We start from the raw sequence: 72,089 nt of genomic DNA, 5'->3' as shown, positions 1-72,089 counted from the left end.
TGTAATGAAATGTTTATCGTAGTTGATATAACACTTTGATGATAACAAACTAGCAGATTCTGATTAGCTTAAAAGCTAGTATTAGTAACATAATATTGGCTTGGAACTGTTCCAAAAAGAAAATTTTGTCATGTAAAGAAGAGCTGAGTATTAAACAACAAAGGAGCAAAATGAAAGCAAATTTGTCGATATAATACGTCTTTAATTTCTTAAAGAAAGGAGTATCTTTGGGGATGATTGCATAGTTGATTTACTGATTGATTTAGATAATATATCACGCATACTGTAAAATATCTGCCGTGGTCTTAATTTCGCTTTCCTGGCGATCTAAATTCTACCGCCAAAAAAGCTCAAACTATCAAGAAAATTATATTTTTTAAAAATCAGTCAAGCAGCAATAAATAGAAACAAACTATTAAAGTAGAATTTTGTTGTAGTAAAATAGAATAATAATAATAATCATAAAACAAATCCAGAAAAAGGATAGGTATACGGTATCTGGAAGATGTTGAATTACGACATTGCATAGATATTGCTTAAAACACATTTTCTTGAAGATGAGGCACTATACCACCTAAAACATGCAACCCATTCAAGTCAACCATTTATGACAATAGCAATATACTTACTTGTTTTTAAGGATCTCAGTCGCCAAACAAAAATAAAGGATGAATCTGGGAAGGAGATGTCAGCAATGAAGGTGATAAGTCTTGTTATTCGATACCTGGAAGACGATCTCCAAAAGGAACTTGCATCCATAATTAGAGGTCAACTTTCATATGAAGAAGACATGTTATGGGTCGTAACAGTGCCCGCTATATGGGAACGACAAGGCTAGACGCTTTATGCGTGATGCGGCCATAGAGGTGAAAGCCTAATTATCTTATGTATGTATGTATGTATGTATGTATGTATGTATGTATGTATTCATCAATGGGGATATTTGTATGATCATATCTAGCGTACACAATGATTTCTTGAATTACAATGTCACGCAGACATGCTGAGTACTGAATGCTCTGAAAGCATTTAGATATATTAGTTTCTAAATGAGTTATTACAATGAATGTCAAATACACCATAATTTGGAAATGAGTTATTACGATGAATGTGAAACAGGCCATAACTTGGAAATGAGTTATTATGATGAATGTAAAACAGACAACAGCTTGGAAATGAGTTATTACAATGGACGTGAAACAGACCATAATTTGGAAATGAGTTATTACAATATTGCAATGAATGTGACACAGGTCATAACTTGGAAATGAGTTATTACGATGAATGTGAAACAGGTCATAACTTGGAAATGAGTGATTACAATTAACGTGAAACAGACCATAGCTTGGAAATGGGTTGTTACAATGAATGTGAAAAATACTTTAGTTGAACTCTGTGTACACCATGTTGAGTATATTCTGCTTGACCAAATTACATTTCGAAGACGACATCAAGTCACAACACCTAACCTAAAAATGAAATTTGTACTTGTAAATGTGCTAAAATGTGCATAGGTAAAAAGAAAAAGAGAAAAGAACGAACAATTAGTATCGTTTGATAAACTTTATGTTTTAAGAGTAAACGTATTTAGTTTTGCCTCGCATATATACTTTACCGTTAGCTGTACGATCAAGGGCACATTCAGCTCTTGCTCATGTCTAGTTGTCCTGTGAAGACGTACGTACTGCGTTGAATACAAACATCTACTACTACTACTACTAATAATAATAAATAATAATAATAATAATAATAATAACAATAATAATATTAATAATAAATAATACATGACAAACATGCTAATAATCAACAAGTATTAAATTCACCGGGTGGATTAAAGAATTTAACTAAAGTTATATTGCTTGTTTACTATAGGCTGGAATCAGCAACGATCAGCTTACTCATTGCCTTGGAGCCAGAAGCGGCATCTGTATACTGCTGACACGTTCCTCTCGAGACAAAGTCATCAGATGGTGAAACAGCGATCGTGCCTTTGTCTCCCGGAACTCGTTACATCGTCATTGATGCAGGAGGCAATTACACACACACACACACACACACACACACACACACACACACTGTTTCACTTTTTAGCATTTGTTTTCTTTATTTTTATATGTTAGAGTTTAATTAATAACTTATCTTACAAAGATGGTTAAAGCTTTTACTCAAAGACATTTAGAGTTACAACGAGCTTAACATCAACTGTACAACCAAATTTGATAAATCCTTAACCAACACACAGAGAACTGCCAAAGACTTGATTGTGTCAGTTCAAAATCCATGGTACAATCAGTTTTATACATCCATAACCAACAAACACAGAAATGTATTAGATTGTCCTGTCAATTTAAAAGTGTGATACAACCAATCGTGATATAACACACAGAGCACTGTCAAGAAATTTAAATGTCAGAGAAATTACATTATCCATATTTATAAACGCAATTGACATCATGATTTCAAAACTGATTTGTTTGGTACAGTCTAGTCAGTTCCCCATCCCTTATTCCACGTTTAAAACATATCCACGCCGTTCTAAGTCAATTGCAATATTATTTGTAATGTTATTACAAAAAAATGTATGTCTCATTTAGTTTGAAAAGCATAATAATTCAAAGTTTTAAACAGGAATATCATAAAAATAGCTTGAAAGTTGATTATACTGAAATATGTTTCGGTCCTTTCTCATCTCATGTCCTTAGTAACAGTTCGAAGATGGATCTACATCAAAGTGAAATTAGCTGCCTTGACATTACATCTAAATAATTGACATTTATATTCATTTTTAAAGTTAATTTTAATTTTTTAAAAGTAAATTCTGATAAAATCGGACTGCAAGTAAAACGAAAATATTATAAACATTGTTTTCTAATGAAATGTTCTGAATTGGGTGTTAGGAACTGAATTCCAGTTAATGAATGACAGTACTATATTGTACTTTAGAAATACTTTTGGATGAAGTAATAATCAAATGAACTACTGAACACAAACATAATAAAACGGATTCTGCCTCAGGATCTATTAGCACGAATTAATAATTTTCCCAGTAACAAGATTATATTTTCTTCTGCCTGACGTCAGGTTACAATTAACATTTTCTATAAAAAAAATATATTGCATAATGGAAAATAACCTTATCCAAATTTCAAAATATTCAGAAAAATGTTGCTATAATTAGGTATCTTAATAAAATTATAATATAGAACCCTGAACATGTCAGGTACGCCAGGTATATTTGTAGGGAAACCCTAATTACATAGACTCAAATAAACAGGCTAGATTCTATTATTAATAATCCTAATATTAAACCCATAAACACAGTATCGGTATATTCATATTAAAGTAATTGATAGCAAAGTACATTCATCTATTTTAAAAAAATCATATTGTGTTTTTAAAATGTATCCCCATCTGAGTCATTATATTGATAAACGTATTTTTACAGTGTTGCCAGAAAGTCATAAATGGTATGCATCTAGTATTCAGCTTGGTTTTGGTATTATCAGATAGTCCAAGATATATATATATATATATATATATATATATATATATATATATATATATATATATATATATATATATATATATACACATACATATATTACTGTTTTGCTGCTTACCTCAATTCGATTTCTCATCGATCACTAATGTTATTAGTTTTTGAATCTTTAGCCATTCTAGGTACCGTTGATATAACGATCTATGAAGTAATGGAGGACGGAAACTTAAAAGAAATTCATAGAGCGACAGGCGGCGCATGGGGAGGACAGGAAGTAGATGAAGCATTCAAACAATTTCTGATCAAGCTATTCGGAAATCCTGTTCTTCAGAAATTGAAGACCATAAAGGACTCCTGCGTGATTTTGAAGTGAAGAAGAGGAAGGTATCTCCGGATGGGACCGAACAGCTCACCTTCACCATGCCATTAGCAGAAACATTTCAGAGTGAAACCGAAGAAACCCTAACCTACGCGATCAATCGTAACTCCGTTCGCAGACAATATTCATGTACTTAAAGGGAACAAATTGAGACTAGATAGTTCCCTATTGAGAAGATTGTTTTGACACTTCTGTGAGAAGCATATTAGAACACCTGCAAATGTTTTACAATGACGAGGAGTATGGAATATCGGTGGCCGTTTTAGTTGGAGGTTTTTCTGAATTTCTGATGCTATGCCGTGCTATTCAAGATACATTTTCTTCGTTGAAAGTCTTGGTTACTCACGATGCAGGTCTCGTGGTGCTGAAGGGAGCCTTGCTTTATGGCCATGATCAATCAACTATCGTTTATAGAGTGGCTAGATACACATATGGGTTTGGTGGTAACAAGAAGTTTATTGACGGGGAGCATCCCGTTGAAAAACTGAAAGTGTATGAAGATGGGAGACGACGGTGGTGTAAAGATTTTTTTCAGAATATTTTTAGAGGAGGGTTCTTTAATAAAACATGGTCAAATTATATTTGAAGATACAGGATTTCATCCAACGAGGTCTGAACATGATTACGCGACTTTTCCTATGTACGCGAGTACCAAGAAGGATGCACAGTTTACATCAGATGAACCCTGCTTCTTCCTGGGACAACTAAAAGTTATTGGTCTCGACATGACTTAACCTCGTGAAAAACGCACCGTATATTTAACAATTACTCACGAAAGCACGGATTTGCATATACATGTTATTGATAAAAGATCTGGCAGAAACCTTGAATCTTCAATTGATCTTTTAAATTGAATTACACAATGGAAAACATGGCGAATCCTTGTTCTTTAATAATTAAACCTGGTGGAGGGTAAGTGACAGATAATTGATATATAATACTGGCATCATGTAATTTCAAGGTAATTACATATCTTTTTTCCTAACATCGAATTTTGGGTTCATATGTTTAGCACAAGTTTAACTAACAAGAAGTCATCATACCATTCCGATTTAGAACATAACATGTTAAAGGCAAAACCTCACATGGTTTGTCGTATAAAAGACGGATAAAGCCGGTGTCCCTCTATTAATACTCATGGCAGAGGTAGGCTGCATGAACGCTCGTTAATACCCATTGACATATAAGATGGCACCTCGCTGGAGTCAGCTGTATTTGTTGTATTGAATGAGTGAGTACAAATTGTCGACATTCCAATTAATACAATATTCAACGCCCCAGTTCAAATTCAAACTCCTTGTCAAGTCCTGAACGTGCTATTTTAAGTAATCAAATTTAGGGGTATTTTCAAAGAGACGCGAAACCCACAGCGTATATATATATATATATATATATATATATATATATATATATATATATATATATATATATATATATATATATGTGTGTGTGTGTGTGTGTGTGTGTGTGTGTGTTTGTGTGTGTGTGTGTGTGTGTCCCGACTGGAGTAGGTATTTTGCCATTGTCCAATGACAGTGGTGCAGATTCCCGCTGAGTGTGTCGGCTTCCACCCTGTGAGACAGAAATATTTTCACGTGAACTGCTTGAAGAAACTGTATGAGGACTTATCACCCGGGAAAATCTTGAACCTCGTAAGGCAATGTGATTTATGCAACACATTGCAATTATGTTTTAAGGATTTTACATGTGTTACATTTATTTGTTATTTTATATACATTTTTGCAAATTTCGATATCTTTTATATTTTATCTTGTTTTGTTTAATTTTATTTTTTCTTCATTAGTTTTACAATCTTTGAATGTAACATCGTGTTGTCACCACATAGCCACATTTTCACGCAAATTGTGTGCAAGATAACAGGGTAGTAACTAGTGCTTAGAGAGGATGTCTGGATAGTGAAAATTTCAAATCTTACATGTGGCCAAAATGTTATTGAAGCCAGGATTGAAGGCTATTGATATAAAAATTGGAAATGTTGTGTGCTGGCATCCAGAAGTTGTGTTGAAAAGGCGATATATCATTTTTAAGTTATAAACGCAACACGCGCGACAGAAGGATTAATGTGTAAAGGAGGACACTTTAGGTGCCATTCCCAAAATGAACCTTCGATTTTCCTCCATCAGCCCATACGTTCGGTAAGATATAGAAAGGATGTAGATTGTTATGTATATCTATAGTGTGTGTTTAATTTATCTCCATGTGTATAGATTGTCCATGATCATTTGCAGACAAGATATTATATAGCTAATATTTGTCCATGACTGTAGATTATATGTAAAAATAATGATCATTTCTAAGCAACATGTTTACTTAGGTTAGAGTTGAGGACATTTTCTCCTTGGAAAAGAAAACATTGTCTACCTGATATTTGTCAGGCTATTTGTTAAAATTTAAGTAGAGGGACAAGACCGTGCTTATGAATTTGATGGACAATTCCATTGAAAATGACCTAGGTCCAGGACATTTTGGCTGTGTCATAACTCACGTGACAGTCTGTATTTAACGAGGTAAAGTAAAAAAGTATTAATTACCATCATAACTGCAGTCCATGTGAATCAATTTTAGTTGTATTCAGTTATAGTTTGAGTTGTTTTCATTTAAATTATTGATTGGAATTACTATGTGCTTATTGGCTTGTGGACTAAAACACTATTTCTGGATTATTGTCCATTCATTAAAAGACATTCTGGATTATATCATTATGAAAACGCAAGGCTATTGGTAAGTCGGTAAATTCAGACAACTGGTACATCAACACTGGGATACTCTATATTTTTGAACTTGTGATAGAACGTTTAGGATTATTTGCTCTCTGATTCATGATAACTCAATTCTTCTTAAGTGTTCATGTTAGAATTGAGAATTACATTATATGTTGAATTCTACAAAATATTTTGGCTTTACGTTTTCTGTTACTTAGTTCAAGACCATAGAGTGGTGATAAGATAATAACGGGGGTGCTTGATTTGTTTCTACATTCGAGTTTTATAATCATTATTTTGCATCAGAAAATTCATCTTCCTAACAATGATGGCTCCAAAACAAGATACCTTTGATATAATTATCTAATGTTAATTTCGTCTTAAAAGTTTGTTTAATGTTTAATTCGCTAAGATTCATTAATTTCCATTTCATTTCATTCTTACTTTTCTCTTCAGCATTTATTGAAAATAGTCCTTACAAGCATAGCATTGCAAAACATTATCTAATTTAAATGAAATAAAATACGCACAAATTAACTAATAAAAAATGCAGCATAAATTTGAAACAAGTATGATATTCTTTGGCAAATGCTTTAGGAAAGAGTCAGATGTACATAATATACACATACATATGTTGTGTTGGTGAGAGCGTGACACGATTGTAGGATGTGTGCTTCATACACTTGGGGCACTTGTGAGTCGAACGCCTGGTTGAGAATTGTTACATTTTTAGGGCTCACATAAACATACAGTTGTCCACCCTATGACACAGGTAGTTCAGTCGACTCAAACTTAGCATGCTGCTCCAGGTTCTATAATTATTACCATGTCAACATATTATACTAGTCTGCTAATATAAACATCTTTCTCCATCAGTAGCGTGATCATATACTTGCACATTTGTGGACAGAAAGTCTGTGCTTGTTATCAAATTTCAAGTATTCAAGAAAGGTAGAGAGAGAGAGAGAATATTTATAGCTTAACTTTGATGTATTATGTGTGCATGATAAATGTGCAATCCACATGTCGTAATAATCATCCATTCAGGGGGAGTAGTAACAACACGATGTTTAAGACAGTCGTCATGGCAGCCATATAGCATATACGACATAATCCATTTTCATTAAGGACTTGGTGAAAATCCCATGTCATAAATCCACGTAAATGTCTTGTGTTGAGTTTGTGTTGGAGATAAGTGGTGATTGTAGTACATGTGCATCAGACAACTGGGATACTTGTGCATCGTACGCTTGGTTTAGAATTGCTGCCTTTCATGAGTCATATAGACATATATACTTCTCCATTACTATGACAAAGGTTGTTAAGTCGACTCAAGCTGAGCACCTTGCTTTACGGTCTGTAATTATTACCATGTCAAATGATTAAACAGTTCATCTGATTTAAATATGTTTCTACACCGATATTGTGATAAAATACCTCAGCATCTGAGGATTGAAAGTCTGTGATTTTGAATAATTTCAGGTTTTCAAATAATGAGAGAGAGAGAGAGAGAGAGAACATGTATACAGTTTACACTAGTAAATTAAAGTTGATATATTATGACTGTACGATACATTTTTAGTAGGACTACTGTGATTAAAAATTTAAAGAACATATACCTATATTGTGTCCCACTCTTTTAAAGAGATGTGCTTTTGGTCTCTGGGTTTCTTGTAAAGCATAAAAGTCGGAAATTTAGAAAGAAAGAGAGAATGAAATTAAATAATATGTAGAGAATGTGAAAGGTAACGACTGAGAGAATTAAGGCGAAAGAAAAGTTAGAAGGCAGAATAAAAGAAAAGGAAAAGAAAGAAAGCGAAATATTGGACAATTTAACTAAGCCAGAGGCATACACATTTTCTTTTACATTAGGAATGCTAATGCGTGCTTGCATAATGAAGATTCATTGATAAATACTCAATATATTTAAGAACGTTTTTTAGGTTTATGGCGTGGCTGGTATCACGTACACGTTTTCACAGAAATCTGTCCCCCCACCAACACCCCCCCCCCAATAGCACAAGATTATCTTGTCAGATATACAAAAAACACTGTAAAGTGGAAAATAGGAGCGCCTATCATTATTATAAAGAATGCATGGTTGTGCTCCTTTTCAGCACTGAAATACATCTGTGTGTCTCATTCTCTTTCATTCTCTCTCTCTCTATCTATGGTAGATGATTGACGACATATAAATTAACACAATCATGAAGCTTGTCCCCTTGATCCCTTCCCCTTCCCGAAACAAAAAGTTTGTGCAGTCAACAAACTATTCGCCAGTAACTGCTGTATCACATTCATCTTTTACTGAAGAAATGTATAATACAACCTGGACTTGACAGAACTATGTTCTATTGACTGGTTAGATATTTTGTGTCCCAATACAGCGGTTCTATTACTAATCAAATAACTTTATACCGGATTATCAAAACAAATACAAGGGAAATATAATTTCGAAATGTAATGATTGCTTACATATAGGGAAACGGTCTTGGATTGGGTCGCCTAGACAAAAAGGACTGTGAAAACGTTGTGTGCAAACATGCGTTGTCATGAATTTCATTTCTTCTTTAGTTTCAGTTATTGCGAAGAAGAATGAAAGCATCTCAGACTCGAACACTTCTAAATCACTTATTTGCTGAATTACGAGAATAATTGTTTTGGTTTTTTATTTTAAAAAACTTTTTCAAATGAATGATATAACTTTATACACAAATTCAGTAATTTACATTATTTTTTATTCATGTGTATGGTTTTAGTTCCGTTTTCAGCTCGAGAACGTTATCACAACAAACTCAACATAAACTGTGATGTCACATGACTTTTCATATCTAAAGTATATTTTGCAATTCATCTCCCCCTCAAATATTAAAAGTAGAGAAACTAGGCTTTTATTCCTTTCTTTGGATCAATCGGGAAGTGCTTAGTATGCGCAATTACTCAATGTGGGATTGCTGTAAATATAGTCGAGATGGCAAGAACTATTCCATGCTGGGTATTGTTGGAATGATATTTCCACAAGAGGTGCATATGTATTTTTATTTCATTCGATGTACTCCCGTATATTAAAAACTCATAATTCTTCAAAATGTTGCATACATACTACGTTGTTGATATGGGTATTTTGTATTTTATTTACATATATAAGATTTAGCAGAAAACACAGGTGTGGCTTTTCATCATCAAAGAGGTAGGATAAGTACTTTGGCATGTTGTAAACTTAAATTATATCCCGTTGTTTCTCCGGCATATCTAAAATTTACAGCCTCTCCATACCATGTAAACTTTCTCCGATATTTGTATGCCATCACTTGAAACAAAACCAAGGTAAACATTTTTGCGTACACACAAACTACGCGAAAGGTTATACTAAAATACACATTAAATCTAGTTAAAGGCATACTTTTTATTCAGTAGAAGGTCCAAATTATTTGAACACGATCAAGTTAAATAGCAGTTAATTATAATGTTTCACTCATAAACCTAAATCACACTATACATTTTAAAATTGTTCTTTCAGCGTGACAGCGTCTTCAAATCATTCGACAACTTACGACTGATGTAAAGACTGGTATTTTTCACAACGTTTATGTTACGTACTCGTAATGTTTACCGGTCCTCTAACAGCCCAGTTCAAAGTGGTGTATTGCTGTTTATTAATCTGTTAAACATCCGGAAGAAAATACTTTTACGTTAAGATAAAGGAAAGATAATATTATTGTGTGTAACTGTTGAAAAATGACAAAGATCTACGTTTGTTACTAAAGTGTCAGTCGGATATTTGAATAAATGAAAGAAAAGTTCATTTATTTTTCACAATGGAGCCATTTCGCAATGAATTTTTCTATTGTTTATCTATCGGCCTGCTTGTTACTCCGTCAATTTGACCATATATTTTCTTTCATGTGTATGTATTTTATATTCCATTTGCTTCATGTAATAATTAACATAAGAGTCGCAAAATATCATTGAAGCAAATGCATCACAATTGCTGTAAACCAGGTCACGCATATCACCAGGACAATGGGCAAGATTGCGGTTAGATGCAAGTACAGGACGGTGGTAAGAAGGGAACCGAAACAACACAATGACTACATACAGTCATACAATTACATGATTACATGAGGCATATATATTTTTAAGTTCAAACTATTGTATTCTCTTCCCTAAAATTTAATTTTATCATGTTTAGTTTGTGCCCACAGGTAAGTTTTATTTGCAATTGCACCTGGACGTTTAGGGTAATAATATAGATTGTTTACATACTACTTTTATTGTAAATAGGCATCCCGTTATTTGTTATGAATTATTGAAGAAAATATTTAGGTATCTGCTTATAAATTGTCTCTGTAATCGTCAATCCGCCAACTTTGGTCTGTCAATTCCATAAAACAACAAACGTAAGTATTCGATTACACATGTCCATCGTTAGGGACATCATCTATTTTTCTTTCTTACTTCAAAGTGAATGGAGTGTCGATTCATTCAAATATTATGTTGACTACATTTCCAACTGCGGATCCTTGATGGAAGGTAAGACTAGAATCTCCAGGTTAGTCAAGATTTAACGTCATGTAAATACGAGGACTGATGTATTCAACATAAAGTAGTTTAGCGTGTGATAATGCTGGGTCACTGATTATTAAGTTTGTATATCAGTTAATCTTTACAGTAATAAAAGTTAGTAGTCGCTCTCTCTCTCTCTCTCTCTCTCTCTCTCTCTCTCTCTCTCTATATATATATATATATATATATATATATATATATATATATATATATATATATATATATATAATAATAATAATAAAGAGGAAAGATTTATGGCATATTATGAACCTAAAATACCAATTGGTACAACAGTCAACACATTAAAATCATGAGTTTCGCACAACTACTATGCGTATATGTGTCTGTGTGTTTGTGTGTGTGTGTGAGTTGGATTTTTAACGTAGCATTAACAATTGTGTAGTCATATCGCTACGATAGCTACAGTATGGCAGTTTATAGTGATGTTTAGCATCATGCCGCAGACACGTAGCATCATGTCCCACCCAATCACATTACCCTGACACCAGACCGACCAGTCCTATCACTAACCTCTTAATGCTAACCGCCAAGCGAGGCAGCTGCTAGTACATTTTTTGTAATTCTTTGGTATGACTCGGCCGAGGATTCAAACACGCGACCTCTCTTGTCCGAGGCGGACGCTCTAACCACTTAGGCCACTAGAACTACTCGGTAAAGGTTATTTTGTTATTTCAAAATATAATGGACTTTTTCAAGTAATTTCTTCACTTGAGTAAAATTAAACTTCAAAATTATATTGACTTCTAAATTTTGTAAGAGTCACATTGATCGTCGGTAAAATTATAAACTTGTGAAAACTACAGGACAAAATTAGAACTGTGCAAACTTTCTGGACTTGAAATGTTAGAACGAGCTCGGGCAATTGCGTTTTACAGTTTTTAAAATTACATTAAAAATGTATTTTTTGTTATAATCAGTTTTTTATGCAGCTTTAAAGTAACGCTGTACATTCAACAGGCAATGGATTAAACACTTGTAGATTTGTTTGTCCAAAATTTACCCATTCATTAAAGTAACGCGCCACTCTAAGTAAACTGAATACATTACTTACAGTAAACGCAACGCGTTAGGTTTTTATGTGTAATATATATCCTTTCCAACCCGTGAAAACTGAGATTACTAACCATTCAATCGGAATAATTTTACTTCAATCATATCGAAAAAGAATGTTCATAAATATGTTTTTATACAGCATCCCATGGAGAATGGCTAATATTACTAAACACTTTACATGCACCTTGGCTACTGGGTATCTATATATAAAAAAGAGCATTATAAAGCAGCAAAAATCGTAGCAACCAAAACTCTTAAGTTTTGTCTGAGTGAGATTTTTCGTCTATGCGACGAGGACCACTTTGGAGGGGATCGATAGGTATATGGGTGCGCATGAGGCTGATGTGACCGGTGTTCTTTGTCAGTGTGGACATGTAATAGCTGCAACGCAGATTGTTGGTTATCCGGCTTAGGCTTTCCTGGCCTGCCTCCATTGTCCTGCTGCAGCTGACTTGTTGGCGTATAGTCTACCGAAGGCTGCACTGGCCTTTGCACTACTGGCATTAACTTTGTCGTAGATGACAACGTCCTTGGACAAAGTGCTGTCAAGATAAGGAACTTTCTCACTGCTCTCTGTGGCCGTGGACTGTGATGTTTGGCTCAACATATGGTTTTGATAGGGCTGGTTAATACATTACTTCAGTTTTCTTTGTGCTGATCGCAAGGCCAAACATTGTACAGGCATCTGAGAACTTGTGGACGCTGCTTTGCGTGTCAGCTTCAGAGCTAGTTTTGAAGGCATAGTCCTCAGCAAATTTTAAGTCTCTGACGATCTCTGTCGTGACCTTAGTTTTTGCTTGAAGCCCCTTGAGGCTGAACAGTTGCCGTCAATTCCGTATCTGATACTGATTCCAACGTCACCATCTCTGAAGTCATCAGTGAGTATGGCGGATAACATGCGACTGACAAGTGTTTGCGCCAGTATACACCATAATAAAGCATAAAACATTGTAATAGACCTTGATTGTTAATGATGTTCTGGTAATTTTTAAATTAACGAATGGAAACGCAGCTTTTGAAAATATGAAAGTGAATCAAATCGTTCGACACAATTGATGTTCTTCGGCATACTGCTCAGCCTCCAAAATGCGAGTATATAAGACTTCATCTGAATGTCTGATGGCAGTGATACATAAAGGCGACTGCTTTAGAAGAACTTCAAGCTGTCGCAATTATCTGAACTTAGCAGGTTGATGTACATAGAGAAACTGTGGTTACTCAAGTGCGCGGCCTTAAGAGTTTTAAGGTAAGACATTTCACGACCGACATTATGAAACTTAAGTGGAAGGGTAAACATTCTTGGCAAAAGATGTGCCGATGAAACCCTCTTAGTTTCATATGCTAAACTGACAATGCGTCGGACGGTTCCATATCGCTTTCCATTGGTTTGTCATCGTCGGCACTTTGTATGTGAGGCGATGCGTGAACCGAACTCTGTTATTTTCAAACAGCAACATCGAATGATGCTGTTCTCGGCAATGAAACCCAAATATTTTAGAACCTACAAGTTAGTGACAGTCACGATGATGATGATGATGATGATGATGATGATGACGATGATGATGATAATTTGTAGATGTAGTAGTATTACTTAAAGTAGTAATAAGCTTAACTGAGCCAATATTTAAATTGCATGCAAAATACCAAATCAACATTGTTACAATTTCTCAATGAGAATTCAAACATGGACAGGCATGCTTACAGTTGGACAACAACAATCTTTGATGAAGGTGTTTTCTACTCAAGTCATAATTTAATTGTAATTCAGGCATTCATATTTTGCGATTTAACACAGACGTCTCACATGCAACTAAAATATAAGAAGATTCACAAGCGTAGCTGAATTTCTAGAATTCTTGATCATTGTAATTTTTCTGAAGAATATTTCCATAAATCTTATGAATTTATTTGAAAAAGTGGAGTTGACTATATATGCAAATCCGTATAGTTTTAATTCTGTTTTTCTTAATCAATCTATCTATCTAAAACTGTTCCATTTCCTATGTAAGAACGGAACCCACTATTGAGCCAATGCCATTATACTTTCAGTTTTATCTGAAAAACAAATATTAGTGTTCTAACTAGTGTTTATTATTGTCATTATTAGTAGCATTAATATTATCATTGCCATCATCATCATCATCATCGTCGCCATCATCATCTTTGATTACATTAGAAGAGCAGTGAAGTGATTATCAACAACTGGAAATAGACCTTTGGAAAAGTTAATAAATGCGTTTCTCCATGGGATGGTTATACGATCCGAAACCATACTTAAGAGAGGACAGAAACTCACTCTGCACCGATTATTTGAAAGTTTATGCCTTTCATTTACATACGCCCTTTGACTGGAATGAAGCTTGTTTTTCTTTGCTTCATATTCACTTCCTGATTTATTAATAGCACAAAACACCACAGCATGCACAAAAATGTTCACTTAGGAAAACAAGAGGAATCCCTTTGTTATTCAAGGTGTCAAAATGGTAGGTATAAAGACAGCAATACTTAGGATTATAAGTACTAATTTTTTTTTTGAATTAACGATTTTTCCAGCTTCAGGTTAAAATTGAGATCTTTAAGAGTACACGTTTACATTAAGTTGTCAGGTTGGCATACTTGTGTAACGATATATTTTACCAACAAGATGGTTAATTAGTCATTTATAGTGAAATTTATTTTATATTGGACGTTAGGTTTCCTTTTCTAGATAGTATACGGTCTCTTGCACAGTGACGTTTCTGGGGGGTGGGTGGGTGCGCGGGTGCGGACCGTATCGGGTGACACCATCAGAGGTGGTGACACCAAAATGACTGTCTATAAAATGTTTGAATTTTGTGCAGGAAGGAGGTCCATGGGGTGACATCATGAGTTACCGCACAAGAGTGTCTTTATAAATTTAGAATTTTTGTGCAGGAAGGAGGTCCTTGGGGGTGACATCATGAGTTACCGCACACGAGTATCTTTATAAATTTAGAATTTTTGTGCAGGAAGGAGGTCCTTGGGGGGACACCATAAGTTACCGCACTGGGTGACACCAACCCTAGTGACGCCACTGCTCTTGCACCTTTTGTTTAAAATTCGCCTGGCTTATACATTTGAATGGATCTATATTCTACTTATAAGAGGGAGAGTAGGCGAGTGGCTGACAACAGCAAATTACTAAGCCAATCTTTCAAATAATGCTTTTTGATCACTCTCTCTCGTTTGAAAAATAATTCATTCGCACAAGGCTATGATTGTTGCCTTATCATTCCATAAAACATTCCACTTTCGTTACTTATTTCCAATATATAATTATGCTGGTAAGAGAATATGTACGATCGCAGGCTCTTTTTCAAGATAAGTAGGAGCACAAAACTCTTTTTAATTTCTCCAACGATAATACATTTTATATTGGCTACGATTAAAACGATAATACATTTTATATTGGCTACGATTAAAACGATAATACATTTTATACTGGCTACGGTTAAAACGATAATACATTTTATATTGGCTACGGTTAAAACGATAATACATTTTATATTGGCTACGATCAAAACGACAATACATTTTACATTGGCTACTTTTAAAACGACAATATATTTTATATTGGCTGCTATTAAAACGAAGAATACGAATTTATCAACACCCCACCCCCTCTCTCTCTCTTTCATATATTCTGATAAATTAACGTTGTAACTCTTGAGAGAAAATAAGTTAACTCATATCACCTCAGCCCTTAGAATTTTCTCAGAACGATGGGGTATAGATTGGGTTATCTACTTCGTATAGGATTTGAATTTACAGAAATAGAATTTGCTTGGTTTTCCTCATTAGCTATTCTGGTTATTTAAAAAAGAAATTATATATCTTAAGTATGGCTAAAATAACTTTCAATTGCTTTAGTTTTGGCGTATGATTGATGGGTGTAATTTGTGTTGGAGATTCTGCAAGTTGGCTTTAGTTCAGATGTACATCATTCAAAAAGACTGCTATCGCCACTTGTTTATCATGCTTTCCTTGATTTCAAAGGTAAATCGGAACAAAAACGAACCGATAACTCTGTTTTACTTTATGTATAATTATACATCATTCATTGCAGTTTCAGAAGCCGGTATTATCATACTGTGTAAATGTTATCTTTTTTGATAATTGCTAAAATTAATGTTCTTTAGGCAAGTTCAGACTCATTTTCCGAGCAATTGGGAACAGACATTTTCTCAGCTGTGTCATTTAGACAGAGTAAAATTTTCAGTTTCAGTGTCAATGTTATATGACTTTCAAGCTTCTTTCCCTTTCTAATAGTGACTGCGTCCTTAGATTCCACAAGTTTAATAATGCGCTCTACTACTACTACTACTACTACTACACACACACACACACACACACACACACACACACTTAATCTTACATGCTCAATCTGGCGTTCTGTACACCCGTTTAATCCTTATTGCCGTATCACACACTTAGATTCAAAATATTCTGGTGTCTTCGTTTAACGTCCGCGCGTATATATATTTTTAATATAGTGAATCAAACTTGTATAAATTCCAGTTCTTTTTTAACTGAATTCATATAGTAAAGCTAAACATATTTAGAAAGTATAAAAGAGGTGGTGTGTACTAAATGCAAAACCTAATTAGTGTTTTGTTCTGAGTCACGGGAAAGAACTGTTTGATATGACGGCTTCGACGTATTTCGATGCCATATCAAACTCGTTCTTTCCGCCGACTCAGAACAAAAAACATGTATGCAGATTTTATGGATGCATCCTTAGTTCCGTGACTTACCAATCACATACTCAGAGTTTGTGTGCAAAAAGATAATGAGTACCCTATGACATTTCATATAGGAATTTTGTTATCCAGGATAATTCAAGGGATGTATCACCCCAACATATTAAGATCAAATGTATATACTGCTCTATCAGTGGTCTATATTAATGTTGAATATGTGATGCCATGGTTCTGTGGGGAAATGTTTAGAGTAGTTTAACGGCCATGTTTGTTCATTCTGTTGTATGTAGACTGTGCACATGTTGTCCTTTTGGAAACTTAAAACTTATCTGATTTACTTCCCGATCTATACAATGAAGAAGAAGAAAAAACCCCACAAATAACACTGTACGATTGTATAGGAACAAACTGCCAGAAGGATATCTAATATTTCTAAAATTGCTTATTATACTGGTATGTAATAATTCTTCATATCGGGAAATATATATTCTTATCAATGTAATAACACATTTTATGTCAGTTTCGCAGTCACTTAACGAGACCCTAATTTCACACTTGCATTGTTTTTCATGCATCACATTTCTGTGACCCAACAGTAAGCTTTCCAAGCCGTAGGTTGACACTTCAATCCATGCTTCACAAAATACTACCCAAACACTGAATATAAAGATTTGGTCCTACTTCGAATTACTAAACACCTATACATCAGAATATCGGTAGAATGTATTCTGTTAAAAAATTAGAAAGGATCTTTATTACGAAACTAATGCACGTTACCATAACATCGCGTGAAAACTGCATTATGGCGCCAGTTCTTAGTAAAATACTAGGTTTGAAAAGTATTGTAATAAAATGAGGGTTTGTACTATTTGTATTTACGTATCCGTTTATTCGAAGATGTTAGTGATTATTTCTTAAGTACGGGGAGTCAGTGTTGCGAAGGTATTTCTCAACCTGAGTAATTAGCCAAATTCTATGAGCAGATTTCATAATGTACAACATTCACGACACTTTATGACAGCATAGATTTGTTTTGTAAAATGGACCGTCCTTAATTGTTAACACAGGGAATATACTGGATATTTTAGGTATACATGTTTAGCAGTATGCGACAATTATCATTCTTCATATTGGTTGTTTGAGTCGTGTTTTGTTTTTATTGCATGACGTGAGGTACTAATATTCGGCTCAAAGAGACTTAGTGAGGATTCATCCACATGAGAAAATGAAAAATAATGCAAGTGTGAAATTAGACTTTCGTGATATATGCTTGGTATGAGACTCCTTGCGTGTAAGAATATCTTTCACACACTGACTTCCCATAATCAACAATTTTAAACTGTGACAAACAGGTGTATTTGTGCTTTGTGAATTTTACTGTGGGAAACCGGGGTGCTTGGTTATGGATCACACATTATAAATCTACCTATATATGACCGGAACGTCGTTGAAGGATAAGACATGCAATTGAAAGCGAAATTATTATTTATTTAACCTTAGAAAATTTATATTCCTTAAGGTTGTTATTACATCGAATGGGCGAAGTGGATCGTGACTATGAAGCCATTTATGTTTTTTAAAGTTTTGAAGCCATTGATTATATTGACCTGTTAATATTTTTTCTTGTATCCACAGTGCTTTTCAGACAGAAGGTTTTGAAATTTGCACTATAGTCAAACATGTTATTATTAGGAATGACAGAATCAGAATTAAAACATTCAAGTTTGATTCTGCTCTGTGGTTTTATAGTACAGTTCAAGGAGGGTGCAGTGCTATTTGCGCCACAGCTCTCATTGCTATGCTGTAGATAATGACTTTTCATAATTAAAGATTGAAAGACTTGGTTTGACATTTGTAAGGTATGGACAAATGAAATAATTCTGTGCAATACGTTCAAGACCCGTTCCTGGACGAGCGTTTATGAACACGGTGACCAATCTGCGTTACACTGGGTGCATACTGAGAAACGTCTTAATGACAATATAAAACATCATTATTACCCAGAAGATCGTTTCTAAACCTACTTATTTTACCCTGCCTGTTTTTATACAATAATACCAAGTCAAAATATCCAGTCGGATACTAATAAATATAGACATGGATATATTAATATTTCTTTAATTTCTTCACTTGTCAAATAAATATTTGAAAAACAAGTTATTTAAATTACCCTAATTTGAAAGATAACAATCCCCATGAGCGAAAATGCTTGAATTGAACAATGGCAAAATATGATTGCCCTGTATTTACTGTGCATAATTCTAGAACACTGCAATTTGTGCTTGTATCGAATATAAATATTTGTTTTTAATAAAGGAGTCCCATTCATATTATAAATGATTAACATGATTATGAGTCGAGGAAAACATAAGAGTGCAATAAAAGTGAAAACGAGTGAAACTAATATACTGATGTATACATATATAGTATAGTTCCTCTGGTTTAACAGGATTGAAATGAAAATAGTGAATGTCATATGCTGCTTGTTTGACTAAAGTTGGTAAATAATTTCATATCCTGTTTTCATCTAATAACAATAGTACTACTACTACTACTACTACTAAGAATAATAGCAATAAAGGCTTAAAAATATCATGTACACGCTAAATGCCAAAATAATCCCCTTCACTTCATCAAAAATCTTGTTGATTGTGCATTGGGAAGAGAAACACATTCTGAGAATGGCCTCCTGCAGATGTGTTAAGCTCATTACAACTATGAAGTGACTTCATGTACTTGTGCCTTCATTTGTCATGAAAATCTGCAAATGAATACATTACCTCCCCACAATGAAACGCTGACTTTAGCAGACTGGTCAGCATTTTGGCACAACCCCTATAGGCATGTTTATATAAAAGCAGAATATTGCTACAATTTAAATGAAAGCAGTGGAAACTGCATTACCCTTAATTTGTCCTGTAGTAAAGTCACTTACGTTAGTGCTACCACATGACTCCCAATACTTCGATACGGTTGGTTGGAAATATTTGTAAAATATTTAAAATGTTCCAACCAGGTTCTTCCATCACATACTAAGAGTTCCTTTAGATAGAAATATAAATATTTAAAACGTAGTTTACCTAATGAATTTATTCTTTTATTCACAAAGTATAAACCAGAATTTGTTTGGTTTAACAGTTTGTAGTTAGGCAAAAAGCCTACCACTGCAATATATTTTATAAAATATGAGGATTTTAAAACTTAAAATTTCATTTTTTTTAGGCTTCTTTGAAGCCTAATATGCTTCTGGTGGCTGCTGTCGACTTTGGAACTACGTTTTCGAGTTGGGCGTGCTCCTTCAAACATGATTACCAGAAGGAACCAACAAAAATATTTGTTAAGGAATGGAACAGCGGAGTAGGAATCTCTCCTAAAGCACCCACGACTGCCCTAATACGACCAGATGGTGAAACACTGGATGCTTTTGGCTATGAAGCTGAAGACAAGTACGCCATCTTGGCTGAGAACAATGAGCACAAAGACTGGTACTATTTTAGAAGATTCAAGATGGCCCTTTCCAAATACAGGGTAAGTCGACGTTTCTGAAAAGACGCTGCAGATATTTGACTGTAAGGCAGTTGGTTTTTATGTACTATTTTAGAAGATTCCAGATGTTCCTATACAAAGATAGGGTAAGTAGGCAGCTGATATTTGGCTATAAGTATGTTGGTTTTTAAAACATTTAAGGAAATAAAATAAGATCATATATACAATTTTTGACAAAGAAACGTAGTTGCATTTTTCACACATAATGAAGACTTCATTCCAATATTTCTTTCAAAAATCTGTGAGTCAATATGAATAAAAAATAAATTCTGTTTGAACGAGATAAGCAGGTATATACACATAACTACATGTGCGTTTTGTTCCGAGTCAGAGAACTGATGGAGTTTGATATGGTGTCGGGATAGATGGAGACCTTTCAGTTAAGATATATGTATAAGCATATAAAATGAATTATTTCTTGTGACTCGCAATAAAACACGAATGCAGTTTTGTATTTGATAACTACCCCATCTTTCATGTTGCTTGAATATGTTTAACTTTACTATACGCTTATAATTCAAAACAAATCAGAATTTATGTAAATTTGATCCACTATCTTTGCAAATATGGATGGGTTATATTGAATTACTGATTCAACAGATGTATCAAACACCAGTCCAAGAATAAATGAATAAACAGATATATAATAAAATGTTTATTGCAGTGAAGAGAACACGTTACTGATAATATATGTTTTGATGCTAATCAGCTGGTCCCTGGTATCAGTAACATAAGATTCTTAAGGAACTGCTTAAAACATCTCATTTTGCCATGTAAAGAAGATCAGAATAGTACACAACAAAGTTGCAACATGAAAAGGAATCGGTACATGTTTTTTTTTTTTTTTAAAATACAATGTGCTTTTAATTTACTCTGAAGAGCCCCTAAAGAACAGTATAGCTCATTTACCAATTGTTATTGAGTAAACTATGACATATCAAACAAACCGTAAAATAATAAATATTTGCTATGCTCTTATTTTCGATTTTCCTGCGGTCTGCATTCAACAGAAATAAAAATAAAAGCCCCAAATATCAAGACAAAAATATTATTTTGGAATCAGTCAGGCAACAAAAACTAGGAACAAACTATTACCATACAACTTTGCTTTAGTAAAATAAAATGGAAGAAAAAACATAAAGACCAGAAGAAGAATGGTTATACGGTATCTGGAAGATGCTGAATTGCGATATTGTACAGATATTGTATAAAACATATTTTCTCGAAGGTGAAGCATAATAATAAAAAGCATGCAACTCAGTCAAGTTAATCATTGATTAGAAATATTAGTATTTGCACTTTCATTTAAGAATCTCACACGCCGAACCAAAATAAATGATGAATCTGGGAAGGAGATGCCAGCAATGAAGGTGATAAGTCTTGTTATTCGATACTTGAAAGATGATCTCCAAAAGGAACTTGCATCCAAAATTAGGGGTCAACTTTCATTTGAAGAAGAGATCCAGTGGGTGTTAACAGTGCCCGCTGTATGGAATGATAAAGCTAGACGCTTTATGCGTGAGGCGGCCATACAGGTGAAAGCACACACACACACACACACACACACACACACATATATATATATATAATGTATTATGTATTGGTCATTAATGTGGATATTTGCGAGATCATATCTAATATCTAGCGTAAAATGATTCCAACTAGAATGACATTTTCATTTCCAAATATGAAGCATTGAATACTCTGCAGTCATGGTGATACAATAACTTCTAAATAAGGTCGTACAAGGAATGTGAACGCAATTTTAGCTTCTAAATTACAATTCACGTGAAACAGACCTTTGCTTAGTTCTGTCTTGATTCTGATGCTTAGCATGTTGAGCATATTCCGTTACATTTGGAAGATAGCATCAAGTTCATAACTCCTAATGGGAAAATGCAATTTGTGCTTGTGACAGTCGTATGATATAAACAATGAACAAGCAAAAATGAAAGAAGTAGAAAGAATAAACAATTACTATTGTTGCCGCATGTATAGTTGTCCTGTGAAGGACATACTGCGTTTATCACAAGCATCAAATAATAATAATAATAATACATGACAAACATGCTAATAAACAACAACAACGATTATTAAATTTTACGGATGGATAAAAGAATATAATTAAAGTTATATTGCTTGTTTTTCATAGGCTGGAATCAACAACGGTCAGCTACTTATTGCCTTGGAGCCAGAAGCGGCATCTGTATACTGCAGACACGTTCCTCTCGAGACAAAGTCATCAGATGGTGAAACAGCGATCGTGCCTTTGTCTCCCGGAACTCGTTACATCGTCGTTGATGCAGGAGGTGATCACACACACACACACACACACGCTGTTTTCATTGTGAGCACTTGTTTTATTTATTTTCATATGTTTGACTTTAATTAATAGTTACCGTTACAAGTTTGGATCACGTTCTGCGCAAACACACAACGAGTTTTAAAATCAATGCAACAACCAAATTTGATAAATCCTTAACCAACATACAAATAATTGCATAAGACTGTTCGTGTCAGGTTAAAATCCATAGCACCAGTAGTTTTCATAAATCCTTAAGCATCACACAAAGAACTAAGACTGTTCGTGTCAGGTTAAAATCCATGGCACCACCAGTTTTGATAAATCCTTAAGCATCAAACAAAGAACTTTCTATCCGTATCAGAGAAATTTCATTATCCATATTTACAGACGGAAGTGTCACCAGGTGTTTCAAACCGATTTGTTTGGTACAATCAAATCATTTTCCCCATCCGTTTTCCAAGTTTAAAACATATTCTAAGTCAACTGTAATAGTATTGCTTAAACAAAATAGTATGTTTCATTTCTTTTAAAAAGCATCATTAATTAAAGTTTTCAAACAAAAGAGTGATATAAATAGATTGAAGAAGCGATAATTTGGTTGATTATACTGAAAAATGTTTCGATAATTTCTCATCCCAGGCCTTGCGTAACAGTTTGGAGATGAATCTACAGAAAAACTGATGTAAAATGTTTTGATTGGTACAACTAAATAAATTACGTTTGTTGTCAATTTTCAAAACTAATGTTGAAAAGAAAAAATTCTCATAAAAACGTACAGTATGAAAACTGATGTGTTTTCAAAGTTATTTTCTAATGAGATATAACATACGTTTGGATGTAACATTAATCGCCTAATGTCTTTGTGTCCGTCCGGATTAAGATATGATTATCCTTTTGGAAATACATGACATGTACTTACCAACTATGTGGTACTAAGATGAATTAGTTCCATAACATTGTATATGGTATATGACACCATTCAAGCAAAGACAAACTAAGTGCAGCCTTTAATTTCTATATGGAGTATCACCAGTTATAGAATTGTAAACTTCATCAACATTACCAAAAAACTTTTGAAAATTCTATCTAACAAGCATTTTAAACGGATCATATTGTTTTGTAAAATCTATCCCCACTATGACTCATTAAACTGATGAAAATCTACTTGCCCAAAGATGGTAAACCATCAAACTTACAATGAGGACAGGAAGAGAGTCATCTATTGTGTGTAACCGGATCTGTGATTTTGCTTGTTTTCTCTATAGAGAGCCTTATTGCTTGCTAATTATTATACATGTTTTGCAGTTTACGGCACTTAACTGTCCCTGAATACGTTGTGTCATCTATCACCTATGTTATTGGTTTTTGAAACTTTGATCAGAAACAGCTCAAATAACAATTAATTCCAGGTGGTACCGTTGATATCACGATCCATGAAGTAATGGAGGATGGGAATTTAAAAGAAATTCATAAGGCGACAGGCGGCGCATGGGGAGGACAGGAAGTAGATGAGGCATTCAGACAGTTTCAGATTAAGATATTCGGAAATCCTGTTCTTGAAAACTTCAAAGTGAACGCCATAGAAGACTATATTGGGCTCTTTCGTGATTTTGAAGTGAAGAAAAGGAAGGCATCTCCAGATGGGAAAGAATATCTCACTCTCACCCTCCCAGTTACCTTAGTCGAAACGTTTCAGAGAGAAACTGAAGAAACACTAACAGACGTAATCAATCAAACACCATTCGCCGCAAACATGAATGTACTTAGAGGAAACAAATTGAGATTGGATAGTTTCCTATTGAGAAGCTTTTTTGATAAGTCTGTGTTAAACGTATTAGAACACCTGCAAATATTCTACAACTATGAGAAGTATGGGATATCGGTGGCCATTTTAGTTGGAGGATTTTCTCAATCTCCGATGCTAAGCCTTGCTGTTCAAGATAGATTTTCTTTGTGAAAGTCTTGGTTCCTCACGATGCAGGTCTCGTGGTGTTAAAGGGGGCTGTGCTATATGGCCACGATCAATCAACCATAGTTTGTAGAGTCGCTAGATATACATATGAGGTCGGCCTTCGGACCAGTTTTATTGATGGGAAGCATCCAGTTGAAAAACTGAGAGTGGATGAAGATGGGAGACGGAAGTGTACAGATGTTTTCCACATATTTTTAGAGGAAGGTTCCTTAATAAAACATGGTCAAATCTTACACAAGGAAACAGGAAACACGATTTCACCCAAGATGCTCTGAAAATGATTACGTGAATATTCCTATTTATGCGAGTAGCGAGAAGGATACACAGTTTACGACAGATGAATCCTGTTTCTACCAGGGAAATCTTAAAGTTGCTGGTCTCGACACTAGTTTACCCCGTAAAGAACGTACTGTTGATTTTACAATTACTCACGAAAGCACGGATCTGCATAAACAGGCTATAGATACAAAGTCAGGCAGAAAGCTTGAAGCGTCAATAGATCTTTTAGACTGAATTACACGGTGGAAAACCTTATTGGGTATTGTTCTTTCATAATGAAAAGAGGGCTAGTGGCAGAAAAAGCACAAGTGTGATCCCAATACATTCAATTGTGTAATCTACTCGTTTAAAAGAGATCGCATGCCCAAATATATGTATTTATTTGTTTTGCAACATTATATGATCTAATCATTGACTACGGATGAAATACGTTAATTGATATACTTTCAAGTGAAAAATACAAACTGTGTTAAGATCATTTAATTTAATTTATCAGAATAGTAAGAAGTCATTGGAAATATTATTAAAGAAATATCAAAATATAACGAGAGAGTGATATTTGTGGCACAGGTGATTATTTTCTATTTCTATTGAAAAGGGAGGATCGGGATGTACTGATTGATATACAGCTACATTTAAAGATTATATCTTCATAGAATTAGGGACTTGTACATAAGCCTACAAGTCCCTCATACAATAGTCCTGATATTTTCACAACCCGCGGTTTGGTATAATATATATTTTGACTTTAAGACTTTACATTAATTAGCACAGGGACATGTAACATTTTTTATTTAGGGCACGCAAGCATGATGTCATTGTGGCGCTTTCCGTTCTCACACAACAACTGCAGCCTGCAATATGCACTTAGTGGAGTAATCGACAGCTACGGGACGCGAACACATAATTTGTAATTTGGAGATGTAAGTGTTGGGTAGAAACACGTGACAGCAGTGTTAACTATTACTATTTTTGTTACTACTGCTATAAACTCCTTGTTTTATGTTTGCTGGTGTTGTGGCACAGTGTGGAAGCTATGACGACATTTGTTTGAAAGCATTGTTCATACTTTGTAATTAAAATAATAACACATACGATACCTTTGACTGTTCATGGCATGTGCATGGCAAATATAAAGATACACTGTATATAAGTGTACACAATAAATATACCGTAACATTTTATCCCGAATTAACGAAAATTGTTGCGAGTGCTTGAGCAGTCGGTGGCGGTCAGAAGATTATAACAAGGGGAGGTATCATTATTCTTCACAATGCCACAAAGCAGTCGGTGGCGGTCAGAATGATCCTAACAACGTAAGGTATAATTATTATTCACAATGCCACAAAGCAGTCGGTGGCGGTCAGAATGATTCTAACAACGTAAGGTATAATTATTCTTCACAATGCCACAAAGCAGTCGGTGGCGGTTAGAATGATTCTAACAACGTAAGGTATAATTATTCTTCACAATGCCACAAAGCAGTCGGTGGCGGTCAGAATGATTGTAACAAGGGGAGGTATCATTATTCTTCACTATGCCACAAAGCAGTCGGTGGCGGTCAGAATGATTCTAACAACGTAAGGTATAATTATTATTCACAGTGCCACAAAGCAGTCGATGGCGGTCAGAATGATTCTAACAACGTAAGGTATAATTATTATTCACAGTGCCACAAAGCAGTCGGTGGCGGTCAGAATGATTCTAACAACGTAAGGTATAATTATTATTCACAGTGCCACAAAGCAGTCGGTGGCGGTCAGAATGATTCTAACAACGTAAGGTATAATTATTATTCACAGTGCCACAAAGCAGTCGGTGGCGGTCAGAATGATTCTAACAACGTAAGGTATAATTATTATTCACAGTGCCACAAAGCAGTCGGTGGCGGTCAGAACGATTCTAACAACGTAAGGTATAATTATTATTCACAGTGCCACAAAGCAGTCGGTGGCGGTCAGAATGATTCTAACAGCGTAAGGTATAATTATTCTTCACAATGCCACAAAGCAGTCGGTGGCGGTCAGAATGATTCTAACAACGTAAGGTATAATTATTCTTCACAATGCCACAAAGCAGTCGGTGGCGGTCAGAATGATTCTAACAACGTAAGGTATAATTATTCTTCACAATGCCACAAAGCAGTCGGTGGCGGTCAGAATGATTCTAACAACGTAAGGTATAATTATTCTTCACAATGCCACAAAAGCAGTCGGTGGCGGTCAGAATGATTCTAACAACGTAAGGTATAATTATTCTTCACAATGCCACAAAGCAGTCGGTGGCGGTCAGAATGATTCTAACAACGTAAGGTATAATTATTATTCACAATGCCACAAAGCAATGTGAGATTATTAACGGTTCAATGTGAAGACATGGCAAAGCTTTCAGAACTATACAGATTAGAAATCCAAACTGTTTGCGACAAACAAACAATGTGTAACTCCGTTGTACGCACCATACTCAGTGAACATCTTTATTTTTCATCCTCACTCTTATGTTTTCCTTGGTATATTTGCGTTCGTACATGTGCTACTATCTCTGTTGATCATAGGAACTAACTAAACAGCCCTGATTTAGAACTTAAGATGTTAAAGGCAAGATATGACATCACTCTACGTCTAAATGACGGATGTAGCAAGCGCTTCTTCAATGCTGCTCAGTTCTTGCTCAATACAACTTTGTCATTAAATGTGGTGATGTAATGGTGTCAATTATATTATCCCATTATCTTTCCTTAGTGGAATAAAAAGTGTCGCAATTTAAAAATGACAATAAACATTTCAAGTCCCGAACTTCGCCATTTTAAACTATTTTTCACAGATTTATTTTCACGGATCCACGAAACGCACTCGGAATGTCATTACAATATTTAGGCTTAAGAGATTGAGGTTAAATATAGCTTTTTTGTATATAAATGTAAAATTGATGATTTAAACATTTTTTGAGAGGGATAGAATTAAAACTCTTGCATTTTAGTTTTAATAGGAAGCTCATATATTGTACTGAGTTCTTTGTCTTGTCGCTTCTCTCCACCACACACATTTTAGCAGCTGACTTTTCTGGTACTTGTTGCTTTTCAGTATATTTCTCAAAAGTCTGAAATCATTTCCCTCGTCTTATTCTTTTTCTTTCTTTGTCATTCACCTGTATTATTGTTGTAATTTAATGTATAAAGAACGTTATCTGCATAGTTCTTGATAAAATTCTAAGCATATCGGTGAACATTTTGTGTGTTTCGTGCTGTTTTCCTTTATTTCTCATACCAAATAGTCTTTTGAAGATTGATCTCTCTTGAAATTCGCATCGTTTCAATCATCAAAAACCATGTCATATCTGCCCATGGGAAAAGTTAGCAATACGCATCGAAATTTTTCGTTGTGCTGTTGATTTTATAATTTTTATCTTCTACTTTGCGTTTGATTCTAATAGAGAGCAGAACATTTTTACTATATACTTTGGGGTTTCGGCTAAGAGTGTATGAGGGTTCAAAAAGGCCATAACATTATGTAAACCTGGGCAAACTAACAATAAATGAATTTATTACTTCGTAAAGCTAAACTTGTATACATCGTTTTGATTCAATTACTGACTACGCAGATAATTGTTAACAACGCGCCAGTAGTAGCAGTTACCTCCCTTGTGCAGATAAAAATCCTGTCGAACTATTGTTGTCCCGGAATTGTTTGACTGAAATATTGCCTTCTTTTGGCCGAAGGTGGCGGTTGAGGATGATTTAAAGACGGTTATATGTCCATCCGAGAAACTAACATGTAATGAATTTATTACTTCATTAATTTGATTTTTTCGAGAAAAATTGTATCGTTACAGATCTTTGCGAATCTTCTAGCTGTCAATTTTGATTATAAAGGAGAGTGCTATTATAAGTTCAATTAACCAGCCTGCTTGCCCCACTGCAGACTGGTTAATTGAACTTGTCCTTGGAATATTTGAATGCCCGAAATATAATATTTCAAAATGAGTAAAACAATAAAAAGCTAATGTATATTTTAAGAAAATCCCATTATATTTATTGAAACGTTTGTTTGTTTGTTTCTTTGTTGACACCTTACAACCACATATGGATCGTTAATGTTATCTAAACATATACATGTAAATAATATAATATATAAATATGTAAATTAGAAAGAGTAAAAGAGTAGACATAGTTGGAAGAGCAAAATCAAATATATGCATGTATATAAACAGATAAAGAGATATAAAATATTTTGGAAACAGCTTAATTGTTGAGGGAGAGAGAGAGAGAGAAACACACAGACACACAGACACACACACACAGAGGGATGGAGAGGGAGAAAGAAAGAGAGAGAATTAAAGCATGTCTGTAATGATTTATTTATACTCTGAACTCAAGGATTTGCATGCAATTATTTTATTCATTTATAAAACAATTATCATATAGTCACCTTCAAAATAGTGACGTGCATCAAAATATTTGAGAATTCGAGTTTTGAGAAGGATTTGAGAACACTTATTTTTGTCGATTGATTTACTTGCGAAGCAGTATGTGTCGAGACTTCGGTAATTACTGCGTAAACAGCATATCATTAATGTCGCCTGGGGTGCTACAGTCTCTTAACATAATTCCGCTTTGAACGAAATCGGCTAATCCCTGATGCGTACAAATATTCCGACGACAATGTAATTAATAAGTTAAAATATTAAGTAGTTTTTCCTTATATTGCAAAACTTGCTTTAAATAATAAATATTCTTATTATTATGTCTTCTGTATGAGAAAATAGGAGACTGCCCTTTACAATGACTTCAAGATGGAAATGACAACAGAGGAAAGAAACTGTAGCAAGGTATGCAGAACAAGAATTCGATATATATATATCACAACATATTGGATTTGGATATGAACACGACCCTTTGTCGGTAAATTAGCAAACGTTCAATCATATTTTTGTGTGTCTTGTAGCCCTTTCTCATTTCTGTGGACTTGCAGTCCTGAGCTTGTCCGAACCGAATTTGAACTCCTGGGGCTCGAGCAAGTGGATTTGTAAATAACTATAACTATAACTATATATATATATATATATATATATATATATATATATATATATATATATATATATATATATATATATCAGATATTTCCATTTGTCCTCTGTAGTATGCATTGCCAGTTATCACGTGACTTACACACCCGTTTATTTTCCGTTGTCTCGATTTAGGTGGTTGCTGGTGCAGAAAGTAGTTGCGCAAGGCTTTTCACCAAGTTAGGTACTCTGAGCAGGATTTGCAAGCTATTTTCCTGGCCTCATACCCGTATCGTCTTTGACACTTTGGATATCCTTTTAGAGTTTGTTCTTCTCCAGAGTCTGAGAAATGTGCCTCACAATTCGTACATGAGATCTTGTCAATACAGTCCGTCAAGACCTACCTGACCGCATCTTGTACATAATAGTTTCCTCTTGCAGCCTCTTTTTGGCGGCCATATTTATGGCAGTTAAAACACCATAAAGAATTAGGAACAAAAATGTCGACAAGTATGTTCAAGAACACAGTTTTGGTCTATATATGCAGAGTGGCAGAGCTGAATGTCAGGACGTAAATGTTTGTAAGAATCAGCTTTCCCGTACGGCGACTATCGATTCGTTTCACTTGTAATACAGTCTGAGAACTGAGATTGTCGAGCATCTCAGGCTTACTGCAGGCATTTCAAAATTGACAACATCTCTTGATTAGTTGAGCAATTTGTGTGAAGCTACTTTAATGGATATATCATCATCTCCCCGCAAACCACTGTGAGCGGATTAGAGTGTCAGCAGAGTTGAGTAGTTAACCTGAAGTAAGATTTTATCTTAACACATCTCTGCTCACCAGTCAAGCCCTGAAATGCTTTAACTATTAAAAAGGTGATAACTAGGTTAGGGGGCGTTCGTCAGATATTATGCACGTTTGAGAAAGTGACGTATGTAAGGTGAAGTTATTTGCATTTGAAAAATGCACAGTGGAGAGAAAGTTGGCGTACCTCTATGCTACTTTGATGTAATGTGGCTGAAATTTATTGGGATATTGTACTTATGGAAACTGTACATGATCTAAGCACACTACTAACTAAAATGACTGCTCCATTGTGCTACAAAATCACCATGAACTAGTCTAAAGTACACTGTCTTTAGCATCTATTAAAATTGGGAAAATGAATTTTGCCCAACCAGACAATACCAGCTTATGAAAGTGCAATGGAAGAATTACCAAATATATCAATGAAAAAATGTTATCGGCTCCTTTTTTAAAATTTACCTCTGAAGTCCAGGAAGTGAAAATGACCAAGTAGAACTAGCAGTGTTGCAAAAAGTGGACATATGGGGTAAGACCAATCTGTATACTCTGTGACCCATATTGCACTCCTCAATCATATAGTAAATTAAAGGGGATTAAAGGTTCTTTGAACAATACCTAATATACACAAAGTCATTTTTAAATTGCCAGTATAACCAGTAAGGAAATTATTTTACTTTAAAATTATAGCCCTATGCAAAATACGAAACTGTGGAGCACAACATTAAGTTTTGGTTCTTGTCATTGGATTCAGTGATAAAAAATCGTGGTCAGTTCTCTGATTCGATCGAGTCTCTTCGTCCGATTCGCGAATTGATTTAACCCTGATCCTTTAAAGACCAAGTCTCACAATAATGGTTGTAAACATTTGTTGGTTTTCCTAAAACGTCAGATTATTATTTCGTTTCCTCTGCTTCCTATCCGCCTCAGATCCCAACAAGAAGAACAATTTATGCTCATGATTTTGCGTGTGTAATGGCATGGCTAAACTAGGAGATAAACTCAAGCAAAGAAGAAACTTGACCTTTACCGCCGTCCTCAAGCTGTATAGTTTGGTCACCAAGCTTGGTGTGACGAGCTGATTGAGGAGACCGGGCCCTTCTGTCCACCCATCTAGCTAACGTTGAAGCCAAAGTGTGATACATCAAAGTAGCAACTTCCTCCACTCATTTACATAATCATCTCTTCTAACGATGTGGTACTCAACCCATAGCATACATAGCATACAAGTTGTCCCCGCTCAGTCGCCTCTCACCACATGCACTGAGGATCGACAGGGCCGATGTTGCAACATCAAACCGGCATGAAGAAATTATGACATTGAAAGTGACTTAAAATTATTTAGAAAACAGAAGGATAGATCTGTGTCATGTTCGACATTGTTTGGAAAATATATGATGAATAATGCTGATTTTACTGACTAAATTGAATTATTAAAACAATTTTTATCTGCATTTTTATTATTATTGCCATGCCACACTAGACAACCTATCTTAGAAAAGAATTGTCTCTGTCGAAAGTAAATCATTGGCACTTGAATAACACATCTACTTTGTTTTTGCCCAGATGTCTCTGTACAGTATGCCATGCCAATGTAGAATCCTGTTATTTGGAATAAAATGACATGCTTCACCACAAATTATTGACATAATTAAAATGTCTGTTGTTGTAATTTATTATACTAATATTATCGTACATACTTGAAATCCTTCAGTATTTACTTTGCTCTCGAATTAATCCGAGTTGGTAGTACAATTTTCACCTTTACACCGTATTCGCAACCAGATGAGTTCAAGGTCGGAACCCAGCTCAGTAATTCATGTCTAAATTAATAGTCTTTATTTTTTATGTTAACATAAATATTTTGTTTTACTTATTCAGGTAATTGATATATCAACTTCAGCATTTGATTCCTATAAATAACTGATGATAAATGATTCGAAAATGCATCCTGTGCCGTCGCTTATTTGTGCTTAACTGAGGTCATGCAAAATGTTCGATAAACTCTTGATGTTTTAAGCCATTTCACTTCTATTTAATATGTTCAGAAGTAGTGTTCTGTGGTAAACGTCTTTGTATTCAAATTGGCTACGCTCTATGCACATGCTCTATCACTGCGTGTTTAATGAGTCGATCATGAAGTCTAAATGTTCCATTAGGAGAATCATAGTTTGTCGAATTATTTGAAATATGATTTTCGTCAAGTATGGCTCAAGGCCATGGACAAATCATAGAAGTCTTGGTTGTTGCCTCCTTAAAAATCGTGCTCATTTAATTTTTCCTGAACAAATCTCGAATGTTAACGTGATAATGTTCTTTCCGTTTTGCTTATTCATACCTCCTATTTTTTCTAAGTAGGTAATTTATCAAAGGAGCTTAATTTTCCCACGAATGTTGGAATTGGGAAATATGTGTTGTAGCGTTTGTTATTGTGCTTCTTGAACTAACGTTGCTTAAATATGTAATTTAATGAAAGTGATGTTGCTTCAAACATTTCAGATTAGTTTGTGTTGCTTTCAGTCTTTTCAAGGATTGTGTAATTATGCTTTATCGTTGATTTTGCTACATCTGTCCCAGCATTGAAACATCACCATGGTCCAACTTCGAAGCAATACTACGGTGTACCTTTGAAAGAACATTTTGTCCAGCCTTAAAATAATGTTGTGGTCTAGGAATCCGAGGAGATTTTGCTCTCCCAAAACAATGCGATTCACGAAACAGCGATTTTATTGTCATTAAGTAGTCCAGCTATTTCATGTACACCTACACAAGATAGTAATACAGAATAGACAATAAATATCTCTTCTGGATGTTTGTTCCTGAACTACAAGTGGTCTAGATATTACCAGACCATTGACCACCTTATCCCTGTGTTCTGTAACGTGCACGTGTGAAAGCAGCTGAAATGATGTAATGAAAAACGAAGATTATGAGATAAAAACATTTGCCTCCAGTACTGTTCAATTACCTTGAATAAATTGTTTGATTGGTTAATGATAAGAACAAAAAACTACTACGACTTCATCACTATGGAGAGAATTTTTGGCGAAGCGTCTAATACAGCTCTGCGTAACCCGACACATTATTCTTGTAGAATGAATTTGCTTGAAGGGTGTTTGATACAGTGCAAAATGTTTGGAGACAGTGACCCTGTAACGTTCTGCAACTTTACAGTTGAAAAATATCTCGGTTTCTTTATATGATTATACGGTATGCTCTAAAAGATTCTATCTGAGGCAATCATTTGTTTCTGAAGCCATCAATTATTTGTGTTTGACGAACATCAAAAACGCACGTAAAAAATACAGTGTCAACACTTTTTGGACTGGAATATATTACATCTGGCTTTGTGTGAGGATTATACAAGGTAACAACTGCATGGCTGAGCTTGTATAAAATAGTTAATGTTGAGCAAGGTATCCACTTTCAAATCAATGGAAAAGAAGATGTTGATGTTTTAAAAAAGTATATTTACTATTTGTCTGATAAAAATTCAAACAATCAGATCACATCAGGAAGGAGTTACTCATGAATAAAATGAAGAGCTTTAAATCTGATGCATGATTTAATTTATAGAACTCTATTTATCATGCAATTAACAGGTGATATGTTGAGTATATAAAGTGGTGACTATATAATACGTATTACGGTATGTCCGCTTATCTATACATTTCATTTCGTAGTTGACATGTTGGCGTTGTAAGCATGCGGAAAGTTCACTAGCATTATCTGAATATATTATGACCCTTTTACAGATTATACATATGGGTTTGCTAATAAATGTACACATAGTTGTGTTACTAAATGTACCTTTGAATTATTGACCAATGAAACCTCAAATATTTCAACACAGGAGCCTTAAATGTAGGTAAGAATTCCATGTCTCACATTTTGTCCGTAGCAAAGCATTATGGTATCGGAATTATTTCCTTAGTGTTACTAAATCTTCGAACTCTTTTTCATACTTGAATTTGTAACAAAAAGAAATACAAATGTCCTAAATGAGTGATTGATATCTTTTCATAATCATAGTCGAAACAAAGAAAAAGTCTAAAAAACCTATATTGACGTTTCGTCATTGATTTCGGTGTGTTCTCTTTCTGTGCCGAGGAACCAGTCTGATAATGTATGTCTTACAGATGGATAATAATACATTTTAAAAAATGCAAAATATCTCCAGACTTTTTCCGTGTTTTTCTTTTACCAACGTTAATTCATGTGTATCATTATAAATCACGTTCACGTTATACTATCTTGAATAGTTTATCATACTAGCGATTCAGCTTTTGTTGGTTATTATACTAGTAGCATAGAAACACATGTGAATATATAATAGAGCTAAATTAGCTGAGTCAATGTGTCAGACTCTATTTTAATTCTTACATGTTTAACATTGTTTCGATGAATTCAGTTGTCGTTGTCGTTGCTGTTGTTCAGTGTCATCATCATTTTTTTTAACACTTACTCCTTAGCGGCATTTGTTATATGACAAATAACAGTCCATTCAAGAACAGTGAATCCAGCAAAAGATCACGTGTGTCAGGGATATATAAAGATAAGCTGACAAATAACCGAGTCTTTGTTAAAAGCAAAAATAAAACAAAGACACGACAAAAACAAAATTATAAATGTTTACACAACTATTTCTACTAGAATCAAAGCTTGAACATGTTGTATATTTCGATTGGTTGGCTTCAACTTGACTGAGGATGCTGTGTATCTGCTTTCTTTAGTATTTATTTTGATCTAAGGCAGGCAGCTTTAATGGGAGTTCTTTCCGACTGACAAATATTCCATTAATACTTATCTTTTAATTAATGAATTTAAGACTGCAGTTTAAGAAATGATATAACCCACCGAACATTTTTACCATATTGACAGACAGATACGCAATTCAGATAGCCACATCAAACCAAAACAAAAAGAAAGATGACTGGTTCGTTCCTTTCCCCATTACCGGACCTTCGTTGGAATTGATAAACAAACATACAAATATGCAACAGCTCATTATTTTTACATCTAAAATTCTCTTTTTTTTTTGATATTTCAAAATCAGATTTTAAAAACAATAGTTGTTAAATTTAAATTATCATCGCCTGCTGTGAATGTCGTCGCGGGTTTAAAAATATCTCAGCTTGATCCTTAAATCTGCGGTCTGTCATTCAAACAACTTTACAATGAATGCACAGTCCAACGAAATTCTGACATGATATTAAATCAGTGAAAATGCAGTAATAAAATGACCCATGATGACCTTTTGCATTTGATTCACTGTTCGTTGAGTTTTACTATATTTGTTATACCTTCTGATAAACTTGTAAACGAAGTGTAGTAACATTTAATCCACATAACATTAGATATTTTTCTTAAAGAAACTACAAACAGGAAGTATGGCCTAAAGAGGTACTAATCTTATAATATCTTTCGTCATATTTGTAACATGTCACATAAACACGTAGAAAATCTGTAAACTTTTCACGCGAAAACCTTAAAGATTTTACCCTGTGTTTGTGAATTCCTTTTGGGGAGGGGTGGGGTTATGCCCGCAAATACGGAAACAGATTTAACCTATGACAGCAAATTAATCTGTCGTTTCTATCAATTGGTCGGTGAGAAAATTTGGAGCCAGATCTATCACCCGAACGAACCTCTCTCTCTCTCTCTCTCTCTCTCTCTCTCTCTCTCTCTCTCACACACACACACACACACACAACAAACCAACTAAAAAAGAAGAAAAGGGATACGTACACAAACAACAACACAACCAACAAAATGAGAGCAATGTTGACACTTGTATAATTTAAACAGTTGTCCGATGAGACTTTGATATTGGGCTCCTAGAGTTTATACATTTTCCTAAAACACTTAGAAGACAAATTTGACTATATGCTTTGAGGCAAAGATGTGTTGCCTTTCAAGAAAACTCAATACAACGTTGATGCAGGACAGAAGTCAGATTGATAGATGCCAGAAAAAAAGACTGACACTGTGATTTATTTGCTGTATTTAAAACAGGGGAGTCAAACAGAGAACATAGAAGAATTCATGTACACATTTGTTTGTATATACAGAAAACATATATTGGTATATTTCATACAGTGACCATGAAACTGTAATCGTTAATTATTTTTTATAATTTACCATTTCATTTTGTATGTACCGAACCGAGTTTTCATACAATGGTCATATACATTAAAGTTTGGAACTTTCCAGCCTGCGTAGTTATGAATAATAGTTGAGGTGATTGATTGCATTTTTCAGAACTAAGTGTACAATTGATATAAGACCTTCTCATCACCTGTCAATTGCCATGGAGTTTCTGATCCGTTGTTAAGACAAGATACCCTGCCAGAGCTGGTCGCATTCCTTTTTGGTAACTCTCTAAGGATTGATATTCTTGTCTACGTACCGAATGAAAACGTGGTGGCATTCTGAACAATTTTCCTGAGAGAAAATGTGAATACTGAACACTGCGTTATGTTAAAGGATATTTCAAGCTGTTTGGTGCTTGTTTTATATAAAAAGGCAATATTATCTGATATATGACTATTTTAACACGGTATAAATTTTAGATATATATATACTTGGGTAAACAGTTTTAGGTTTTTCCTTTACTGTAGGCAATTGTGAAGCTCTTGAAGAATGTGGTAGACTTCTTATATGTGTAACTTACCTTGTATACAACTGTAACTGTTTCTTAAATTATTGTATATGGATAACTATAGATACACCAAAAGCTTTTATGCGATGATTATATCTATGAATGAAGCAGGTCATACATCTATGGCATTATTGGCTTTTGGATTTCATAGGATGATACTAATGTTATTCTAATTATTTGTTTTACAAAAAGGCTTCAGGATTGCATGATACAGAAGTGACATGTGTGGATAAATGAATCTAAACAAATATTTATTATAGACATTTTAAATATCTAGCTAAATATAAAAAGACACTTAAATATGGGCATACTTGAGACCAGATATTCTCAACCAGCGCTACCTACCGGGTGGTTCATGAAAGCCTGTAATAGTTCGTAAACGGTACAATCACCATTAGGAAGGATCATTAATTTGTTCGTCGAGACTCTCAGCAATTTTCAAGTGGTCAGCGAAAAGTAGGTTTGAGAACCAATGCCAGAGACGATCAAATGCAAATTTGGATGTTGGAATCATATACTTAACACTGAAATTGCAATCATGGCAAGAATTGTTGCGGGTTTACTTGAACCAATCAGCTTAGTATAAAGTGATATGTTAGCATCCTGACATATAAAAAATATGAAACTGTACACTATATGTAAAGTGTACCAGTTATGTGACGAAGTATATGCTGAAATTCATCAGTGTACTGATACAGTGAATAAAATTCGCCAAATTTAAACAATCTATAATTTTTTGCTTTGATTATATTCAGAAAATGTGTCAGTGTATTGATAAAATATACAGTTCATCCCATTTTAATTTTTCATTAATCTAGAATATTTAGATGGAATTATTCAGATTTTGTTGTAGAGTGAGTATTCAATAAAGTTTCTTTTCTTAAGGACAGAATTTTGAAGATTCTTCCTGAACAGTTTTGTAGATATTTATTAAATTTTGAAATTTTGATAATCTGAGAGCGTCTGTTTATATTTGCAGTCTATGTATTTTCGCTCTCATTCCTAGTTCATTTTTCGTCTTTTTTAATAAGCTTAACATTTTTCACATATCATTGCATAAATCACATTTTTGGAGTTCCAGTCCATGACCTATTTGACTTTAAATATATCACCATTTAAAAATATAATCGAGATTTCTTTTAGTTTATTCAAATATATCCACTCGTACCACATGTATCTCTGCCTCTCTTTCAATGAAGTTAAATTTAGACCTGGTAAACTTGTTTTTATTTTTGGGTTTGTCTCTAACGACTAATAAATTTTACTCTTTCCAAAACATTTCTTGCTTTCGTCGAAGTAATTGTTCACATGCTCGTAAGTAAGGGAAATACCAGTTTTACGTGGGTTATAAAATAATTCCATTTGATGGTAGGTGAATATTTTCACGTTTATTTCCCTTAATTTGACAATTTCTATTCGCTGTCAATATTCATTGATTGATAATCAACTCGGGTGGTTATGCATGCGAAGATATTGACGTAATTTTGCCAGTCTCTGGTTTAATATACAAATTTAGAAAGACTTGTTAACATTGAGCAAGCTCTGGAGGAAAAGAGTTTACCAAACTTTATTACACTAGGTTTGTACAAAAATAAGAAATTAACATTTTTCTCTTGGGGAAACAAAAGGACCGATAAATAAATAAAGTTCATCATTTATGTTATCCACGTCGTACACAGTGCATTTTCTGTATTGTCTTAGTAGGTTTTCCTAACGCACTGAATCTAGTGGAAGCTTGTGAAAGCTAGTTCTAAATTTAAAAATGGCAAATAAACATTTCTTTCTAAATAAATTAAATACTTCTCAAAAATTAAATCTCGTTTGAATAATTAGCCAATTGTACTTTTAAATGTAGCTTCTAATCTTGCACTCCATTCCTGTATAAATAAATCAAGTAAGGATTGTGCAACATTTGAAGTCAAAATGTTTATTATATGTTCAAACAAATGATAATTACCGCTGAATGAATATCACCCAAGATGATATTATATAAACTTTTGGAGAGGTAGGATTATTTTGCGTTTGTTATTGATTCTTTTCCTTCCCAGTTCTGAATACAAATACGTAAATGATCATCTTTCCAAATTTTGTTATACATCTTAGATATTCAAGTTGAACATTTTCAAAAAGCTGGAATTTTCGAACCCAAACAATATTGTTCTAGAGCAGAAGGGATACTATGAAAGTGGTACAGTGACCCATCAAAGTGAAAATGGCAAGAAACGAAATCATCTGTTTCTAAATAGTCGTCTTTTCTTTGTTTTCTTGCATTATAATCTTCTTACATGAAGTCATTCTATGTGATATTTATGAATGGAACATACTCAATTCGACTGCATTACTAAATCATGATTAGGTTGGTGGAGGATAGCAGGGACGTCATTTCAACTGTCCCTGCACCCCCTCTCAAATGACGTCGCTGGAGGAGAGGGGATAATAAACTACAACTAATAGGTCCTAGTCATTCTGGAAAATGGGCTTTTGAATTTTAAAGCCGCAAATGTAGTTTGATTCAGTTTTGATTTTGATAATATAACGGGACAGTTTGCTTCTTACTAAAACACAAATGCCACTACTTTTGCATGTATTCCTTTGCTTTCCGTGCTGAGAAAGAAAATCAAATTCATTTTAATTAATAGTGTCATATGTACACAAAAATATCACCTCCGGCCATTTCTTAGTCAGCACATCGAACATCCCATGAACTGTTTTAATTTTTTTTCCCCATTTATTATCAATTTTAAAATCTTAAATATTTTTTCTGGTATCTACTTGCTCTGGAAAACAGCACCTACGGCTTTGACACATTTTAATTTCCATGTTTAATACAGTCATTGTGGTGAGAAGGGAGGAATAGATATAATTCAAAAAGCAAACCGTGTTAACGTATTTTTCACAAAATGGATCCGAATAACAACGAATCATTGGAAAATGTTTTTAAATAAATACTAAAGTAAAATAGAGTGATATTCGTGGTAAATACGATTGAACAGTAAAGAAAGGAATTAACAACAATATTTATGCAACAATTATATAATTATGAAGTAATTATGACGAAGATATCTGGGAATATACAGATGAACCCATAACATTGGTATATAAACATATACATGAACATGGATTATGTGCCACCGCGTGTTTACTTTTTATTGCAATATGGGGTTTCCCAGGAATCAAACACCCAAAGCATTAATTGGTCGATAATATATCAATAATATATTTGGGACTTCGAGAAAAAATTAAAAACCATAATTAATGCAAGAAAAGCCTGCCGTACAACCATTTTCTAAACAAAATTTATAACCTTTCCGTTACAGACACCATAGCAACAAACCTTTGATTAGCGTTAATCTTGTTCTTCTTTGTCCTATATTTACTTCCTGGTCTATTATTAGCATTCCTGGGAACATGATGTACCAGCAACCTTACGGCCCGCTACCTGGTTTTATCTGATTACATATACATCAAGAGGGTAAATTTAAAACAAACTGTCCGGCCAGCAAACTGTAGTGGAAATTGCCCTTGCCTACGATGCATCATGTGATGCGCAGGTAAGATATGTCTGGAAATTAGAAAAGTTCCATTGTTCTTTAAGATGCTAAACTGGTGAGTAAATACCAATTAATAAATATCTGATTAGTAAATGCTGCTTTATTTTGATATCAATAGCTTCCATTATTCATGTAGAAATGAAACCTTAAATAAGATCTAGGTCAAAGTACATGGGCGTCTTAAGCTATCAAGTTGGCACAGCCTGTGTAATGATACAGCTTATCTACATGAGTCAAGATTGGTAATTTATAGCTACATCTATTTTATTTTATAGGTTAGACATCTTCCAGATATTATAAGACCACTTGCAGAGATCTTGTATAAAACTCGCCTGGCTTGTACACATCAATATGAATGGACGTATATTGTCAGTTGATGAGAGAGAGTGGGTGGGTAGCTAAGACCGTTGCTTTATTACTCTATAAAAGCTTCCATTTTGATTATTTGTTTCTAATATGTAAATATATACGTATGCCAAGGTTTAGTATCACATGTCTTTTTCACATAAGAAGGAGCGGAATGCTCGTTTTTGTTAAATGATACTACAACCTGTATTGGCAATGAGTGAAACGATGAACATGAAGTTATTAATAATTTTTGATCATGCTGTTGACTATTCACAGCAGAATCACCTCTCTCTCTCTCTCTCTCTCTCTCTCTGATATAATCTGATAATTGAACATTGTAACTCTTGACAGAAAAATAAGTTATGTTGTATCTACCTAGTCCTCCAAATATCCCTAAAATTTAGGTATTCGATTAAGAAATCTTGAGAGTGGTTAGAATCTACACCGGATGAGTGGGGTGTGGGTAGGGAATACAAATTTAGCAGTAAGATAAAATGCGGCAAAATCAGTTATAAATTTAATTTCAACTGTGAACACGTATTGGTTCTATAATGAGTATTTATTATTATTATTGTTATTATTATTATTATTATTATTATTGTTATTATTATTATTATTATTATTATTATTGACTGAAGTATCGTAATATCCTGGTCTCTCATGATGCTTTGCACAAGAGGCTGGGCATACACTACAATCGAACATCGTTTCGCAAATATCAGCTGCAACATTGTCTAAAAGTAAAGAAGCGTTTTCAATTCCGCACCGAAGAGACAGGTGCTAATTTCGGTAATGAAAACTCAAGTCTGTAAAAAAATTGAAATTCCATCATTAAAACATTGTTTCTATTTTTGTTTCCAGTTACAACTAGGATAAACTCTCAAAAGCCCATATATGCTCTATATTTTATGTTTACCAGTTTCTAGAGTGATTCTCATTCTTCCATATTATTAGTACCGTGAGTACTGAATGGTCAATATCGATGGAGAAATTCAAGATGGCGGAGGTGATAAAAATGGCACTGGCAATAACAAATACTATTAAATCAAATCAGTTATTTCCTGACGTGTCACCGCCTTTCTTGTATTAGGCATAGCTATGCATTTACAGAGGTGCTGATTGTCAGGTTAGTTTATTACATTTAATTTACATTGTTTGTTAACTTATTTAGTGTTCTATTTCATTATACTCTATGGAAAATTGTATTTTGGACTAGAACGTGTTCACAATCAAGTTAATTTTCTACCTGACCTGAATCGTTGATTTTTTTTAATTCGGTAAACAGCTAATACAAAGCTAATATTTTCTGCATGAATATGGGTTAACAACTGGGATTATTATCTTGCCCTGAGTCAAGAACATTGTATTTACTTTGTTGTTTATTATAATTTTATTAAAAAATCTTTCTAATTATAACTAAGATTTTTCTCGAAATGAATTTTTGTAATATATCCTGATTCTCATTTCATGTCTTAGCTTTTTTAAATTATAATATCATTATATTTACTGGAAAAATTATTTATTCGTGCTGTAAAATTTACGAGCAGACATACTTGTATCATTGCTGTGTCCATTATTTCACAGGGGCTAAAATTTATTTATTCAAATGGATTAATTCAAGATATTCTTCTCTGGAAATACAAAGTGCTCAAAAATAACATTCGTGGTAATAGTGACCTCGAAGAGAAATTCAAATAAGGATATATTCCTGGCTTGTATGAAGGTAATTCAACAAAAGACTGTTGGCACAACACATTATTTTGGGATGCCAGTAAAGTGTATTCAGAACTTTAATCATATGGACTTGAGGTAGTAACTTTAATCAGTAGACTTTTTTTTTTAGTAATTATAAGATTATTTAGCAATGCCGTGAGTTCCGTTTTAACATTTTCACTTTGTATTCTAGGGAAATAAATTATTTGTTGAATTTTCAAAGCTTGTTGCTTCTCACCCTTTTCTATTGCTTATTTTAAGACCATGGAGATTTAAAAACGTCATTATGCAGTACTGAAATTTTAAGCCATTATGTATAAGATGTGGGTGTGGTTGGGCTCAAATGCGAGAATTTGCGCAATCATATGGTTTTGTTTTAAGTGTGTCAGATATGCTGTATTTTAAGAAAGTTTGATCGATCGCATTTAACTGGTTTTGACAATTAAGTTTCAGCCTTTCGAATATACCGATTGTCATCTCATGCACTCACGTTGCACTATATAATGCATTAATGGAGCATATTTACAATTTTGCCGTTTCTATCTGAATTGTTTAGAAATATAATATTTTAATAGTTGTAATGTGACAGCCACGACTGGAAATGTGGATAGGTCAAGCATTAATATTAGTGGTATATGAATACATGCTCAAAGAATATATATTTGTATTGACCTAGAAATTGATACAAATATTTTCCAGTATCAGCAACAAGCTGAAATAAACTAGTTGACACATAATAGAGTTAAACGGTTGAATTCCTGTAGAAACAGCCATGCAAAGTTTTTCTGTTTTATTTGTTTGTCTTTTCTATGTTTTGTATTTGCCCTTGAAAAAGACTCATTAAAGAGTCGAAAGCGCTCGGTTAGCTAGATATTAGTTTCGCACTGTTCGTTGTCAGGTTATTGCATATATATATATATATATATATATATATATATATATATATATATATATATATATATATATATATATATATATATATATGTGTGTGTGTGTGTGTGTGTGTGTGTGTGTGTGTGCGTGTATTTGCGTGTGTGTAATTGAGTATTAGGCCATTATCATGTGTGCTGGTCAGGAGAACTATGTTTTAGCATCCACTACATATACTCTAAATTTCATCATCCGTCTGCATGGGTGCTTATCATTAAGAATGCCTATTAGTGACCATTGTATGTTCCTTGCCTTCTCTCCTCTGTTTGTATGCATACGTGGCTGTTTATCTTTAAAAAGTGTCTCTTAGTAATCATTACTTGTCGCATACTTGCTGCATGCGTTTGTGTATTTATTTGGGTATTGAATTGACAAGAAGCAACAACGCGTGTTGAGATGGTAGGATGATAGTTTTGGATTGTAAAAGTAAGTAATCGACTTTATCTATGTGTGTCTTTGTAAATCTTTCTATCTTATTCCTGCACCTTTCAAAATTTCCATGGCGGGCCATACTGGCCCTAATATGAACGTTCCATAGAATACTCAGTTGGTCCGCAAAGTTGAAGTACATAATGCCGTCACAGATGCATTGTACGGCTTGACATCCGTAATGTTAAATTTGTATAAACCTCCACAATATACCGCAATATTAAAGTTCAGTAAACCTCAATATCAGCCCAATTGCTAAATTTCTATAGACTCCAATAGTTGCCCATTATGTTTCAAATGCCATGTAAATCCATTCCGTCCCAGGATAAAATTTCTATAATCTAACAGCTTCATTCGCAATGTTTAATTACAGTAACAAATGTAATAGCCCAGATCCAATTCTTGATTACGGATAAGCGCCGTATTATCAACTGTAACGTCAATTTCACTTAACAGCCACATTGTTATATCCCGATGTAAAATTCTTATAATCACTATATCGTTCACAACCCATATCATAAAATCCTCTAACTGTAGTGTCATTGGTGATGTTAAATTTTAAATTCGCATAATCGGCATATCACCCAAATCCTCATGTTATATTCCCATACCTGCTTTACCGTTCCAATTCATGTTAACCACTGTCATGTTTACCCCGACCCAGAGTAGCCCAGTTTGAAACATGTATAATCAAGGTAATTCTGACGGGTCATTGTTTGATGTCGAACATTGCCGAAGGCTAGCACTAATCCGTTACGTAAGGTTGTTGTGGCTAGAATAGAAGAACCGGACATCGGAGTTGCAAAGTCACAGACAGCCAATTATCACCTAGGTGTCGAAATGTTTCCAAGATCAAAAGAAATTGCCTGAAGAAGTGGGAGTGTCCTAACTTATTTCCCCTGCAAACAGACAGACAGGTTGAACTGGCCGCTAAGACGATTGGACAGGGGCACAGCGCCACCCAATCAGAATCGAGATGGGGGGAGACCTTGATTTGGGTAGAATGATATCCCTGCGTTTTCCGGCAAAAGTTAGTTCGCTGAGAGAAATTACCCAGAGAAGAGGTTAGCGTAACTCCGAATAGCCATTCGTTATTGGCGGGAAAATCTTAGAGCGGGAAGGTCTAAGTACAGAAAGCTTCAAACGGTCAGTAGATATTTGTTCGGTCTTTGTGGAATGCGACTGCATTTTAATTGTAGGTCGTATGTATACTTTATTATTACTAGAATCGTAGTACGAAGAATTACTTTGTTTTGTTAATATGTTTGCATATTTTGAAGAAATGAGTTGATATTTGTAAAGAATTATATAGCTTGCCAGCCGTCGTAAGAGTTAATATTGTAATTTACTATGTGGGTATTTTATAGTAGACTAACACATATGTTCATATGATTATAGATTTTGCCATTGCTGAATATTTGTAATGTACAGACATGCGTCTGATTTTGTCAGATTGTAGTACGATGAGATTAAATATATATGTGTATATACTGACGTGACGCAATGTATTGATGTCTGTATAACAATTCGCTGATATTGTGTTATTACGCCATTGTTTACCCTGCAAGAAGTGTGTGGGAATTTCGATGTGTATGCATGCGTGGCCGAAACAGTGACAGCTATCTGATGGTTAATTGTCGTTATAGTGTGAGGTGAGGTTCGATAAAACATTTGTTAACGCCTTGTGGTTTTTCACAGGAAGCTTTGAGGGACAGACCAGTTTCAGTTTGGTCCCGTTGTCTCGGATAGAGAGACGGAGGAAAGGAGAGAACTCAGGACAAGTTGAAGTCTAGGAGCGAATTGGAGGAGATAATAGAGAGGAAAAGGAGAAGAAAGGAGAAGTTGAAGTCTGGAGCGAAGCTGGAGGAGATAGTAGAGAGGAAACAGAGACAAAGAAGGAGTTAGAGGAACGGAAAGAAGGAAGAATCAGCGGAAAGAAATAGATGAGTAGATGCAAGGACAGGGGGAAAATCGAACTCACACTGTAAATCACGGGATGAATTAGGCTGTCACTTGGTCGAGGGAAAGACGAGTGATTGGAAGTTATCGTTTTTAAATTATCACATTTATTAAATTGTTATTGATTGAATTTCGTCTTCGTGTTCTGTATAATTTAACCGTCGGCATTGCTGACTGGGGGCTCAGAGCTGTAAATCTACATCATCACTAATTTAACTTTCTAACCTAACGAGCCAGGGTGGAACTTTCAATTTAATTTAATTAAATTATATTGGGAGAAACCCACCCCAATACGACAGAACGCCACAACCACCAACCTGTTTCCCTATACTACTTACGTGGATTAACATTTAGTTTTGATCACCAGTAAGAACAATTATTGCTATCTTAAATAACTGTTTCTGTGTATTGTGGAAATGGACCTGAAATGGAACAAAGTAAACCAACTTTGACAGCCAGAAACAAATGTTCGTAGTTTCGATATTAATATTTTCTTGAAGTGCAATTAATGAAATTTAAAATATCTAACAAACTGACAAACATTATCAGATCACTTTTCTTCACGTGTAATTTGCCCCTGAAGTTTACGAAGTGAAAATAGCTATGCAGAACTAGCAATTTTCTGTGAGGTGCATATCAGGAGCAAAGCCTTGCTGTATATTCTGACTCCCAGGTCACCTTTTGTCATTCAGATATCAAAATAAAGAAAATTATGTAAACCTCTCCTAGGATATACACATTTCTTTTTGCAAAAAGAAAAAATCATGGGAATATTTTTTCTATTGTGAACCCTGTCCTACATATATGAAACAATAGCATAACCTTCAGTTAAATTATGAACATTTGCTTAATTTCTTTTTATTTTTTATATGATCATGCTTGATTTTCTTAATCTAATCGTATATTTATGTAATAAGTTAATTATGCCTAGTTTGCGCATTTTCATAGAATTAGACAAAACTTAATGGTCTTAGGATATAGAATAAAAATAAGCTAAATAGAAATCTTGAATTAAATCAAAATAAAGCAAAAAAATTGGTTCTTTAATTGATGTTTAATATAATTAAGAAATAAATAATAGAAACAAAGGAAAAACAAAAAAGAACAAAAAAAAATAAATATTAAACAAACAAACACAACAACAATAGCGTCATAGGATTCCACGTAATGGTTGCATCCCTGTTCATGGGCTAAATATTTTCTGTTTAATATTCCCCTCTTGTGTTATATCATTGGTTGCTATTTTGAGAAAATTCAAAGTATATTTCGAAAATGGGTCAATCTTATTTTATTGTATTGTACTCGAGCGGGAAGGCCTTTAAGAGACTTTGGTACTAGTAAATACTCTTCTGTAGAACAAGTGTGCTTGCGATTTAATTTTATAGCTCTACATTCAAAATACTGAATCATAAAATAATAAAATCTATCTGGTCCATGTGGTTCCGCAGAGTGACTTTAGAGCACCGTTGACGGCGGGAGCAGGTAAGGGGCAATGTTGTTTGCTCCATAACTCTTACAAGGTAGAGAATTTTATCATACACTTTTATATCTTTTTATTCCCTGGAAAATGCCAGACTCTGATGATGGATTTAACATTGCTATGCCGTTGAAGAGGATGCTTTCCAAATTGCAAACGTTGCTGAGGAAGCGGAAGACAAAGTCTAAAACAAATTGCAAGGTATAAACGAATTAAACTATTCTGCGCAACTTTTTAATCGTGCCAAGTAATCACTTTCCATGATTTAAGGTGGGATACGATTCATAATGGATCGAATCCTGACTTTAGATATGTTGTATTAAAACGCTGACCATGATGGCCGACGTAAATGTTAGTTATGTTTTATTCATTTTGAGGCTTCCATTATAAAAATGACATTATTGATTAGTTTAAGCTCGTTTTTCAAAGAGAGTATTGACAAAACAAAAACGAAGCACAAGACCTGTTTATGAAAAACCTTTTTCGAGCATAATGACCAATTTGCGACACAATAGGTACTATCTGGCAGGCATTTTAACAATAATAAAAGCATGATAACTAATCAGGAATCGTTTATGAAAATACTTGGCATTATATAAGAATAACAATAAGTCATATTTAGACAAATTTCCAGTCGAACACTAATAAATAAAACATGTTTATATTTATGTATTATTTTTACTTATGAAATAAATATTTGAAAGCAAAATTGAAAACTACAAATCCCCATGAGTGGGAATTTTTTAACTGTACACAATGGTAAAATGAGATTGCCCCAAACCCGCGAGGTTTTACCTTTCAAAAGCTCACGTAATGGTTTCGTTTTCTCTGCCAAATTTAGACTAAATGTGCCAAGCTGTTTTGCCATACCAACAAATCGTCGTATCTATGTTACGCATTTCGGTGTTTTCATTTCAGTTGTAGCTTTGACTTTTTCCGGATCAGGTCGGTAACAATTTTCGTCAACAACATACCCAAGAAACCTAATGGATGGTCTCAAAAGTTCACACATTTTAGCGTTCAAAGTGACACCGACTTTTTGAATTGATTTCATGACAATTTCTAATCTTTCCTCATGATGTTTTTGCATTTCCCCCAAAACAAGAACATTGACCGTGTGACAGTGTTCCGCCAGGACGCTCTAGAATATCTAACATCCTTTTCTGAAAAAATTCAGGCGCGGAACGGATTCCCAATGGAAGGTGATTAAGTAAAGCCTACCAAAAAGAGTCATGAAAGTTGTAAGTCGGCGAGAATCTTCTGACTGGTTTATCTGCCAAAATCCCGATTTTGTTGAAAAACTTTGTACCTGCTAGTTTTGCAAGGGATTCGTCAACTGATGGTAGTGGGTGGTTTTATTTGTTAACTGATTCAATCAGTTTAGTTAGATCCACGCAAATTCTTACCATGCCATTTAGTTACGGAACGACAACAATTGCCGCGCAACATTCAGTGGGCTCATCTAATTTTGAAATAACACCCAATTATTCCATTCTATCCAACACCTCTTGAACTTTATTCAATAAAGGGATAGGAATCTTTCTTGGGGTACGTAAGGAATAAGGTTTGGCATTTTTTTCCAGAGTTATATTATAGAACCCTTTTGTTTTCCCTAGACTTTTAAACAAATTTGGGAATTTCTCGCGATAATCCCTATCTAAATTTATATATTTATCGTGAATTTTGCTTACATTTTGTGAGTTTTTATCTCAGGCTTTTATTGAGGATATATTTATCCGTTCAATAATATTGAAAGCCTGAATCGCGCGCCTACCCAAGAGTGCCTGATTCAGTCCTTTTGCGACAAATATGTCTTGTACACTGAACGCAGTGTTGGATTCCAGTCCACATACAAATTATTCTAGCACTTTAAGTTCCGTTTCCAGGTCCATACAGTTTTCGATCAGACTTTGATAGTTTTTGGTCTCTGATGTTTCGTAAATCCCTTTTAACAATTACAGTTACATCAGCTCCATTATCAATCTTGAATAAAAGTGAAGAGTTGTTCAATCGCACATGCGTTATCCACGGCTGACCCTTCGTTGTGCTAATAGTCCCTAGAAATCCAGGTTCCGCTCGATTCTATTGTGCGAACTGCTTATTTTGACAGACAGCATTTTGCATAGTGTCCCTTTTTCTTACACTTGTGGCATTCTGCTTCTTTTGCTGGACATTGGTCCCGAGAATGATTAACTTTGTTTCCACACCCATGCATGATTCTGTTGAACTTTTGGGATTTTATGATTCTGCTTCTCACCTTTCAGTGAAGACGATTTTACTGCATCCATTTCAGTCATTCGTTCTCCAGTTGTTTGTAAATTGTTGCTTTTTAAAGCCTCATTTTGTCGAGTTTAACTAACGGCAGATGCTAGAGTTAGATCTGCATCTAACTGCAATTTTTCCGACGTTTTTTAATCTTGCAGTCCAACGGCAAGTCGATCTCTGATCATTTCATCATGTAGTGGTCCCAATTACAAGTATCTGCTAACACATAGATAGCTGTAACAAAACAATCCACTGTTTCTTATTCATCATGTTTTCATTGATTAAATTTTGTCCTTTCAAAAATTGCATTCCTCTTTAGAATGAAATATCGCACGAATCTATCTGTCACGGGCTTCCACATCTTTTGATCTTCCTATGCCAGGCTGAGCGAAGACAAAATGTTATCAGCTTCACTTCCCATGTAATAAATGAAGGTGTTTGCTTGTAATTCTTCCTCTTTTTACCAAGTTTCAGGTCTCGAGAGTCAAATTTGTCGAGATTTGTAAATTGAATGGAAGCCATTTTCAACTCTGATAATTTCAATCCAGTGTTTTTACCGCTGCCACCATGTAATATTATTTGTTGTTGAAGAATAACTGCAGAAGGCGTTCTATACTATTCATTAAATACAAGACATCAGTACAGTTAGGAAGCAGAGTAAAGAATCCCTTGAAAGTATTTTTCCCCATGGAACATAAACCTTAGTAAATATATAACATAAATCAGCTGTAGGTGTATATCAGTTTTAATCCAGTGTTGAGTATGTGATTACTTTTACCGTCAAGTGATATTTCAAATCTAATTAGATTAAGGCTTACACTACAGCTTCTATGCATAACTCATTGAAATTCGTGTTTGCATCACAATCCACATGGTGTTTTGAAGAAAAGGGACTTATTTATATCAAAAATGATAAATATGGTTCAAAGCTGAGGGAAACAAAGTACAGTAAAAGCTTAAACTAGAGAAACGTAGTACAGATTCTTTATATACACGGATACGGTAATTGTATAGTTTATGGTTTCTTCAGCTTTACAGCGTGGAAATGAAAATTATTGAATTTTACATGTCATTTGTTTTACTGAAGTACATTAGTATTCGTATCCTTCTTTCATCGAAGAACCACACTACTACTACTGCTAGTGAAACAAAAAACCTGCCTTATTACAACGATCAGCGTGGTTTTACTTTTTTAGCAGCTTTAATGGTCAATAAAATGATGCCTTTAGCACAACCCCTGCAGACTTGCGTATGTAAAAACACAATATTGCTAAAATTTCAAGAAATGCTATGGATACATGACTACCTTTCTTTTGTTCTGCACTAAAGTCACGTGCGTTAGTGATTCCACGTCTCTCACAATACTTCGAGAGGATTTGCTTCACAACTTTGTAAAATATTCAAAATATTCCCACATAGGTCTTGCATCAAATAAGATCAGTTTATACAATATGATTGACACATCATTTACCGAAGTTGTTTTTATAAAAATGTACGATCGTATTTGTGAGGATTTAACGATGGCTTTGGTTAAAGATTTGTAGTGTGGAAATAGGTAAGTGTTGCAACATATCAAAAGATTAGGAGGATTTTAAAGTTTGAAATTTCTTTGTTGAGGCTCCTGTGGAGTCTAATGAGCTTCTAGTGGCAGCTGTCGAATTTGGAACTACATTTTCTAGTTGGGCGTGCTCCTTCAGATATGATTACCAAAAGGAACCAACAAAAATACTTGTCAAAGAATGGAACAGTGGAGTAGGTATCTCTCCTAAAGCACCCACGACAGCTTTAATACGACCAGATGGCGAAACATTGCATGCTTTTGGATATGATGCTGAAGACAAGTACGCCACATTGGCTGATAAAAATGAGCACAAAGACTGGTACTATTTTAGAAGATTCAAGATGGCCCTTTACAAAGACAGGGTAAGTTGACGTTCCTGAAAAGACGCTGCAGATATTTGACTGTAATTATGTTAATAGCTAAATATGTCAATTACACCAACACTACATGTTTTGTTTTGAATCAGCGGTAAGATCGAGTTTGGTAGAGATATATCGAGGCCGTATGGCTAAAATATATTTATAAGCCATATCAAATGAACTCTTAAACTAGAATCGGAAAAACATGCATACACTTTTGTATTTATTACATATTATATGATATTTATTACATTATATATTATTTATCATATTTATTAGTCTTTCATGATTTATTAATATGTTTAGCCTTACTGTATGAAAGAAATTCAAAACGAGTTTGGATTGATAGAATTGGTTTCATTGTCTCTAAACTGTCGATGGGTGATACGGAAATATGGATTGAACTGCTATATCGAACACCAATTCAAGCATTTAAATATAAATATGTATGTAATAAAATGTTTTATTGATATACATATAACACCTTGCTGATAATAAATATTTCAATATAGATCAGCTGAAACCTGATATAAGTAGTATAATATTCTCGAGGAACGGCTTAAAATATAGCAGTTGGCATCCAAAGAGGAACAGAAAAGTACTCAACAAAGCAACAAAATCAAAGCGAATGGTGCTTATTTTTAAATGTAATATACTTTTAATTTTTTTGTAGAACCCTTAAAGGAAGGTTTGTCTTTGGTGGTATTGCATATATCATTTACTAAATTGCTTGTAAGTAAAGCAGGACCTATCGTAAATGCAGTAGAACAATAAATATTTGCGGTTGTCTAATTTTCGCTCTCCTTGCAGTCTACATTTAACTGTAAAAGCTAAAAGATCAAAACATCAATAATATATTAATATGTTATTATTTCTAGTCATCAAGCTGGAAGAATTAGACACGATCTATGAAATTACATTTTTGTTTTAATAAAATGAATCGTAAGAAATGTAAAAAGCCCAGAAAAGAAATACTTTTGTTTATTATTCCCAGTACGTAGGTAGCCATGGGTCCGAGATCTATCCTACGGACTACCGTACAGTTCATTTTCTACATAAGTTTTGTCTTCTGTAATTAATGACCTCAAAACAGCTGTATTATGAGCTATTAAAACAAAGCGGGTACCCCAAAGGTACAATAAGAAAAGGGGATAGGCTGTAACAGCTGTATTATGAGCTATTAAAACAAAGCGGGTACCCCATAGGTACAATAAGAAAAGGGGATAGGCTGAAGAAAAAGAAATACAATGAGATGTAAAAAAAGATAAATGTGGAGCAGAGGAGATTGAGACACATGAGTATTTTAAGAGTATATGTAAATAAAAGTTATACATACGAATCTTATAAAATAGTTCCTAATGATATTTACAATAATATAACAAAGAGATATTTCAAGATTGTAGATGCATCAATTGATTTTCATAAATATATCCGAAATATTTCAAACAATAGACACATATTTACTACTATACAACTCAATAAATGTGTGCCAGTCGGTTTGAAACCGTTCCAATTTATTATTTCTTTTGGCTATTCCATCTCACAAGTGTAGCATCGTTTTAAAACAAATTTAAATAAAGGTAGGGATGAAGGTTTTCTTTCATGGCACATGTTGAACATGTATCTTTTAGATATCAGCAATATCAAATTAATTACAGATAATAAATACTTATACGGTGCCTTTAAGATGTTGAATTGCGATATTGTATGGTCATGTGTTAAACATCTTGTATTGAAGATACAGCTTAATACTACATAAAGCAAGAAATTCAATCTAGCTGCTTATGTATCAGTACTGTTTTACATATATTTTTTTAAAGAATCTCAGTCGCCAGACAAAAATAAAGGATGAATCTGGGAAGGAGATGCCAGCAATGAAGGTGATAAGTCTTGTTATTCGATACCTGAAAGGTGATCTCCATAAGGAACTTACATCCAAAATTAGAGGTCAACTTTCATATGAAGAAGAAATCCAGTGGGTATTAACAGTGCCCGCTATATGGAACGACAAAGCCAGATACTTTATGCGTGAGGCGGCCATCAGGTGAAAACCTAATTATGTCATGCATATACGCTATATAATTATAGTTAATCACGTAGTCTATACAATTTACATATAGTGTGTGCAGTTTAATATTTTTGGTATAACAACACGTTAGCATATAACGTTATCTGATTAAGATTGGTCCAAAAATAAGACATCAAATTCGTGCGCAGTATTCTGTTTTACTGATTGGCTGCGGTCATAGGAAAAAAGTCTTTACTCCGCCTTCTGGAACATTTGCTTTCTCTAATACTATGAACATTGTAACGACGGCCATTTTTCGAATGGAATGCACCAAGGGAATTCGCAAGAAGGTCACGTCGTTCTGAATATGGCGAATTTATCCTCACAGGGTCTCGTTGCTCTGTTTATAGCCTATCATGCTCTTAAACAGCAAATAAAACTACGGGTATGGGTCAATTGATGGCGTGCATGAGGGAAGAGTGGGCGGTAATACTGTAACTAGGAACCCACTCTATATATAAGAGTGTTTTAAATGTTTACTTGTAGAAGCAAATAAACTTTGTTCATAGAAGAATGTAGACACAAACCGGTGTTCCAACTGACAGAACGTTAAGCCTATCAAGCCAGAGTATTTATGCGTCATAAAATATCTCAAACTGTCTAAAATTTCTTAAGTGATATATAAGCTAATAGAAATATCTTATCACAAATACATCACAGTAAATATTGAATGTCTTCTTCCAATAATACTCCTTTCACATGAATATTCAACTACTGCCACTACTGAAAGTGACATAGGTGTCAGCATTGTTGCATTGATTTTCAAACCTAAATGCATCAAACTAACTGACATCACGCGGAACTTCCATACACATTTTGTGTTGAAAAACGATGTTTACTGAATATGTTTATCGATGCTTAATAATGACTCTTCAGTGCCTTATTTATAAGCAGGTTTTGTGTGTATTTTAGAAAACTTGTTAATATCACTTTACAGCTTCCGCGGTGGTCGGATGCATACAAGTAAGTTTTCAATACGTGATAGACGCATAGCGTCCACTTCACGTATGTAGTTACTATAAGCGAAGCATCAGTGTACTGTCTAGCCAGGCAAAATACTGGCCTTCCTACAGGTAACTTGCTACTAGAATTGATTATTTAGCGTCCACTTGGTAAGTTTTAATAATGATGCTCTAATTTTCTACCTGTACAGGCCGTGTGCGCCCTTTACAGGCATTTATCATACTGTGCAAATTCCCACGGACACTTCTAAGCTAATAAAGCAATGCGCGTATTGCACTATGTTTGTGTATCGCCTGTTCTAATTTGTCTTAATTATTACCACCAAATGCTAAACCAGTCTGACAACCACACTATATGTTTAGTTTTCTCAGGTTGTCATTCTTTGAATACAAATCAGAAATTCATATCATGGGCAGAAATCAATGGGTAACAACTAGATGGTTACTAAGTGATTGGCGTAGAAGCATAACTTGAGGGACAAAACATCGTCAGTTTCCACGCAAGGGTTTGAAACCAAATTATTTGCTAGGGAGCAAAAAGGAGAGCAACAATCGCCTTAGTTATAGTCTCTCATATCAGAATTAGGGACGGCTATTAGGATCAATATCCCGTACGCCGATCTCAATGTCAAGAACTGGTCACCTTCCTCCACGACTGGACTCGGCCATATAACTCTGAGCGCAATGGGCGACGATCACAATCGATCATTCAGCATCAGCCACCAGAACAACAAACTTGTCCAGTTACATCACTTGCATAAATGCACCCAAATACCCATGATTGAAGTTATGCAAGTCTAGCCCGCATAGGACTGCTAAACGTATCCTGCAGACGAAGTCCAGCCTAAATGGCATTCTTATGGATCAGTCTAACCCACATTGTGCACGAGTAACTTAATGTGGATGACGTCTAGTTTTTATAGGCCCTCTCATGGATCAATTTTAATACGCATAGTACATCTAGACACTTCCGGAGTATGATATATATCTCAGCGACTATGTTTCCAACAGATGTCTCTTTACTCGACAGCAAGCCATTGCCACTAAAAGGGAGCTTCTACTGAGCGATACACTGGATGCAACGCGATCTAGTTCATAACGTGCTTCAAGTGTTGTCAGCCACCATCCTCGACATTCTACTTCAAATATTTCGCAGCAAGCACAAGAAACATAGGTTTTACTACCTTCATCCAAAAATGACGAACACTGGGTCACATATTCCCTCGCTGTTATTAGATGTTACTACGATTAGGCTTGAATTGAAGCAATTCATCAGGCTTCTGTCCTCTTTATTGTACTTCACCTGCCTCCTCTACATTTCCAACATCAGGTGAGCATTGCCTACGGAAGAAGCTACTTAATCTGACAAACGTATATACATTTGTCCGCTGCTTTTATTGTCTATAGCAAAACCCAAGCACTCACAGAAGCTTTTATTTCTCAGATATACTCCTTGGAATTGCACATACGCCATATTTTTATTAGGTTACCCATCAGTTGATACGTAGCGTCGTGACCGTGGGATCTAAATTATATGGCGATCGTCCAATAGGCTAAACACAGCTTATCTTCTCTCACCTCGAAATTCACATGCAATATGCAATATTCTCTACCTCGACCTTTCGTAAAGATCATCATAAGCCAAGCAAAGCGTGCGACATAACCATTTAATTCCTCTTAGTGATAAAGTTTACGGAATTCTCAGCAAGCCAACAATTGTATATTCTCTCCATCACTCACAGCTACAGCGGAGAAATTGGCAAGGGGCAACCCATAAAATCTCGCAGAGAGGTCCTTAGAGTACCGTTCAATGCAAAGAAGTACTACAGAATATACAACCATTGAAAACCACTGTTCACCCTAACTAAATTAGAAAAGGAAAAACGATCGTTTTCTCCAGTGTTTCCAAGAGAACTTCCATGTATCAAATTACAGCTTTCACGCCCAGAGTATCAGAGACACGGATAGGTGGAAAGACTCCAGTCTTTTGTTTCCGAATACGGAAGATTTACCATGACGATCTATGGATCGGAAAAGTGATTTTCATTGGATTCGGCATCATGTTTAGTTACCTTCTCCTCTTTTCCCAGAGTTTTTTTAAACTACTAGCGCACCTCTTATCACGTGGTTTTCAACATGACAGCATTCAATCAACTCTTGTATGCTCCTGGGTTCACAATGAAATGCAAAAATCTAGTTTAAATGCCGTTCATTTGAGAGACTGTGCAATCAGTGTGGACTTGCAAGATGCATGACTTCGCGTCTCCACTTACACGGCTTCCAGAGTCCTTTGATTAGCGTACAAATATAGCATGCTACAAAACATCAGGCTAGTCATATTTTGGAGCAAGACTATAAAACAAGGGGTATATCTACCACACTTTTTACCTTTTCTCTTAAGCTTTTATCATCATGTCATATATTTGAACAAGGAACTAATTGTTTTTAGTAACATGCTTCTTTCATAATACTCATCTAATCATAATACATATACACACTTCTGACCTCCCCACAGTTACATCCATATAGAGAGCATGTTTTCCATTCCAGTAGTAATTAGCGATTTCACGTGATTTGGCGCCAATACCCGCATCAAGATGAGGTCACCCTATGTAACTATCACCTAGGTAGGCAGCCAACGTTTTGCCTTTTAGCTACAACCTTTTAATCTGGGAGGGCTGGATTTGCGAGGTAGTAGTAGCTCTCCCAAGATATTACGATATTTAAGAAACATGTTTTGCTATTAAAAAATTGGTTTCTAATTATTGCAGTGAAATAGACGTAGTTTCTAAATGAGAAGTAACAATGAATGTGAAACAGGTTCAGTTCTGAGGTGAAATGTCTACATAAACTGGATGAGTTTTATATTTAAAAAAAACTCATTTGAGAATATATTAGGTTTCAGTGGTCATAAACTAAGTAAGAAAAAGAAGCAAAACCAACAAGTTTTGTAACATCAACAAAATAATTTAATTCTTTTAGTTATACAATGAATCTTTAAGTGGAACTTCCAGTATTGTGAGTTAAATCTCAACTAATCCTAAACCTTCTATCACCAAAACCAACAATCCAAATGTCCTAATGAATTCTAGTCGTTAATGTGATGATGTACCAACTGTCTTGATGCATCACAATGATAAAATTTAAAATTCTTTGAATGAAATTACAAAAAACCTACAATAGTGCTAATCCAGTCATTTAGTACCTTAGTAATTCCAATGAGTGATGTAAATAATGAGTCCTCTCAAATTATGTTGGAACACTACTGAAAATGATTCCACTAGACTGATGTTAAAATAAAAATGCATGATTGTGTTTATCAAAACCTTATCTAACACGACAGAGATTAAAATGGCATCAATCATAATATTCATCTGTTTTGATGTAAACGAGAAGATAAGTATATTGCTGGACCAAAATGCATTCTAAAGATAACATGAAGTTAATAACTCATAATCTCAAAATGAAGCTATTACTTCTAGCAGTCCTATAATGTGAACAAGCAAAACATAAAAATCATCAAACTGGCAACTCGCCACCCCAAAACAAACACAAGAAAGAATGAACAATTAGTATCGTTCGACAAGGTTTAGGTTAAAAAATAAAGATATAGTTTTGTTGTCTGGCAGACATATTGTACCGTCAGCTTTAGACTCGAGGGTATTTTTGGTTCTTGTCCCAGATCTAGTTATTCTGTGAAGAAGGACATACTGAGATTATCGCATCTGCACAAACATCAAATAATAATAATAATAATAATAATAATAATAATAAATCACAACAACGGCAAAAAACAACATAATAAACAACAACAACAGACAATATGTACTTCCCCTACTGATAAAAGTATATAGAGTTATATTTTTTTATTTTTCCATAGGCTAGTATCAGCAACGATCAGCTGCTCATTGCCTTGGAGCCAGAAGCGGCATCTGTATACTGCAGACACATCCTCTCGAGACAAAGTCATCAGATGATAAAACATCGATCGTGCCTTTGTCTCCCGGAACTCGTTACATCGTCGTTGATGCAGGAGGCAAGCACCCCATACACACACAACTGTTTTAAATGTGGGAATTTTTACTTGAATTTTAAAATCAGTGATAAAATCAATTTCGATAACTCCTTAACCAAACACAAATAATTGTCGAATAATGTTCATGTTAGTTTAAAATAAAATGTGCAATCAAATTTGATAACTTATCAACCAATACACAAATCAATTGTCTATGAATGTCCGTGTGAGTTTAAGCTCAGTTCCAACCAAATGTAATAAATTTCTAAACAACATAAAAAGAACTATGACTGTTCGTGTCAGTTTAAAAACAGTGATAAACCAAATTTTATAAATCTCTAACTTCACGAAGAAATTCTAAGACTGTCCGTGATAGTTTAAAATCAGTGTTAAAACCAAAGTTTTGAAAAATCCGTCCCCAGCATCTTCAAAGGTTTCTACCTGATGCTCAATGAGTCTTAATAGCTAAGCACCAACTATCAAATGACCGCTTTTTTTCTCTTGCAAATTCGACATGAGTTTGTTCAGCTTCTTTTGTATAGTTCTTGAATTGTTGTCGATAAGCCTCAGGGACTAACTCATAACTCTTGAAGATGCATTCCTTAACCAGATCATAGTCAGCACTCTGCTGTGCTGACAGGGAAGCACAGATGTCTCAGGCTTTGCCAAAAGTACACTGTAATAACTGAGTCCAATGCTCCCTTGGCCATTTCAAATTTTCAGCGATTTTATCAAAATGTGGAAACTATTTGTCTACTTCTTTTTCTCTAAAAGGGGGCACTATCCTAATATTCTTAGTAATATGTTACCTTACAAGATCATGTAATGAAATAAAAAATATAAAACTAACAGACAAAGAATTAAACATTCTGAACAGTATATATATATATATATATATATATATATATATATATATATATATATATATATATATATATATATATATATATTAGATTAATAGACTTATGCTTGGACACTCTGCAACAGTGATTCTGTGCTGATAAAGAGCAAAATTTATTATATTAGATGAGTTGTGAATATTTCATTACGAAAGAATCGCATGTAGTCTTTGTATATAAATGTCAGTCAGTAACCACACTATTGACTCGCAACGTATACTCAAGGAATTTATGGAATTTTGTAGTAGTAGCGTAAACATGGCAAATGACTGGAATGTCAAAAATGTGACCAATCAATTGAGATCGCTGTATCTTTTAAAATGCATCATACAGGTTGGTCTAAAGAGCATATAAGATGCTGTATGCATTCGCCGAGAAAAATTAAGAGCACATTTATAAGTTGGTGAATCTGGCAGTGACATCATAAATAGAACAACAACAAAAAACTTGAGTAACTTTTGCAGGAAAATCAATAAAAATGAATCTGCAGAATATCATGCATGAAAGAGAAAATCCTCAACAGACCTAACTGAATCGAATGATGTTTTTGTTGATGTATATGACAAAGATGTTCAAGATCAGGCTAATTAAACAAAAATATTTGGGCCATGAATATAAAAATGATTTCTAAACACAAACTCATGTGAAGGTATTATAAGGTAGGAATAGTCGAGCCACCCATCCAAGAAGAGGAATAGTCGAGCCACCCATCCAAGAAGAGAAAGATTTGTATGAAGCAACATATGATGTTGCAGAGTTGCGGCAGAATGAGTATCCATGACAATCTTTAGAAGCTACTGCTAAAAGCAACGAAACGAAACGCATTCCGTGAAATTTGATGTTCTTAGAAAGACCTTCGTACATCTCTAGTTGCAATAGGCGGGTCATTTGAGTTTATTTTGACTGAAGTCAGAATGAAGTTTATTGTAACTGACTACCAATATCTTTTCGATGAAGTCAATAACGTTGGGGTATTTTATCTGAGAAAGACTGTTTTTAGACTTCAATTCTCCAAATATGCGCAAGATAAAAAATAGGGTGAATTTTATGCCTACTATCCGTACAGCCTTCAAGACTTTACAGTGTAGGAGATAATAAAGAAGAGTTAGACATATCAGCGGTAAATCAATGTTCAGATAAAAACGCTCCCGCATATGTGTAGTAAGGTACATAGCATTGGGACGTAGAAAGAGTACAAAATGTCCATGCAGACGTTGCATCCATGTATTTGACACCCAAGAACTGCAGACGAGTCATGACTTTTACTGCGATGGTATCAGTGAATAATCGAACTCACCATCGTGCCTTAGCCTTGTAAAAAGAAAGTCAAAAATATTGCAATATAACGAAAGACGAAAGCCAAGTATATAATCTACCATGAGCTTGAATGCCTGAATGTTTCAGTAGAGAAGTCAATTAATAAAGACACAAATGCGTCTGGTATCAACCAAACAGTGCAAATCACTGAACAAATTTGATGTTGGTTTTGTTATTTAATGGTTCGACGTGATGGAAAAACAGCAGCCATTCCTTTATAGTTCTCAGAGTGATTGCTCCCCCAACACATGTCAGATGCTTGAAGTTACACTAATATGGATTTGTCAGCAGCTCTGTTTATTAGAGCTCTGTTTCTACTGCCACTCACTGCTGGATGTGTGAAGAAGCTTTACCTGAAGAGTGATGCCCTCCCAGTTATATTACTAGCACGTACAGAGGTGATGTAACACATGTAATTTGCAGTTTAACATTTACCCCAACACAGATAAAATCCTTGTGGTGCTTCATAACCTATGTGCGTACGATGAACATTTAATAATGCAAGTGATAGCAACGACATCGCACTCACCGATAAGCGTGATCCCGAACAATGTGGACAAATAGATGACGTTTTGTCTGGGACAATTGCAGTTTATTGATTATATGCAGTTTATCCTCGGACAAGTTAAGTAAAGTATCTGATGGATGAGCACTTCAAAATCAGTCGTCGATGCTGTCCAACCAATACAGACCTGCTGACGAAGAAAGGTGTGCGTCCATACCAGTATATGAATGACTGGAACAAATTTCCACAAACTCAGTTGCTGCGAAAGAAGCTTTTTATTCATCGTTGTCACAGAAGTTTTTTGTAGGAAAGGAAAGTTTGGTCAGCATTCGAGTGGAAATTCCTCGGCGACTATCACGAATGTATCTACGCACTGATGTGTTTTGAAACATTTGTGATACTGCCGTGGACGTGTATAAACTCGATCCCGCTAATTACTTTTGATAACCAGATATGGGTTGGGATGCGTTGTTGTCCAAAACCGAAACCGAGTTGGAATTGCTCACTAACATTGATCAGCATCTGTTTATCGAGGGATCACTTTGTGGTGGAATGTCCATGACAATTTATAAATACACTCCTTACATCAACTCAAACGTGGTAAGGTATGACCCCAACAGTTACATCATGTATCGAAATACGAATAACATTTATGGATGAACCATGATGCAGCCACATCCGGTTGTTGAATTTCAGTGGGTCATTCATGTGCACAATGAGCTGCAAAATCACGTGCACAATTAGCAGTGACCACGGGTACTTATTTGAAGTTGTTCTGGAAAATCATGTTCATTTACCTTGGCACACAACGATTATCCTCTGGGTCCCGTACGTGATTATCTCCGTATCAGTGCTAGATAATTGTTGAGTACAGCCGGAAAGACAATGAATACACCAAACTGGTTCCAAGTCTTTGAACCATCCACAACTATATACTGCGCGTGCGAATTCTGCAATTGTATTTGCGATTGGCCATGCGTGTAAGCAAGACTAATCGAGTGCTTGGATTTTGTCAGCAAGTTAGGATGGAAACGTATATTCAGATGAAAACAGACCTACGCCAAAAAGGAACCAGTGACTTTAGAAATGAATGTTTTAAACTCATGAAAACCATGGACAATCTGGGCACGAACTTGAGTCGATCTAGTCCATGACAGCGTGCAAGACAAACTTCCAAGGCTCATCGTTGACGTGGCCTTTCAATCTAGAACAAAAGTTGATGGTGTACGTATTGCCGTTCACAGTAAATAAAAAAGGATCATGCTAACAAAGCCAGTATATGTTGGTTCGCTCATGCTGTTCTTGTCGAAGCTGCTAATGTACGAATTTTACTATGCGAAGATCAAACCGTTTGATCAGAATCGGGTCAAGACGCCAATTCTCTGCTGATACATATCACTACGGATGATGTGTACGCGGACATGTATCAACAATGTTTGGTCAAAGAATTTGATACCAACGACTATCCGATGACTACATCGACTATTGTTGACACATATTTAAAGGTGCTTAATTTACCTTGTTTATCACGGACACGATCGTGTGGAAGAAAGAAGCCCTCGGATATCATTGTATGTTTTATGAGCAAGGTCCTATCGGTAACACGCACCATCAGTGAGGTTGATAGGTCCTGATCCACAATAATTGTGCCAGGAAGATATTTTCCACCGGAGTATTTACTCCATGATGTTCCTGGTAACTTTTTATAAAAGTGAACTTCTTTGCCCTATATTCAATACAAATTCCAGTGATCTGTGCTGATGGATAAACGACTAGGAACCAAGGGCGGCAAAGCAACCGATACCAAGACTTACATCCACAAGGGAAGGAGAGGGACGTGATGGATTATATGACAATAACGACCATAACGACTTAAAATACTTGTGGTATTAATTCATGCGGGTTACAACGCATCTGAAGTCAGTAGTGAGACTACATCGATTTGTCAGCGGCCCCTCACCAATGATGTCATGAACATAAGACACATATCATGCGCTGACGCATGAAGTTTTGAAGACATTCATGATGTATACGACGAACGAAGTTCGTTCACCGATGATGAGTTCTGAAATAACTGAGACAAGTCGTGTGTTGCGTGAAATATATGCTATAATACAACAGGTGATTGCAATTATAGCCTAGAGCATTACCTCATCAACCAAAACCAGAATTTAATGTGAAGTTTAATAAACATGTGACTGTTGGGGACTCACATATACTTGAGATCACACTAGCATCGCTGCGAGTTTATTACAGTTGGCCTAATATCCGATCTCATCCATTCGGTGTTCTTCCTGTAAAACATTATTTTGTGTTTTCAGCAGACACATGCGCAGACTCGCATGCCATGTTAACTTCCCTCTGGCGCTTACGAAATAGATTCGATCACGGAAGAAATTTCGACGATAAATTACTGTGTAACTGGTAAAAACTAAGAAACATCGATACGTACCCATTATCCCACACTCAGTTTTGTCATTGCCATAGAAACTCAAACGTGAGCGGTTGATATTGTACGGTCGTCAATAAAATCAGTTTTAAGTTGATGTGGTAAAATTCCAAATGATAAACAATTCTTACGTGTGGGATATCATATGGCGCCTGACAATGTGAGAATTTCGTTAACGACCCAGGTTAATGTAACTTGTGGCATCATCAATGGTAGTGATGAAAGGTCTGAAACAACAGGTGTATTTGTTCAGGGCTATACATTTTGTTTTCACCAACTGAGGAACTATGTGATTTGACATCAATCATTTCCGCAGCACCTTTGTATCTACCATACCATAATAATCGTCTGACCCAATTTCGTTTGTGCCTTGTAAATCAAGACGAGAACGTTGTTGATCTGCGCGGTGAAATATTGGCGATACGTTTGTACAATATAGGTCGCCTGAAATTTAATAATACTAATAATAATAATAATAATAATAATAATAATAATAATAACATCCACACGTGGACGTGTGAAACCCATTCAAGTTGTTAACTAGAGTAAAACTTTATACATGGCATATTATGGAACTGGGCTTGGTTATGTTGTTCGTGGATTATTAACAAGCGCACCAAAAACACTTACAGCCTTATCATCACGAGCTGAACCCACCTCTAAGCAAGTTCCAATGCGAGTTGTGGATAATAATAAAAATGTCGCTGTAGATCGATTAAAACAACTGAGCTCGTAGGCAGTTAAAACCTCACGAATTAGCAACACGAATACCATCATAAAAGACGGTACCATTTACATTGTCACATTGTCATCGAAAGAATCAAATCTGGCAATGGGGATTAGATTTGCAAGGTATTAAAGAAAATCAATAATGTATAGTGTCGGTATAACGACCCAGTTCAAAGAGGTATTGGATCCAGAATTTGACATGGGAGAGTATGTGTTAGTGGATTGAAGCAAGAAAGATTTCCTTTATTACTCATATCCATCTAGAGACTCCAATCAATTAAAATTAGAATTGCAAGTACAAGACACATCTAGGTATTTTTCCTTCCATTACTTGGAAATTGAGGAAAAAACGGGTAGAGAACGACGGTACCGATTATCCCATCAATACCACAGTTCAATTTGTCAATAATGGCACTATAGCGTTGTTTAACAGTACACGTTAAGGAAATCGAATCCAATTTGGACAGCGTTGACGTGCCCACAAGAATTATTTGGATCTGCCTGATATAGCGATGATTAAACGAGAATAGCTGGTCCAACAATAATGTTTATAAAGGATACGTCTGATAATGCGGATTCTCAAAAACATTCAATTAGACGACCTAATACACACACCAACCCTGCTTACGATGCATATGTAAAAGCTATAATTGTGTCCCTACTGGCACTTTTAATGGTGGAGTAGCTTACGTCAAGGACACCTACGTGAATCCTTATTATGATTTTTGATTGCAATTGTTCGCATATATGATCTTAATGCACCAAGACATGTGTTTGTGGCGTTTCAACTTACAAATCAAGACAATGTCCAAACTAATAGCAAAGTGATATTGGACTACTGAGGTTTATTTGCGGTATACGGTCATCAAGAACCTTTTGAAGAAATTCGGCTTAACATTGGAAACAATCATACTGCACGTGCATATCACAATCAGTGGTCTTATATGGACGGACATCACAACATACTCACTATGGTGCAGATTTCCCAAAATGACGTCATGACCTTGTACCCAATTTATTACTTTTCACTGGAACACTTGGCATTGTTACCGCAATCCACTGTTGACATGTATGTTCATGCACGTGTAGATGATGCTGGTTGTGGCTATAGATGCTATGTTGTGATATGTTCTAACAAAACACTCTTTTCGAGGATGCTAGCGGTCGAATGATGAGGATGATTGATGCGCCTGTTGAAAATTCGTAGAAATTTATAATTAAACCTGTTACCTATTACGCGTGTATATATATATACATATATATATATATATATATATATATATATATATATATATATATATATATATATATATATAGAGAGAGAGAGAGAGAGAGAGAGAGATAACATAAAAATAATAGTAGTAGTAATAACAATAATGTCCGATCATGATCTTATGGTTTGCCTTACTGAAAATCAACTTGCAAAATTACATAATGCAGCCGAAAACAAATATGTGGATATGTGGTCACCCTGCAACTTTCTCGGGCTTAATTAACTGGAAATTTTCCTGTGCAGTTGGCCGAGGCACAGTTTGCTCAGCTTAATGAGGTCAAACACAATAACACCTCAGTGACATTAAAATATCCTCGTCATAGGTGGGAGAAATGCAGAAGACTGGTCGAATATGTCCATTCCTTGCAGCGATTCAAACGTTGCTAGAAGCAGAGGCTCCAGCGCCTGCAAAAGTTACAACATATGGGGCTGTTGGAACTGCATCAGGAATGGTTTTGAAAAAGGCGGTTGGAGGACGCATATTCTATTGCCAGGCACTAGCCGTCGAATACCCTCAGGTAAAGATCTCCGATTACCAGGTCGTATTGATGGAAGCGAAACTTCTCAAGCGTCCATTATCCGATATTGATTTACTCGCGATGGCAAAATCGATCAAACATTTTTGTGGTGTTTATACAAGATGAACTTGCATTGATGGTGCCACACATACGTGAAACTGGCATCGTTGATCTGGATTCATTAGCAGGCCCTGGCACCCACTGGGTCTCATACATGGTAACACCTTAACACAATTTGTATTTTGACTAACATGGGTTTGCATCTCCAGTTCAAGTTGTTAATTATTTATCCCGGAGTACTGGTGGACGAAAATTGTTTTGTTTAAATTTATTAGAACAAACTCATTTGGATGGTCCAATATTGGGTGATCTTGTCATTGAAGCGTTGCCTACACTGGGGCGTTTACCAAGACCTCAAGCCCTCATTGGTTCTACATCAAGGTACATGTACTATCATACAACAATATCTGCTAACATTTATGGTAGTTACTCTGCTCGACGACAAGATACTGATGTGGATCGGAGCTGATTTGCCAATAAAGCGGATTTGTCTGATTTTACTAGTCGTGTTGTTCTTGGTGTCGATTCAAAAGAGCATGTCATTGCTGAAGATCAATCTGGCAAACTTAAAACGTCAAACGTAGACATTCAAGAAATTATTGCTAAGTTCAAAGGCGACTTTGTGGTAAAATTTCTTGTTGACTTTACAGTTGTTGGTCGGTAGAGTTTATCAAAGACTTACATGATACTGCCAATAGTGGGATGAAACAACACGTGCGTCAGCAGATCCCTAATAATGCCCCCACCACATCATAGATATTAATGTTAACCAGCGAAGGATAGGAAGAAACAACTGCTGCCATAACAAGTAGTCGACTTACTTTTGCTGACGTAAATGGTTTTTGTTAAGCTAAATCTCGCATCTTAAAGGTGAGCGAGGCTGAATCATATTGATTTATGAATTCATCTATTTTTTCTGGTGGGTGGATTCAACAGCAAATAATACCCCATGCCGCGTCAGGAGCGTTTGGTTGTCGGAGATGAACTACATCTATAATGAATAAACATCACTCCGGTGGGAACGTTTTTGGCATATGTTTTTAAGATTAGTTTTTTTAATTCTTCTGACTGCGGTAATGAATTTGCGGAATTTACCGACGGGGTGTTAGACCAATTAACAGCAGATGTTATTGTCGATAGTAATTTTGTCCCACTTGTCGGCCAATATCTGCTTCAAATCGGTGTTAAGAGACCCTCGTATACGGTCAGTATAGTGTAGCTAAGGGTCAAATAGAAATCGACGTTTAGAATCACCCTGATGTATCACAACCAACTAGAGACCAGATTGGATTTATCGCACGTGCAGATGAAAACACTCAAGCGTTAACTGCAACAACAAAAGCAGACAACACTCCACGATTGTTTCTGCAATCGTGAAGTGGCATTCGCCGATGTATCCACCCCAGTTACGACCACCACAGCATATTTTAAAACAGCATTGATTCAGCTGAGAAAGGAAAGGTTCGACTGTTATTCAACAAAGACTCACTTGTCTGTGTAACAGTTATTAGCCGAAGACGATCGTTAGATGTAAAAAGTTCGGATGTTTTTGAATCTAAGGTGTGCCAAACCACTAGAAAGTATAGTCACCGGAGATTTATTTTATAACTTCATGACAAGTGTGCTTACCCTCCTGAAAAAATAATCGAAGTTGAACATCAGTTGCGAAATGAAATTACAAAAACAAAATGGACAATCACAGACAATTACAAGCACAAATAACAAACAAGGCGGATTTACATACAGAGAAAGTGAAATGAAAAACCCAAGTATTGATCGAAAACACATTAGCTGCTACCAGTGCATTAATTAATTTGCCTTGGTCTGGTTGCATCGTGCGTTTTGATCGCTACCATAGGCTGGCCTGAATAAGTACAGCGGGATTTTCTTTTCTACAAAAACAATCACAAGAATCTACCCCCCATGACTGGCTCACTCACGTCACGTGGGTGGAGTGATTGCACTCCCGCGGTAAACATTAAAGTGCAATGATCACTTATCGGATAATAGGTCATGGGGTAGAAGCGAGGACGGATGGAAAGGTCCAAAAGGGAGCAAAAAGGGCAAGACCAGTAGTTTGATAATGACATAGGCCTTAAACTGCATTAGAGAAAGAAGCGAGCGATAATAAAAACCCAATAAGTTTAGCAACACCAACAAAATGTATTTTTCTAAGTTACAAATTGAAAATTTAAGAGATTCTTACTGTAGTTTTAATTAAATCGCACATAATCCTACATCTCCCATCACAAGTCCAAAAGTATAGAATATTCTGGATGAAGTCCAATAGTTATGTATGCCTTGATGTGCCACGACGTTACACTCCAGATCGTCTTTGAATGAATTCTCAATAAACCCTAAGTAATGTTTTAGTTCATAAAATCATGGAGCACTTCTCTGCAATTCCAAAGAATAATTTAAATATATATGTTTTTCAGAATGACATCTGAACACCTGCTATGAACTCTGTTCATTGATTCCGAAAGATCAATATGAAACAGGAATGAACACTAATTTACAACCTCCCCTTTGTGTGCACATTTTATATGACCTGCGACGCAATAGCATTTTCTTGAAAATTAATAGAAATTTCCACTAACTCGTAAGGTTAGGCATCGAGCATAAATTTAGTAAACACCCTGTTACCAGTTATAATCATGACAAAAGGCTTTTTGAAAAAGTATCCCGATTCTGACTCATGACGCATGATACTGATAGAATTCTACTTACATCATGTAATGCGGTTTCTGTATTTTCCTTGGGTCGATAGCAATATTGCTTGTTAATTATTACAGATAGTATGATGTTTACAGCAGGTAAATGTCCTTGAATAAATTTCACATAAGCAGGATTGTTGAAGCATTTATCGATAGTGTTATTTGTGAAAAATTCTAAATTACAGGCGGCACCGTTGATATAACTATCCACGAAGTAATGGAAGACGGGAACTTAAAAGAAATCAACAAGGCGACAGGCGGCGCATGGGGAGGACAAGAAGTAGATGAAGCATTCAACCAGTTTCTCATCAGGATATTCGGAAATCCTGTTCTTCACAAATTTAATGTGGACGCCATAGAAGACTATATCGGACTCTTTCGTGATTTTGAAGTAAAGAAGAGGAATGCAACTCCAGATGGGAGCAAATATCTAACATTTACTCTGCCAGTAACATTAATAGAAACATTTGAAAGAGAAACCGAAGAAACCATAACAGAAGCAATCAGTCACACTTCGTTCGCAGCAAATGTTAATGTACTTAGAGGGAACAAATTGAGATTGGATAGTTCCCTAGTGAGAAGTTTTTTTGACAGGTCAGTGCGAAGCATATTAGAACACCTGCAAGTATTTTACGACAGTGAGAAGTATGGCATATCGGTGGCCATTTTAGTTGGAGGTTTTTCTGAATCTCCTATGCTAAGCGGTGCTATTCAAGACAAATTTTCTTCATGGAAAGTCTTGGTTCCACACGACGCTGGTCTCGTGGTGCTAAAGGGGGCTGCGCTATATGGCCACGATCAATCAACCATTGTTTATAGAGTCGCTAGATATACATATGGGGTTGGTATCAACATCGATTTCATTGATGGAAAGCATCCAGTTGAGAAACTGAAAGTGTTTGAAGATGGGAGACGAAGGTGTACAGGTGTTTTCAAAATATTTTTAAAGAAGGGTTCTTTAATAAAACATGGTCAAATCGTACATGAGGACAAAGGATTTATTCCAACTAAGCCTGGACATGATTACGTGATTATTTCAATTTATGCGAGTACCAAAACGGATCCACAGTTCACAACAGATGCGTCCTGCTTTCATCTGGGACAACTTAAAGTTGGTGGTCTCGACATGAATTTGCCCCGTGAACAACGTACTGTAGATTTTACAATTACTCATGAAAGCACGGCTCTGCATGTACATGCTATAGATACAAGGTCTGGCAGAAAGCTTGAAGCTTCAATAGATCTTTTAAGCTGAATTAGACAATGGAAGGCTTGATCAGTTTGTGTTCTTTCATAATGGAGATGGGGCGTAAGCTAGTTAGGCAGATTATGTGTGTAGGTGAAAAGGATATACTTGCTTCGATGAGACTAATTTGTATCAAATTAGAAACAATCACTAGTGTGTACCCATATAATTTTATTTTCAATTTTCTTATATACTCATATATATATATATATATATATATATATATATATATATATATATATATATATATATATATATATATATATTCGTGTGTGTGTGTGTGTGTGTTATTTCAAGTTTCATTTTTACATGTGCAAAGTGAACATTATTAATTTATTGTGTCAGTTTATTTTTACATGTGTAAAGTGAACATTATTAATTTAGTGTGTCAAAAGCCCGCCTTTTATTTACTTGCGTTTTCAGCCTTATATATCCTATAAATAATTAGCCTCTCTTGTTTTGTAGCGTTTAGAATGGAAGATGGCGTATGTTGCAGCACCATTAAAATGGACTAAATTGGAAATAGGGAGAACCTTTCCACGGTCTACATGATGAATAGTGTCACTTTTAAGCTAAAGACATTATTAGCAAATAGTTGAGAAACAAATTGTCAGTCTCAGTGTGCTTGGCAATCCTATTAATGAGCTTGTTAAATAAAATCTTCCTAAATTAAAAATCACTTCGTACTTAAATTTTATCAGACGCTTGTTGAAGTTTGATCTTACTTACACAAAACTATATGTAAAATTCTTAATGTTCTCTGTTTTTCTATCGCTAATTAAATAAAAACTACGAAGTTGTGATGTGTAAAGATTCATAATTGAGACTTGGTATCCATGTGCGGTTGTAACATGAGAGCAAATGTGTGCATACCAACTAATCATTGGATAATATTATTAGATAAACATCAAAATAGAACGAGAAAATGATAATCATGGCAACGGCGATTGATTGATTAATTCGAATTATCTTCTAAAGGAGATGTTTGGGTTTTACAAATACATAATTTCAATGGAAGAATATGCATTGATCTACGCGTCTACTTGATCATACAAAAACAAGTCCCACATTTTCACAAACGGTTTATTTTATCTATAAACACTAAATTAACGCCTTCTGTGACATTTTGATCTTTTGTATAGAGGGAGCACAATCATGATGTGATCGCGGCGTTTCCTCCTCACACATAAACAGCAGTCTGCAAT

General features: G+C 35.0%; 3 protein-coding genes across 3 annotated transcripts in view; all 3 read left to right on the top strand.

Annotated features, from left to right (window-relative positions):
* Positions 1–838, top strand: part of LOC149782196 (heat shock 70 kDa protein 12A-like) — a 13,394-nt gene extending 12,556 nt beyond the window's left edge. The window contains exon 3 of the mRNA XM_089935082.1: positions 641–838. Coding sequence (XP_089791208.1) covers positions 641–838 — 198 coding nt within the window. The remainder of the gene's footprint in view (positions 1–640) is intronic.
* Positions 839–14,665: 13,827 nt separating this feature from the next.
* On the top strand, positions 14,666–26,155 carry LOC149782195 (heat shock 70 kDa protein 12A-like). Its single transcript, XM_089934851.1, has 5 exons — positions 14,666–14,724; positions 20,182–20,487; positions 21,816–22,040; positions 22,658–22,814; positions 24,220–26,155. Exons 1-5 carry the CDS (start codon positions 14,722–14,724, stop codon positions 24,765–24,767), a joined length of 1,239 nt encoding a protein of 412 aa, XP_089790977.1. The 5' UTR covers positions 14,666–14,721; the 3' UTR covers positions 24,768–26,155.
* Positions 26,156–48,433: 22,278 nt separating this feature from the next.
* Positions 48,434–71,044, top strand: LOC149782194 (heat shock 70 kDa protein 12A-like). The gene is made up of 7 exons (XM_089935081.1): positions 48,434–48,456; positions 51,904–52,129; positions 53,947–54,170; positions 59,037–59,121; positions 66,667–66,861; positions 67,245–67,302; positions 69,824–71,044. Exons 1-7 carry the CDS (start codon positions 48,434–48,436, stop codon positions 70,891–70,893), a joined length of 1,881 nt encoding a protein of 626 aa, XP_089791207.1. The 3' UTR covers positions 70,894–71,044.
* The last annotated feature ends 1,045 nt before the right edge of the window (positions 71,045–72,089 follow it).

The sequence above is a fragment of the Sinohyriopsis cumingii genome, chromosome 15 (assembly GCF_028554795.1).
Source record: "Sinohyriopsis cumingii isolate HCF-2022 chromosome 15, ASM2855479v2, whole genome shotgun sequence".
Taxonomy (NCBI): domain Eukaryota; kingdom Metazoa; phylum Mollusca; class Bivalvia; order Unionida; family Unionidae; genus Sinohyriopsis; species Sinohyriopsis cumingii.
This window is presented reverse-complemented; position numbering and strand designations above follow the sequence as displayed.

What these genes read in the sequence shown, in the direction of transcription:
- LOC149782195 (XM_089934851.1), top strand. An exon ending in TGGCCCTTTCCAAATACAGG is followed by an intron (nt 20,488 to 21,815) that starts GTAAGTCGACGT and finishes CTTTCATTTAAG; the next exon opens with AATCTCACACGCCGAACCAA. An exon ending in CATCGTCGTTGATGCAGGAG is followed by an intron (nt 22,815 to 24,219) that starts GTGATCACACAC and finishes AATTAATTCCAG; the next exon opens with GTGGTACCGTTGATATCACG.
- LOC149782194 (XM_089935081.1), top strand. Translation starts at nt 48,434, where the DNA reads ATGACCAATTTGCGACACAATAG. An exon ending in ACACATCCTCTCGAGACAAA is followed by an intron (nt 59,122 to 66,666) that starts GTCATCAGATGA and finishes TCCTCGTCATAG; the next exon opens with GTGGGAGAAATGCAGAAGAC. An exon ending in CTCATTGGTTCTACATCAAG is followed by an intron (nt 67,303 to 69,823) that starts GTACATGTACTA and finishes TCTAAATTACAG; the next exon opens with GCGGCACCGTTGATATAACT.